Source organism: Glandiceps talaboti, chromosome 13 (assembly GCF_964340395.1).
Source record: "Glandiceps talaboti chromosome 13, keGlaTala1.1, whole genome shotgun sequence".
Taxonomy (NCBI): Eukaryota; Metazoa; Hemichordata; class Enteropneusta; family Spengelidae; genus Glandiceps; species Glandiceps talaboti.
In genome coordinates, this window is record NC_135561.1 from 6,769,662 (window position 1) to 6,841,750 (window position 72,089).

The 72,089-nt window shown below is 35.2% G+C and overlaps 6 protein-coding genes across 6 annotated transcripts; 2 read left to right on the forward strand and 4 right to left on the reverse strand.

Annotated features, from left to right (window-relative positions):
• Window positions 1-2,535: 2,535 nt before the first annotated feature.
• LOC144445104 (SEC14-like protein 2) lies at window positions 2,536-9,617 on the reverse strand. Its single transcript, XM_078134658.1, has 12 exons — window positions 9,564-9,617; window positions 8,032-8,104; window positions 7,644-7,687; window positions 6,834-6,896; window positions 6,353-6,446; window positions 5,972-6,069; window positions 5,612-5,707; window positions 4,833-4,977; window positions 4,236-4,345; window positions 3,811-3,956; window positions 3,269-3,420; window positions 2,536-2,645 (listed from the first exon to the last, which is right to left on the reverse strand). Exons 1-12 carry the CDS (start codon window positions 9,615-9,617, stop codon window positions 2,536-2,538), a joined length of 1,185 nt encoding a protein of 394 aa, XP_077990784.1.
• A 2,548-nt stretch (window positions 9,618-12,165) lies between these two features.
• Window positions 12,166-19,218, reverse strand: LOC144444993 (neuronal acetylcholine receptor subunit beta-3-like). The gene is made up of 6 exons (XM_078134543.1): window positions 19,161-19,218; window positions 16,245-16,390; window positions 15,745-15,789; window positions 15,038-15,147; window positions 13,532-14,462; window positions 12,166-12,276 (listed from the first exon to the last, which is right to left on the reverse strand). Exons 1-6 carry the CDS (start codon window positions 19,216-19,218, stop codon window positions 12,166-12,168), a joined length of 1,401 nt encoding a protein of 466 aa, XP_077990669.1.
• Window positions 19,219-22,040: 2,822 nt separating this feature from the next.
• On the forward strand, window positions 22,041-25,970 carry LOC144444996 (neuronal acetylcholine receptor subunit beta-3-like). The gene is made up of 5 exons (XM_078134547.1): window positions 22,041-22,190; window positions 22,950-22,994; window positions 23,486-23,595; window positions 23,964-24,876; window positions 25,836-25,970. Exons 1-5 carry the CDS (start codon window positions 22,041-22,043, stop codon window positions 25,968-25,970), a joined length of 1,353 nt encoding a protein of 450 aa, XP_077990673.1.
• Window positions 25,971-27,652: 1,682 nt separating this feature from the next.
• Window positions 27,653-46,140, reverse strand: LOC144444605 (exocyst complex component 3-like). The gene is made up of 25 exons (XM_078134089.1): window positions 45,986-46,140; window positions 45,184-45,240; window positions 43,594-43,706; window positions 43,090-43,180; window positions 41,824-41,930; window positions 41,247-41,328; window positions 40,677-40,715; window positions 39,477-39,586; window positions 38,731-38,844; window positions 37,710-37,815; window positions 37,437-37,520; window positions 36,692-36,765; window positions 36,052-36,147; window positions 35,258-35,324; window positions 34,806-34,898; window positions 34,150-34,243; window positions 33,782-33,852; window positions 33,068-33,121; window positions 32,251-32,345; window positions 31,593-31,664; window positions 30,973-31,131; window positions 30,178-30,289; window positions 29,451-29,534; window positions 28,906-28,998; window positions 27,653-28,326 (listed from the first exon to the last, which is right to left on the reverse strand). Exons 1-25 carry the CDS (start codon window positions 46,064-46,066, stop codon window positions 28,234-28,236), a joined length of 2,241 nt encoding a protein of 746 aa, XP_077990215.1. The 5' UTR covers window positions 46,067-46,140; the 3' UTR covers window positions 27,653-28,233.
• A 265-nt stretch (window positions 46,141-46,405) lies between these two features.
• Window positions 46,406-57,727, forward strand: LOC144444756 (F-box only protein 9-like). Its single transcript, XM_078134283.1, has 12 exons — window positions 46,406-46,510; window positions 48,105-48,323; window positions 48,846-48,903; window positions 49,919-50,017; window positions 50,914-50,944; window positions 51,362-51,461; window positions 52,247-52,410; window positions 53,207-53,406; window positions 54,097-54,215; window positions 54,680-54,790; window positions 55,577-55,656; window positions 56,045-57,727. Exons 1-12 carry the CDS (start codon window positions 46,508-46,510, stop codon window positions 56,190-56,192), a joined length of 1,332 nt encoding a protein of 443 aa, XP_077990409.1. The 5' UTR covers window positions 46,406-46,507; the 3' UTR covers window positions 56,193-57,727.
• A 5,754-nt stretch (window positions 57,728-63,481) lies between these two features.
• LOC144444997 (trypsin-2-like) lies at window positions 63,482-67,390 on the reverse strand. Its single transcript, XM_078134548.1, has 6 exons — window positions 67,339-67,390; window positions 67,051-67,079; window positions 66,216-66,418; window positions 65,523-65,773; window positions 64,269-64,414; window positions 63,482-63,646 (listed from the first exon to the last, which is right to left on the reverse strand). The coding sequence occupies exons 1-6, from the start codon at window positions 67,388-67,390 to the stop codon at window positions 63,482-63,484; spliced, it is 846 nt and encodes a 281-aa protein (XP_077990674.1).
• Between the last annotated feature and the right edge of the window lie 4,699 nt (window positions 67,391-72,089).

The window sequence follows — 72,089 nt, forward strand, 5'->3', positions numbered from 1 at the left end:
CAAATTATTGTCCCAAGTTCCTTGTTGTTTTCTCTGTCGTTTATTATCTTCTGGTTACCACCTGACTGTGGTGAAAGGATTGGTCTGTCTGTTAGTATTCTTCTGGCCCTAACTGTAATTCAACTTCTTGTAGGTGATATAATTCCGACAAATGCAACAAATGTTCCCTTAATGACTTACTTCGTACTGCTACACATAATTGTTATCATATCCACTATCATCGCTACCGTAATTATGATAAATTTGAAAAACAACGGGAAGTTAGGGCGTCCACTCCCGCCATGGGCAAGCAGATTAATCTCTTTACAAAAATCAATACATGGGAAGAAAAGTTGTGGACGAAATAATGTTGTACATAAAATGCCTGAACATGGTGACGTAACACATCATATGACTGATAGTGATCGTAGTGGTACTTTGAAGAAAGAAAGACAAATAGAAACCATTTCGTGCCCGAACGAAGAACCTCAGCCATCACCTTTGCATGTGCCAACTGCGGGATATGACGAGCATGGTAGTGAAAGGCAGACATTGCGACATGGTTTTTGTATCACAGAGTATCAGGAGTCAAGCTATGAACCGAAAAAGACACAGGTGGGTCAACTGCAAAATAAAGTTTACTTTATAACTAAGGAATATCTACAAAGAAATAAACTAACCGATTGAGTGAGTAACTGATTACTTAATCAACTATATGTGAAATGTTTGCCGGTGTCAGTACTATCAAACTCAGAATATCGTGTATAACAAGAAAATAATTAATATAGTTGTGCAAAACGACACCCGCCCATTGATAATATGGGTAGCGTTTGATATACTGAAACTAGAATGCTTTGTCTTTAACAGGGATCAAATACAGAGAATGAGTGGACTGAAGTCGTCACCATACTGGATCGTCTTCTGTTCTTTCTCTATGTGATTGGTATAAGCATAGCTGTCATTTGGTTTAATCAATATGTATAATAACGGGTCAGCACATCAGAAAAGTCAGATGTACGAATTTACCCATCAATCGGTTGTGTCAAATCAATCAACTTATCAATATTTCGTTAGATTGCTGTTCACGTTGTCGCTTTCTTATATCTCTTCGTAATCTGTCTTTAGAAGGTACTTAACTTTTCTTAACAATGTGGCGATAAATTTCGTTTTGACAGACTATTTACATCGTATGTATGTATGTATGTATGTATGTATGTATGTATGTATGTATGTATGTATGTATGTATGTATGTATGTATGTATGTATGTATGTATAGTTCATTTTAAAAATGTGATGATAGTTTGTCATAAACAGTGTCGAAATATAGATACTTTTCATTTGATTTATATCTAAAAAAACCACCATTGGTATTCTTTGAAATACATAATGCATAAATGTAAGTGAGCCAAGATAATAACGTTTTGGAAAGTCAATATAAATGCGTAGGATAAACGTGTTGAAATCATTTGTACTCTTTAGTCTATTCAAACTTACCAAGTGATTATTTGTTTTCATGAGATTTGTGAAATACAATGTCTAAGGTGAATTGAAATAAAGAGATTTCACTTGAACTGAATGTGTCCTGTGATTAGGTGCAATTATAGACAGTGGAGGGACTCGACTGTCTATGGAGGGGCTCGACTGTCTATGGAGGGTTTGACCATTTCACTTGAACTGAATGAGTCCTGTGATTAGGTGCAATTATAGACAGTGGAGGGGCTCGACTGTCTATGGAGGGGCTCGACTGTCTATGGAAGGGCTCTACTGTCCATGGTGGGGCTCGACTGTCTATGGAAGGGCTCGACTGTCTATGGAAGGGCTCGACTGTCAATGGAGGGGCTCGACTGTTTATGGAGGGGCTCGACTGTCTATGGTGCAGGAAACATTTATTCAGATGTAAATTGAACGCCAAGGTCAACAATAAACTTTCTCAACACATCAACACAGTTTCAACACATTATCATCAAATTATAGAAATTCTCTGAAACCATACATATACACACTTTTAATGGTTTTAGTTTTTATTTGCTTTATTGTTTAGAATAGACGATTACGTATCTAACAACTGCATGGTTTTGCATTGAGATTTTGCATTGAGAGTTACAGGTTCATGTGACACACATAGTTCAAATTTTAAACTATAAAAACAAAAGCTGTGACATAATTTCAAATCTTAAACTTTAAAAAATAATTGACATAATTTCAAATCTCAAACTACAAAAAGAAATAATTGTGACATATTTCATGTCTCTAGAAAATTCAAAACGCAGTTCTGATTGTTATTTAAGACCCATTCATTTGATTGGGTATTCTGTTGAAGAAATTGATAGGTTCTCTCCTTATATGGACTGAACTTCTCCTTATATGGAGTGACTTCAAGAGGATATAAAGCCAAAAGAAAGCAAACAACTATTATTTGTAGCAAAGCCTAATGAAGAACTGAGCACTAAAATTGAAACTATAACTAGTATATACTCGGAGAGGATACACCAATGTTGGGTGAATTGTTAGCATATAAGCAACACTGCTTGCTCACAAGGTCATCGTCATAGCAACTACAGGTACGTATCTTCCTCCTTGATGTCATCTGGGTTAATGACCTCACAGAAGTAATGCAATGTTTTGTTTTTGGTCCAGGAGTGACTGTTATCAAATCTCAGTATATCTGAAAATAAATGTACAGAAAGTTATCAAGTTACTGACTAATTTGTACAGTTTAGATAACAATGCAAGAATCCTTGGTGACGTGTTATTGTTTCAATAAATGAAGGTCAAACAACACTGTTAATGGTATAAACACAGCTATGAAACCAGACATCCTTGTGCATGTATAGTGTTTTAGTCCATCCGGAAGACTAGTCTGACTGCGATGAAGTGTAGTGAGTGATGTGACAGCGTCTACAGCATCATTCGATGTGACAAGGTGTATGTTGGTGAAAAGGGCAAAGGTTAAAATAACAGTTTGAGACGCATCCAAAGTATTCAACAAATCAGCTCTCACAGACCATGTCACACAAAATAACCACGTCATCATTTGGAACTCTGCAAATATCACCTACAGAAATGGGACAGGTTATCAAGGCAAACTAGCTAACATCTCTACATCAGAAGACAAGGGCAACACCATGAACAGGGACGAGGGGGCATACCAATTACATCATCTCTACTATCAGCTGGTCATCGCCACTTCGCCAGCTAGTGGTAAAGCAAGCAAACAGACAATTTTGTTTGATGTGTATAGAGAGTGCTTTGTTTGATGTGTTATATTTTTTGCTATCACTATCTTACATTTTCCAGGTTCATCACAGGTGAAACTACCATCTTCATACACCAAGTGAGAGTTGTGTTTCTCTAATGCTTGGACAGTTTTCATCGCCATGGTACCGGTCTGAACCATCACTTGTAAACCAATATCTCCTTCATCTGTCTTGAAGACGTATCTGAATTATAGAATTGTGCAAATTTTACTACTTAAGTATAGATGGCAAAAAAAGAGACAGGCACTGAACATGTTCTCCCTTTCTGTTATTGATAAGCCTCAAGAATATTTGAAATATTAAGTCCGTTTGAGTATTTTTCTAAAACAAATTTGCAAGAAAACTTGTGAGGCAACTGTTACCCCAGGCTATTAAGTACAATAGAAATACCAAAAGCAAAATTTACAAGGATAACATACTGGCATGGATAGAATGTTATGACGGGCATTATATCATACACTTTCTTTATACCACCATTAGTATCATGGTACATATGCAAATTTCGCTTTCATGGTTTGTATTTACAATATGATCACCAAGTGACGTAATATCTAATTACAGAGTACTACTTACCGGATGGCACTTCCAGGTATATCAACATCATAGTTTAAGTCAAATTTCTGTCCATGTTTGACTACTTGCTTTGTAAGATTGGCATCGTCTGGAATAATTGGTTCTTGGTTGTAGTAGGATTCTGGGATAATTCCACCTGGCTTGACCTAAAAACAACAACCCAGAATGCCTTTCGTGAATGTTGTTGGCTACTCGTATTTCGATATCTAGGATTTTTTAATGGAATTTACTATGACAATGTGTGACTGCATAGGCTAAGTTACTGTATAATGACGATGTATGACTACACAGACCAAGTAACTAACACTGCATGCTATACATAGTTACTATACTAGGACATTTATTATCACCATTCTCTGGTTAGCTATATACTTACTATGCTAGGACATTTAGGATCACCATTCTCTGGTTAGCTATATACTTACTATGCTCGGACATTTTGGATCACCATTCTCTGGATCAGTCATAGTACCACCCCAGTAGACAGGTAGACTTTCTGGGGGAATGTATTTAGCCAAGTAGTCCTTGAAATTTTCTAATAACAAATAAACAAAATAAAATTAATGTACATATTTATCTTTTGCTCTATAATTTATGTAACTTTTAAAAATCTGTCCTTTTGTTTGTTTACAACAAATATCCTGTTTTCTTTGTAACCTTTTGACTTGATAACATTTGACGAATACAAGCTTACTGTCTATAAATTGGCATGTACACTGATGATAACGAAGTATATGCTTCCACTATAACGGATTGGTATGCATTTTAATTTTAATGAGTCATTTGCATAATTAACAAAATTCAACAAATTACAAATTTTAAAATAATTTTGGATAGTGGGTCAGAAGATGGACGAAATGTCTTAAGAAGCCTTTCAGTTTACATCTGGTTACTATACATACATATGATAAAAGGATTTCATATGTTGTCATAGTAACAGATATGCACTTCCAACCACTTTAAAATAAAATAAAAAAGTGATTTGAATATCTTAAAAATGGATAATTTTCTTGAGTACTTACTGCCAAGTACATGAATCTTCTTTTTAGTTCTCTCATCCAAGAATGGTTTGACGAGCGTGAAGGCTGCTGGGAAAACCCTGGGTGCTCTCACAATAAAGATCGCCTTTGTTGTCTCAGGGTAGTTGTCTAGTGTGAAAGCAATAATCTAATAGTTAAAAGAAAAAGCGTTAAAGGTAACATACTGAAAATAAACAGACACATTAGTCTTTTAAAATCTAAGCAAATTCTATGTTTGTGGTGAGGTTGGCGGATACGCTTTACACACATAGAGATTTAGAATTGGTATACTGTTGTCCAAGTTTTCCCATCCCGTATACCCACCCCAACTAGGTTGCTCTGCTCCCTTGTACATATACCGGCTTCTTTTAAATGAGCAACAACACTTAGTCACTAGATTGCTTTGGCTTCCATTATTGTGAATGACCACTTTATATATACCATGCACGAGCCAGATTCAACAAAAAATGTGGAATACACACTCTGGTCTCTCTACGTCACGACACGTGTGTCTACATCATTGGTTCTGCCTTGTTAGAAAAATGAGTCACACACTCAAAATTGCCATTACTTTCCCAATTTTCTAACAATTATTGGCCATGGCATATTATATTATTTTCCAATATTTTTCTTCATTCAGCCGGAAAATACTCATAGCGATAAGGGCTTCGTCGGTCACTTGTATTTCCGTGGCTGAACGAAGAAAAATACTGGGGAATAATATCTCATTATTCCACATAATTCGTGACTAAGACCCCCCCCCCCCACCATCAACAACCCACCTTGTTGAATAAGTCTACACCAGGCTTCCACAAATGTTTGGTTCCAAGTCCTTCGAGATCCATGATCAAAATACTGCCTTCAATTCTTTTTCCATACTGTTAACAAAGTCACACATATTGTAATAAGTCATTATATAGACAATGTTAAAATTAGGGCCCTAACGCAAGAAAAGATCTAGATAACATGCAATATTTAGTTTGTGTAGTAATCTAAAAATTAAGAGATAGACATTGTCGTTGATGAATACTTTGGTATGGAGCCTGTCTTCACTTACAAATAAAAAGTAAATTTGGATCATGAAAATATCAATAAGGACGGAAACATGACTGTAAAATTCTGATGATTTCGGGACAACTCACCTTTTCAGACAGTTTTGGGCAGTGGTCTCTCCATATATATTCAAGGTTACGTATACGACTAGACATCATATCCTTGGCTCGGACCGACCTAAACAGACCTATTTAAACGAACAGATATGGGTTATAGTCCACAATCTGTCTATTCAGATATATATGCTTTTATTACTACAAGCTGTATTATCGTTAGATCTAATTGGTCTAAATAGACCATGTAGAACTTATTAGGTGTATAGAACAGAGAGACAGACTCAGCTGTCAGGATTCTTTGTCAAGTTTGATTTTGGATATTCCTAATGTGTCAATACTTTAGTCCTTGCTTATTGTTATCTATTGTATGGGTCAAACCACTACCACAACAGAGGGGTGAATGGATCATTTTACCTTTTGGATCAACCCAACCAATAGGATCAATCCGAATAGGACACCCTTCTTTGTCTTCTCCAACAATTCCACCAGGATAATATTTCTCCAACACCTAGTTTACAAATAAAAATTGGTGGTGAAAGAGGCTCTTAGTTGGAAACCATAATACTACAAAACAATATGAAGCGTGTTTTAAACATAGCATAAGGTCGGCATGTCATCATGTGTAATAAAGATCATAAAAAACAAATATCATAAGATGCCAAGATAAGACAAGATGTAGTCTGCAAATCTGTAAAGGTCTACAGTTCAATCCAACATCCTTACCTTACTATTATCTTATCAATGCAGCTATAAAGATTACATAGAATCGTGTATTTGTTCATATCAGGACCAACTATAATGCAAGTGTTAAAAAGTACTGTATGTAAATCTCTAGACCTTCAATATTCAGAATGCATCTTTTTTTTTTTTTGGTCTTGCTTTAGTACATACATACCTCTGGCTCAACGAAATCCTCAATAATGGTATCTAGATTCATCTTTTTCCTTACTTCAAGATGCTGAAAAAATAAGGCAGAATATGGCCGCCCTTAACACAGTATATGGTAGAATATGGCATCCCAAAATACAATCCATGGTAGAATATGGCATCCCTAAATACAATCTAAGGTAGAATATGGCTGCCCTAAATACAATATGTGGTAGAATACGGCATCCCTAAATACATTATATGGTAGAATACAGCAGCCCTAAATACAATCTAAGGTAGAATATGGCTGCCCTAAATACAATATATGGTAGAATACGGCATCCCTAAATACAATATATGGTAGAATACAGCAGCCCTAAATACAATCTAAGGTAGAATATGGCAGCCCTAAATACAATATATGGTAGAATACGGCAGCCCTAACTACAATATATGGTAGAATACGGCAGCCCTAAATACAATCCATGGTAGAATATGGCAACCCTAAATACAATCTAATGTAGAATATGGCAGCCCTAAATACAACCTAAGGTAAATTATGGCAGCCCTAAATACAACCTAAGGTAAATTATGGCTACCCTAAAGACAATAAAGTACATTCTCGTCAAAGTTATGAGACGACGTTTTTATGATCATCTAGAAACTATTAGAATTAAACTAACAACGTAAATGTGACATTGGTTGGAAGGCAAAGAATGGTCTAAAACAATAATAGATATATTTGTGTGGATTTAGATCTATGAACTGATCTATCAATCAAACTAATTGATACCCACAGAAAAGAAAATTGAATCAGAGAGTGTAAATCAGTACTTACATTACGTAACATTGTTTCAGCTTTGTCAACATCATAGGCCCTGGCTGTAAGTATACAGACACAATAAAAGTCTATAGTAGGTCACTAGGGTACCTTATGAATAGTCTGTGAATATATCACCATAGACATATACTCCCAAAAGGGTCTTCCTTAGCCTAGATTCAAGTCGTATGTGCATGTTTCCCTACAACCTAGCATTTTGCTAACGTTGGTGGAATCCAGGAGATTATCAAGAAATACAGGTGTTTGTGATGTATTCTTCAAAGAATATAACTTTAAATCATCCACGGGAATTGTATAAACAGTATCAAGTGACAATTTTTCATCTTGGAAAAATAATTGCAACTCTGAAATTGTGATTTTTATCTAAGTATTGTCATATTTTTACCTCTCAACCACCTGGTATGGAAGTAGTCATCATGTTCAGGTTTGGTACATACATCCTTTACTCTCTCCTTGAACTGAAAACACAGTTTAATAAAATAAAAGACAATTTAATGATAATTATAATACATAGAAAACAAGTCAACAAATAGTGCAGGTCACACTGACCCAGGGAATAAGTTAGGCTTAGCATAGCTTAGTACAGTATATTCAAGAATTGACCAAGCAAAATCTGAACTGTGACCTTTTGTATCGACTTGCAACAATATAGTTTTCGTTTTGTTTGTTGGAACTGCTTAAAGTCAAATATTGTTTTCTGATGTTAATATTAACAATCATTTTATTAAATGTAACATTGACATCACAATCAGAACATAGAGAAAGACATCGGTATGTCTCACACCACATCTTTAAAAACGAAATGTCGTGTCTGTTAACAATCCTACCAGTCCACCATGTTTTTAATCCACCTATAGCATCAGGCCCGGTCAGTTGCGTAAATGTAACCCTCACCCAATTTAGTTTTCTAAACAGTGGCCTTTCCTCAGTTTCCTTCTCCTAACAAAGTTATCTATCGAAAACTTACATTTTTGCTAGATATATACCTCTCCCCTTTACTGTTATTGTAGAATAATGGAATTATTAATATTAAATAATTGTTATAATCGGTTATTATATTCCATCATCATGTGATAATGAGATCAAGACTCACCACAGTAATCCATCCAACAGTGAAGATAAATGGCTATCAATTTGACAACACAGTCAGTCACTGCCATCAAGGGAAGGTAAGGTAATCTGATTTCATTTATATCATTTATGCTAATTTAATCAACATTACAGAGTTGTATTGTCCTAAAAACTGTCAAAATTCACCATAAGATCGACTCTCAATGATGAGATGTTAAAATTCGTCAAAACTTGCACAATTATATTTTTAGGTTTATTCGATACTAGCAGGGTATTACAGTCGACAGTCCATGTGTATTTAGATAGCTCACTGAGTGCCATCACTGAGGTTGCCACGCCCCCTGTTAGGGAACACGTTTACAGTACACGATTGAAGCAGGCACGTGATACATATAAACATGGAAACATTGAAGAGGGATGAATCCCCCATCTGCGAATACGTTTATACTGGTATGTAGTATTTGTGTGACGACGAAACAACAATTAGGTCGCATCTGTGAATGCATACGATCGTACGATGCTTGGATGAACAGGTGATTGTAATATGATTGGTACAGTTATGGGTACATCGTCAATGTTTAACATAGGAGTACTGCTATCTCTTTAGATAGCATCGTTTTACCCTTGCTTTGTTGCAATGACAACTACTGTAGATAAGTCATAAAGAACAGTGTATTTATGTGACATGCATTTCATCTTAGAGAGTTTCACAAAATTGATATGTGATTTTGCAATTTAATTCCCAAGTTCATGAATTGGTACATCGTTTCCCCAACCGTCCTCTTTTTAACCAACTATGCTCATATTGTTCATGTTTCGTTGGTATCAAACTTTAGAACGGCTTACCTTCTTAAGCTTTTCCTCCTGCTTTGGACTAAGGTCGCCAATAAACCCACTCATGGTTGGGGAAGCAGACAAACGTGTTCTAAGTTGAAACGGGTATGGTTATGGTATGGTCTGCAACGTGACTGCTAAACTCTACCAATGGTCCTGCAGAACTTTGATCTGCAATGTGACTGTTGTTGCACCAGTGATCCTGCAGAACTAAGTGCGATCACCTGCTGTCTGTCTGTATATACCAAACAAAACTTTGGACACTCAGTCAGGTCACAATAGTTAAGCGTGGTAAAGGTAGGGTCCTATACCAAAGTCTAAGTGATTTACTATTACACTGAACGGTGATAGCGGTGTTTGTTATCCTTTGCGATCGTCTGCACCGAATAAATGCTGTTAAATATTAAAACCCTCTGACTGACTAAATACTATTAGTATTACGCCTACAACACACCAGTTCCACACTTGATAATATGTCCTAAAGTATATGATACACATAGAATATTAGACATCTAGCGGCACTTCGATGTTACTCCCTCTTCGATTCCTAGTATGGTATTCCTCGTTTCACACAGTCGATATATTAGGGTGTACGTTGGTACTCGACAACTCAATTTTATCGAAATATGAATTTTCGGGTTTTTCATGTCGGTCGTTTTAACACAAAAGTATGTTTTTATGTAACCGCGTTCCCATTGATTTCTGTTATGAATTTCAAGGTTTTGCAGAAAAAAATATACTGTTAAAGCCCAAACGAAATAGTGTGTATAAAGTGTCGCTACTTTTCGTGTGTTTTCAAGATGGCGACGTAGTACATGTGATTGGGGATCGATGAGGCCCTAGGGTCGAGCGTGGACGGGAAGTTTTCGTCTTTCGAAAAGGCATTTCGGAACAACTTTGTTCAACAACTGACCTTTATTAGGACTTCAAAAATCACAATTGTGGGTCCGAATTACTTCCATAGTTCATGAAATTGAGTTGAAGTTGTGGTCTTGCTAACCCAAATCGTACTTATGTATGTATAACAGTCAACAGTCAGCGACGTCTTTGACAGGTACATGTAGTTTATAGTCCTATAAACTTGTTAATTGACGTGACACTGTCGTGTCGTGCATGCAGTGATCGTTAACACTAACTGTCGGCATTTCCTCTTCGTATACTTAACATTTTGTCATTTTCACACATCATGAAGAAATTGTTCTGTTCATTTTCAGATTCATCGCAAGACTACAAAGTTCTACATAGCACGGTAGTCGATTTGCTGTACCAAATCTGGACTTCTTCAAGTTACATTGTCTCGAATAAAACCAGCTCTGTGTTGACTTTTATTTGTATTTTGTGAGAAAAAACGTGAATGTAATTAACGTAAACCCCTTAAATATCCCTACCACCTGAGGATAGCTATATTCAGTAAAGTATGACTGATGTGACCACATGGAAAAGAAATTAATGAAATATTAGCTTACATCTTACAAACTTGTTAAAAATTAGTGCACTTACAATGACGTCGTGTATTAAAAACTTGTTTTGTTTGTTTGAGTCCCCTGTGGTCGTACAAATCATGGGCAAAATATTTCGTGGCCCCCCTCTCAGACCACCAGAATGTTCGTGCCCCCCACCCCATTTTCTTATCAAGCCCCCTTGTCGTGAATTGTACTAGTTCCCCGTATAAAAGTACTGAATCTGTTATTAAGAATGAAATGTATGGATTACACAATCCGGTAATTGTTGCATTGTATAAAGATCGGTGTCGATGTATAAAGTCATACGATGTATGTGTTCAGAAAAACACTAATTATTGGCGATTGTGGAATTTTACATAAAATCAATGGGCTATGTGAGTATTACGTAGAAATAGTACTTTTGGGTGCTTACTAATCATAACTAAAATCGAAATATAGTTGGCTGTCGGCTATGTGGCATCATTGATGATCCAAATAATGAATATATATCTACATATTATTTATAATGTTTAAATTATATGTATTCTTGTCCTTACATATAAGAGTTTTAAATATTTGCGATGGGTCGACCTTAGTTCTATTGTCTATCTTGTTTCTTCTGGCGATGTGTATTTACATAGTTACGATGTGCATTTGCTGTTGACGTATGTAAGTGAACATGAACATGTCTCGTTTGGTGATGAAGACTGGTGGATTGATAAAACATCATGTCATTGGTACTATGTGAGCGTTGCTTATAAGATAGGAGATGGTGACAGTTTCGCTGAATACCATAAGTTTCGTTTCGTTTCGTTTCGTTTCGCCAAATACCATAAGCCGGTAATGAATGCAAGTATTGTTTTGCGATCGCCACAAGTGGAAAATCAGAGTCTTGGCGAAAACGTGCGTAGAACAAATAGGTACATGTAGTGTATACACCAGTTAGTATACGCCTTTGTAGATCTCCTTCTTTCTTTATAGCTGGTGTGTAGTAGCACGCTTCGGAGTTTGGTTGTACGTGGTCAAATAAGCTTAACATGTCTCCACACAGTATCCAGTCTATTTGGTTGTTTGTTAGCGCGATGTTCCAATACCAAATATCTATCAATTGTAGTTGATAGCGTGCAAGGTTGGTGAGTTAACTCATCAACCTTGAACGCTATCAACCCTAATTAGGGTGAGTGGCTGGAGCTCGGTATTGTGGTCTGAGCTTCGTTTAAGTCTTCAAGGTTGTCGTTGGGTTTTGTCTTTAGGTTTATAGCTGTTATTGCCTGGCGAGTTACCTGTAGAGTAAGGGTGAGTATGTTTGTGTACTACATATGTTTTTGCTGTTGAGATCAGTGGGAGTGAGCCATCGTGTTTCATTGCTGTCGATGAGGTCACCAATTTTGGTAATGCTTGCATCAACGAAGTGATCGGTGTTCCATATATAGGGTGTAGATCCAAACCATGGGCCTTCTGATTTTCCGAGTTTCACCCTTTCAGACCATCTTCGATCTTCGAGTGTATTACCTCTACATGCATATGTTAATGTTAATGAAACTATTCCGCTGTCGGTTCTAATTCTGTTATTAAAGTAACTTTTGGTTCGAGATCGATGTCATTAAGTTGGCCAGCCACTCACAGGGAACATCCTTGTCGCATACCCCGTTATGTGTTGATACGAATAAGGGACTGTGTATTTGTGCATAGAACTTTCATGTAGTTGATGAAGCGCACGTGGTGGTGGTGGTGGTGGTGGTGGTGGTGGTGATGATGATGATGATGGTGGTTGTGCTACTGCTACTGCTGCTGCTTCTGGTGGTGGTGGTGGTGGTGGTGGTGGTGATAATAGTGGCACGTCTGTCCACATGCATGCATTCTTCAATCAAACAAATTATACATCGCTTAAGACAGTTCATGTAACACCATCAAATTAGGATACTAGGTACTTGATCCATTCATATGACAGCATTATGACATTGCAGGTAATATGATATAGTAGCACATGACAATAATGAAACCAATCAGATATACACAGAACAGGATTCGATCAACTATCTTAATCAAATGGTTCCAGAAATATGCTGCATCCAATGTCTGCAAAAAAAAACAACCAAATATTGTTTACGTCTTTGACAAAAGGGAACGCTCTATTTTGATTTTGATGGTGACAAAGTCTTCACAATTGTATACGTGTATTGGGACAGGGAAGCTGAATTTGGTAATAACAGAAGCTATAGAAGTACACGAAATGGTAAGTAAGACTTAAAGACAAAATCAAAGAGGCGTGCTCTATCAAAATGAGGGGTTTCCAATGACAACGTGGCTACCCGTCTCCTTTTTGATAGGAAGACTCTTTGTGAGAGCACGTCTTCTCTTTGGTAAGAGCGTATCTTTTTGATTGGGAACCCCTTGTTTGATAGTGCACGTCTCTTAGTCCCTGTCGGCCACCATAAAAGCTTCAAGATGTAAAAGTATACTAGTGTTGAAGATTGCAACTAAAGCGATGGTGAACAAAAATTATCAAAAGCAAACAGTGACTTGAATAAACATCACCTTCCGTTGTTCATGGCATGTATCATTTCGCCGTTGCTCATTTGAGTTTTCCATTGATGTTCTTCTTGTTGTGATCTGTTGCAGAACTTGTGGCACTTTTACTTCTTCTCTCTGTGGGTTTCTTGACGTCATAATATTTGTATCCATGGTTTCATCACCCCATACTTCGACTTCATTTACATACGACTGAGACGGACTTGGCAGGTTTATGTCAGTACCCATATTAAGTTCCCGTCGTTTACGTTGACCAGGATGACAGCATTTATTGGACAGGACTTTTCTTATACAGGATGGTGGAATGTAACCCATCGTTGCATACTTCTTCAGATTTATCATCAATATGGACCAAACAATCGTTGAAGAGACGACCAACATGTTATAAAGGATAAACATGCCAAGTGCAGCAGGAACTTTGGAATTAGAGGGTAGCATATCGCCAACAAGAAGTTGATAGACACTCAATGCAACCAGTAGACTAAAGCCAAGACTAAGTCTTTCTCCACATTCTGGAGGTAGACAGAAGGAACACAGTGACAAGAAACTGATAACGGTACTTGGAACAACTATCATCATTAGGTAGTAATGGTATTTTCTTTCCATCTCGATGATAAAGGTAGCTGTATGCTGTAGATCCAACGTTATGAAAAAGGTAGATGCCACATGCGCAGAAGTATTTAGTATTTCCCACTCAAAGTTAATAAACAAGATTCCTCCCTCTATGTCAAATCTATCTACTAGACTAAGTGTAACTTCTTTACTGTTGTACAGATGGGGAACAAATCGAAAAGAACAGGTCTGACGATCAAACGGAAAGTATTTAAGTTCCAGATAACAGTGACTCTGTAAAGAGCCAATACTTGTACAGATCACAGTGCCACTGGAATGAAGTTTTACCAATGGTGGTATAGAAGGACTGATTTGACCGTCAAAGCTGTGGGATGAAATGAAAGAAACAGTTTTAGCTATCAAACGAAGTAATGAACGTTATAAAATACGAATATCATTGGAATATTCAATGGAATATCATTTTATAACTTTCAAAGTGTTTCCGATATGGTATAATGAGGAGTAACATTAATATTTAAGCTTACAATGTCTGTTTAGTTTCACATAACTTGGGTTACTTTTCATATTCAGCTGAGTAAGACAATTTACCGATAACAGACACAGCAGAGAAAATTAAATGATCACATAAATAATCGAAAGTGGGTAAATATCCACAGTGATGTACTAATTAAGTGACTTCTTTAAATACTTTTAAAGTCAACGGTTCGTGACAAAGGCTTTCTTTCATTGCATCTTACACCATGTGTGTGTGTGTGTGTGTGGGTGGGTGAGGGGGTGGGTGGGTGGGGGTATGTGGGTGTGTGGGTGTTTGTCTGTCTGTGTCTGTCTGTCTGTCTGTCTGTCTGTCTGTCTGTCTGTCTGTCTGCGTGCGTGCGTGCGTACCGCTGTGTGTGTGTGCGCGTGCGTGCGTATCTGTGTGTGTTTAAATGACCTACGTACGTGTTGCTCAGGATAATGTTTGGAAACCAAATCTTGTCCGGCGGAACGTATAAGTAATTAACATGATTGTGATCTGATGAATTCCAACTAAGACGTTTGTCATTCCAGATCTAGAATAGAAATTGTTATGTATGTTAAAATATGAATACATGAAGTGGTTAAAAAGGATTATCGAATTAAATTGATTATATGGATGAGGATTATGTATTTATTTTTGATTTTTAATTTATAAAACAAATTTATCATGGCTTGCTACTTGAGATATCAATGTGAAACAACGTATGCTAAGTCCTTGTTTGTAACTTAATACATTGCAAAAAAAATTTGTGTAAAAGTTTGTTGTTGTACATACAATAGTAAAGATTTTACAACCGACTGCGTTACAAACATGGACTTAGCATATGTTGTTTCACATTTATTTTTCAAGTAATAAATCATGATAAAGTTGTTTTATAAATAAAAAATCCAAAATAGATACCCAGTCCTCATCCATACGACCACTTTAATGAATGGGTAACTTTTTATTCTTTTAAATGAATAATTGCCCATTTTGAAAAAACAAACAATGCGAAGAAAGGAATTCGGTTGTGAATTAATATATGTGTCTATTCCGGTAAACACAGTCTTACTATAGTGTTTACATGCTATCTAATTATCAAGCAATAATTATGACCAAAATATAAAAGTCGCTACAATTCTGTCCTTACCTGCTTGAAAATGACGTCAGCCTTGATTGTACTATGCTTTATATCCTGTGGAAAATACGTTAAAGGCGAATTATATTATTATACAGTATCTGTTACTATGAAAATATTAAAATACAGTGTGTTTGTGATGGCTCTGAGGAACGTTTATTTACTTACAAAATAATATATCAGAACCGAGGCAATTTGTGTATGTGTAGTGAGTTAGCCTAAGTCGCTTTTGCTAGCATTTCAAATCATGTTAATTAGTGTGAGCTTGGTTTAACCAATGATAGATGTCAACGTTTGTGACTTAACCATGTTAACCTTACTAATGAACCGGAATAATTAATATTCAAATATTCAAAGATATCTTACTTTCTAGACCACCATATACCCGGTGCAGACATTTGCAGTTGAAAGAAGAAAATCAATGTGCAATATTACAAATAACTGTTCCTTCATAGCATATCACCCATCCCGTGTCCACCATGTTTCTATGACAACTGGTATACGATACTTACCACATTTACTATCTTGACAATAACCAAATCTACAACTACTTCAACGCTATCATTTCTCTTGTCCACTGGTCTGGTTAGTTTGTTGTAATCCGACAATAGTTCATCCAATAACGCTGCTTCGTCATCGCCATGTACAACACATATAGCTGGAATTACAATACACGAAATGAAAGTAAAATTATTAAGGTTAGTAATACTGTAGGCATGGTTACCACTCCAATGATAGCAATAAGACTGGTTAGATAACATCACCATGTTACTTGTGCTGATGTTGAATGTACTTTATAACAAATTTAGGTGGAGGTGCACAGAGGTCAAGGTTAAGTTTAAGATCACCAAATATTCAAATAACTGTTTCTCAAGAGTATTAAATTTTAGTAGTAAACCACTAACCTATACAGCTTCCTAAAAGTTTTATGTTGACATTGTTTGTTTTTGTCAGTCTCCGAAGTGAAAGTAAGAATATGATTTAGTCTAGCAATACGTTTTTCCCCTTCGATAAAGTCCTGAAATATTGATTCAAAAGAGTTCAACAAGATTGCCTGACACTCGATTGTTCTGTTCTTTTAAAGTGTTTTAGAAAGACCATTTTACTATTATGTCACGTATTCAAGTGTATCCAGCAAAGATTCTATCGACGTTTGTGCTTAGGCCTAACAAAATAAATTGTGTGGTTCCGATTACGCTCAATTTTAGTATAGGTGGGTTTAGGTATATTTAAAAAAAAAACAATTTTCATATGTGAGTGTCTAGTTCAGGTAGTTATGTTTTCCGCTGTTTTCCATATGATCTCTGTGTTATTGGTTTCTTCCCATCAGGTGTACAGCAATTTCAGATTGAAAGAACAGTTTTGTATTGTATTTTTAAGTTGATGTTATTTTCGCATCCACTATTTATGGCGAGATTTCACAATTTTCGCAATTTTATTATTTTATAGTACGTAAAAAAAGTTTAGGATCGGCGCGAAAGACTAGGTGGGGCCGGGTAACCAGAACCAAACAGTTTTTTGAGACATTCACAAAACTAATGCAATTTCAGCATAGAAAAGAGCAAGACCTATAGGAAAATGTATGGCTTATTCACTGTTTTGAAATGATCATTTATTTCATGGACTTATTAACTGATTGGTTTACCTTTTATTTTTATAATTATATTAATTAGCTACAGAACAAAGTGACTATGAATGGTTGACCTGTCACCACATAAACTTTGCAGGACATTTGGTAAAGTAATTACCTAATAACACGTTAATAATTGATGTTTATCGATTAGCTTTTACAGTGTATACTGTATTAGTATGAGGAACGGTTTAATGGTTAACTGATTTGGATATTTTTAAAAAGCAATTTTTTGAGGAAAATGATTTATACGAATGCCTTCACAAAATCCCCAGGGTCACATGTTAGGTTTTAGTGGTAACCTTGTATCAGTATCATAAAAATAACCAGGCTATGTTATTTTCTAATTATCTAATGCGTTTAGCGAACAGATAGGTTAGTGCGACTAGATCTAGACCTGTCCATCGTGTAATGTGAATGATGGGCACACAATAACAATGTTAGCCAAATCGCAAAAACGCTCACGAAAAAAAGGAAGAGTTATCGTTTTATTTTCACAGAAGAGATTTCATTTTCGTACAATAACCGTGTTTCAGATTATGAATCAATACATAATATTGTGTTCACTAGATGCTGTTACACTAGTGGAGTCTTTGCTGTCAAGTTTTTATTTTTTTTATATCAAAACACGTCTGTAGGGCTTTGTTAAACAAATTGCCACGGGTTAGTACCATCATGTAACTCTGAGTTTAAGCTATAACATAGACATGTTAATGTATACAGATGAAGACATAGGATGGATATATATATATATATATATATATATATATATATATATATATATATATATATATATATATATATATATATATATATATATATATATATGTATATATATATATGTATATATATATATATATATATGTATGTATATATATATATATATATATATATATATATATATATATATATATATATATAGTCATATATAGTCATATATAGTCATACATAGTCATATATATATAGTCATATAAAAATGAAGCTTTGTACTAAGGTGGTAGGACACGAATTCAAGTATTTAAGGGAAAATTGTTGATCATTAAAACTGTACTACATCTTACTATGCTTATAAAGGTTACCTGCACATTGGCATTATGCAAATTGATATATAAGGAACAGTGAAACAAAACCCTCATGTACTCCTATAACATAACGGAGAATATAATATCGGTATTTACATGAAAACAACAGGTGGTCGAACGAGCATTTGGCAATGTTTTGTTCTATAATTGGTAACTTGTTTACACTTTATATGGGCTGTGTATATTGAGGCATTTTAACAACACAAAAACAGTTATAATTTTAAATAAATTAGTCTAATGATGTCAGTCGTGATAATTAAAAGCTGTTTAATGTCATCATTGTCAAGTATATACGAGAGAGTAATATAAGAGCACGCTAAGAGAACACATATTTTGAAAAATAAAAAACTGCAGTCAGTCAGACCAACGTTGAAAACTATACAGCATCCAGTGTCGTTAATGAGTCTCTTGGGACAGCATTACGGTATCGTCAAAGAAACAATTTCCAATTGTCATAGCAACAATCCCCTTTTTGTCTTTTTTCTATGGTTACTTTTTCAAATAATGACAACTGTCAAAAAAGCGATTTGCTACTTGTCTTTATCTTTAAAAAGTAGCAATTGTCAAAAGCAGCAACCCAATTTTTATGATTACTAATATTCGAATACTGACAGTTGGTTTATGAAAACACTCATTGCAGTGTTTTGAAAGTTAAGACTGTAGCATACATTATACATTATATTTCTCTAGAATAGATAATTAATTATTCAACATACCTGTAACTGTTAACACAACTATTAATGGTTTCAGCCCGAGTCTGATGTTTTTGTCCATACCGATGAGATATCTTCCAGGTAAAGATTAGTGTGTTTCTTTGTGATGCACCTCGCTTATCACGTTTGTATTAATAATAGAATAAAAGGTAGTTAGATCGAAATTGGCTTTTGCTTTTAAACGCATCCCTCCCGTGTGTGATGTAGGATTATGCTGTGCGTCTAATGTTTTGATAAGGCCTATAAATAATTGTTTGGTTCCGGTTACTCGACCCCCACTTAGTTTTTTTTACGGCCGACCCCAAACGTTTTTTATGTTTTCGAGAAAAAATAGTAAAATCGCAAAAACTGTGAAGTCTCACGAGAAATAGTGGATGTGGAAACTGACATAAACTTAAAAAGACAAAATAAAACTGTTCTTCCAATCTGTAATAATGGCTGTACATCTGATAGGAAGAAATAAACAACACAGAGACCATATTGAAAACAATTGAAAACCTGAACTAGACACTCACACATGAAATAAATATATGATAAAATAAAATTAAAAAATCTACCTACCCCACATATTCTAAAATTGAGCGTAATCGGAAACACACATTTTTTATTAGGCCTAAGGAACAGTTCCCATGGCTTATGTTTAGCTCAGAAATATATGAAGAGGCGACACGACGTCGTGTTTATATGATGCAGCCAATAATTTTGACGTTACAACTCATCTGGTGACCTTTTCATCACTACATGTAACATTGCATGCTAACCATTAAGAACATCAAACAGCCTATCGGATAGTGGAAACATTTACAAGGACTTAAATCTGAGCCGGAGTCTACTAGGATTTGTCAGAAAGTAGAAAGAATGGAATATAAATGGTAATACATAAGTGACGTAGTATATTAATTTATTACATAGAGCCACATTCAAGTCATGCATGTGTTATTCATCGTCAATTTAATAAAGACACATTTCTTTCAAATATTAAAGAAATAAACTATGTAACTTAATACCGTATACCTGGTACGATCTAAATGAATAACTGACAGGATTACAATTCACGTGATTATTAATCACATTCCGAGTAATGACGACAGATATAAACGCTGGGTGAGAATGACAGGAAAAGTGAAAAATATCCTTTGTCCTCTTCGATTAAAAATGACAGAAATTACGACAGATACAAAAGCTGGGTGAGAATGACAGCAAAAATAAAAAAATTCCTTTGTCTACGTCGATTATAAATAACAGACTCAGTCTCTGTGTTTACTTTCAGTGACTCATTAAATATCGACAATCTTGTAATCGCTTTCGTAATTGATGCATTATTTGATGTCTTACCTGAGCTGCGATTTGATGTAAACTCAAGAAGGCTTTTTTGAAAAACAAACTGAAACTTAAAAAAACGGGAGTGAAACAGTTAATAACAACAGCGACTTCACATGACTATAAACAGGTAACACTGTAGAATTTGGTCTCTGTTGTTAACAGGAGCCAGTACATAAAGACGTTACTTGCCATGGAAAATAATATCAGATTCAGATTGATTCCATTAGCACTTGTGTTAACAATTACAGGTACGTTTTTACAGTTACATTATCATAAAATACACATTTGTATTCTAACATTCGGTTGTGTTTACCTTCCACAAGAACATGTTATGTTATGCTTTTGTCTGTCTGTCTGTCTGTCTGTCTGTCTGTCTGTCTGTCTGTCTGTCTGTCTGTCTGTCTGTCTGTATGTCTGTCTGTTTGTTTGTCTGTTTCTGTGCCTGAGTGTTGTTTGTGTACATGTGAACACGATATCTTATAGTCTGCATTAATTCTACTGGCACTTGTTACACATCTCCCTTGCTAATTTTAAAAACTGGATAGGTTTTCATAAACATTATATGAAGGAGTCATGTACATAATTAATGGATTTATGCAATTAGGACAACATCGTGCAAATAAAAACTTCATATCTAAGACAATTTGCTGTATACATCGATGATAACAAGGTCCATTCAGGTTACACATGGTCACACATATATCATCATACTTGTCTTTTGTCATGTCATGTAGTGTTGTGATGTGTTGTGTACCTTGTGTTGTGTTGTGTTGTGTTGTGTTGTGTTGTGTTGTGTTGGGTGGTGTGGTGTGGTGTGGTGTGGTGTGGTGTTGTGTTGTGTTGTGTTGTGTTGTGTTGTGTTGTGTTGTGTTATGTCGTGTCGTGTCATCTCGTCTCGTGTCCTGTTGTGTCGAGTATTGTATTTCTATTTGATTGACAAATGCTTTAGTGATTATCTCTGATATGTTAATGCGTAGTGGGCATGTAATTCAAGGTAATATGATATATCAAAGAGTACTTCATCGTGTTACTATTGTGTTATTACATTTGGGGAATTAATTCTACAGCATTGGATAAAATGTGAATTTCATTATATATTGATAATAATGTTAAATAAGCTAACGACGCTGATAGTATAAAACATGATATGACATACTTTCTGAGTTAACATAACTGTTTCTAGTATAAATTTGATTGCTGTAGTCAAGTAAATACTTGATTTTGAAGGATTATATATGTGTCAAGTTAACACCTGGTTTTTAAGGGTTATTTCCTGAGATTATTCAAGACATCAAATACAAAATACAGGCAATCCTAACTATGTCAATGGTCGAGCAAAAATCCAATAATTGGAGTCAACATGAAATGATACGGATTGCTAGTATGAGCAAAGATGCTTAGGAACAGAAATTCTTTTATTAATAATAAAAGTCATGAAGTCATTTTATGTTGATTTGCATGATCCTTTGTAATAATGAGAGTTCTAAAACGTTAGTGGCGCTGATTTACATATTATAAACTTACTATCACATCATGTACTATGTATATGTAATTCCAGCTATGTGTACATGTGTTGTACATGCCGATGAGGAAGCAATGCTATTGAATAAACTATTGTCAGATTACAACAAACTGACCAGACCAGTGGACAAGAGAAATGAAAGCGTTGAAGTAGTGGTAGACTTGGTTATTGTTAAGCTAGTAGATGTGGTAAGCGAAAACAATGCATATGTATTGCCATAGAAACATAGAGGTAGGTGCACGTGGTTTGGAATGGTAAACTCACTATTTAGCTATCTGCCCCATTATTCAATGTTACTGTAGATAATGAAACTCAATGACTTTGTGTGACAATATATAACTTTAATAAGTTGTTGGAAAATTGAGTTACACATCTACGTTGATAGTGTACTTCATATACGGAGAGTAATTACATTTTGTACAATGCAAACCGGAAGTACTGTCACTGTCTGTGTGTGTGTGTGTGTCTGTCTGTCTGTCTGTCTGTCTGTCTGTCTCTGTCTGTCTGTCTGTCTGTCTGTCTGTCTGTCTGTCTGTCTGTCTGTCTGTCTGTCTGTCTGTCTGTCTGTCTGTCTGTCTGTCTCTCTCTCTCTCTCTCTCTCTCTCTCTCTCTCTCTCTCTCTCTCTCTCTCTCTCTCTCTCTCTCTCTCTCTCTCTCTCTCTCTCTCTCTCTCTCACACACACATCATAACCAAAGCAGTACTAGACATATTGATGGGTGGACCTGTAATCCCAACATTTTCGGTGTAGGACACAGAATTGCTTCATGGTTGATTAGTATAGCAAAGGTAATAACTCCATGTGACACACAGACGGAAGAACAGTGCCCCCAAAGTCGAATGTGTACAGGACAATTGTTACACCATTTAAAGCGTATGTATACATTATATTTATTAGCTATAGCCGCTAATACATTTGCATAATAATTGATTTCTGTCTCCCCCATAGGATGTAAAGCATAAAGTCGTCAAAGCTGACACAATCTTCAGACAAGTAAGAACACCAGTGACATTTAAAAATAAATTTCTTGTTCAAAACATTTACTTCACTGAATAGGCAGCTTTTGCAACCACTTAATGTACTATAAATATTTGTACCGTCAGTATTATGTCATATGACAAAACCGCATGACGCGCGAGTTGTAATAACCCTATCCACAACCCTAAAATGTTAATGGCAAAATCACAAGAGTAAAAAACATTCAGTACTTTTTACAAGATAGCAGCTTCATAAAACCCAACAGTTTATGTTATATATTATTATATCGTCATCGTCGTCGTCGTCGTCATCATCATCATCATCATCATCATCATCATCATCATCATCATCATCATCATCATCATCATCATCATCATCATCACCACCACCACCACCACCACCACCACCACCATCATCATCATCACCACCACCACCACCACCACCACCACCACCACCATCATCATCATGTGTCCCATATTTCAATGATGTCTATAATTCTATTCTAGGTCTGGCATGACAAACGTCTTAGTTGGAATGCCTCGCATCATAATGGCGTTGATAATTTATTCATTACTCCTGAAAAGATTTGGCTTCCAAACATTATCCTCGCCAATACGTAAGTATTCGGCCTATTAAACCACATTACACAAATCACGAGTAAAATTATCACAGTTACCCATGATAGCGAAATCATATTTTTCCAACTCGTTGAAATTGAGCCGAGTGTAATCGATGGACGTTCCTTTATAATCTCAGGCGGATTATTTGGTTATCTTCTTGCAACTACTAAAGTACTCAACTTGTTCTAAATGTTGAATCTGTAAACGATAACCTTCTGTCGAGTTAAATATTACATGCAACAGAATTTACGGTGTTAAATAGTCATGTCTTGACGACAGAAAAAATTACTTCTTGAGTTACTGATTGCAAAGAATGGCGACGTAATACGAGAACAACCTTTCATCTGTAACTTTCCTTTTGTAGGTATGATGGTAAAGTTAGTCCTCCACTGCCACCACTGGTAAAAGTTCACGCCAATGGCACTGTGATCAGTACAAGTATTGGTTCCTTACAGAGTCATTGCTACCTTGACCTTGAGAACTTTCCTTTTGATCATCAGACCTGCGCATTTCGTTTTATATCTCACCTGTATACCTGTAAGGAAGTAACACTAACCTTAGGCAAACAATTTGAGACAGACCGAGGAATACTGCACGTAAACTATGAATGGAATATAGTGAAGAGGTCTGCGAAAATGGCATCTACCTTTTTCGTGACGCCGGATAAGCAATGTGCAGTTTTCTTTATCATCGAGATGGAGAGAAAATACCATTACTACCTAATGATGATTGTTGTTCCAAGTACCGTTATCAGTTTCTTGTCACTGTGTTCCTTCTGTCTGCCTCCAGAATGTGGAGAAAGACTTAGTCTTGGCTTTACTCTACTGGTTGCATTGAGTGTCTATCAACTTCTTGTTGGCGATATGCTACCCTCTAATTCCAAAGTTCCTGCTGCACTTGGCACGTTTATCCTCTGTAACATGTTGGTCGTCTCTTCAGCGATTGTTTGGTCCATATTGATGATAAATCTGAAGAAGACTGCAATGGTAGGATGTCGTCCACCACCTTCTATCGTAAAAGTCTTGCACAGTAAGAGCTCTCTCTTTTGTCGACGTGAGCAGAAAACTACTGATGGTTGCCTAGAGATGAACCTGGAAAGTCTCTCTCATATGTATGACAATACAGTTGAAGTAGGCGATGGTGAAACTATGATGGATTCGACTTTAAAGAATTCCCAGATCAGCAGTGTGTCACAAACAGGAAAGCAGATGAAAACAAGTGGGTCGATGGTGAATATGATAACTCAACATGAGCACAAACCCTCTCAAGATCAAAAGGTAAGTATATATACGACAAACGTATTCCTAGATGGGAGCTAAGCGTGGATGATCCTGAATTAACAGAAATAATGTCAACTACTCAGCTGATTCATTTCTCTAGTAATTTACACTGTTTGGAGATTTAAGTTTATATAATTATGTAATTGTCTGTCATTGACAACAGTTAATGAACTGCATATATACAATAAGGCACTGTATTGGTAAATCGAACCCTTAACATGACTAGCTATGTGAAATGAGATATAATGTTTGTCATATCATACCAATGTAATTTCTTCAATTTTTCTTCCAATCGATACAAAAAGAATATTGATTCAAGAACTTAACGGCATTGAAATTGGTAGAAATGACCTCATAAATACACTAAATTGTGTCATTAAAACAAAGAATGTTAGGGTTGATCGCACGAGCTCAACAAACGAACATCATTCGTTTAGGTCAACCTCCCCCCTCCCCTACACGAACGTTCACAAGTGCGACATCAAACGTTATATATGATGTAAACTATGATGAAAACTGTAGCGGTCACACCACTACGATCAATGTAATGTAAAACATGAGTGTAAATAAATACTGCCAGAAACCCAGCACCATGTTTCACATTAGAAGTAAATTTTAATCAACTTATCAACATCTCAGAAGTAAATACAAAAACTGTTATCATTGAAAGAATGAAAATTGTAAGTCGAAATTTGGTTAGAAGTGCGAACATGAAGTTCAGCAATCGCATTGATGCCAGACCCCCTCCCTCCAAAAAAACGCTTGTTGAGCGTACGTTTGTGACAGTAATTGTGCGATCTTCCCTAAAATAAAGTACATTTTGATTTTCAAGTCTGCATCCTAAATCTGTAATATCCTGATAGTTAACTAGACTTGCTTATAGTTCATCTGTTTACACACGAGACGAGTTTTGTCAAGTACATGACATTCATATCTTCCATTGATTTCTATTTCAGAAGTATGATGAAGAATTTTACTGGAACTTCTTGCTGAAGATTATTGATCGAACTCTTCTCTTTTTAAATTTGATTGGTTTTGTCACCATCCTCTTGTATTATATCATATTACCTGCAGTTGGATACAAGTCCTGATTGAAATAATTCAAATATTGAGAGTGATCTTACTCACACACTCTCTCCCTTCAGGGTGTTGATATATTACAAGCATCCAATAACTACTCAGTGTTTGCTTCTTTTTTGACCACTTCAGAACCAAGTATATTCCAAGAATCTTTTTGAGCCGCCTCGTGAACGTAAATTCCTCAATCCATTGACATCTGATCACATTATTATTATACAAATGTTAGTTGTTTATTTATTTCACGCACTAAAACTGCGTAAGGAAGTGCACCGACCTATTTGAGTATTGTACATTCTAATATTTTTTTCCTATCAATGTATTTAAACTTTATTGTACATTGTATTATGTGCCAATGGCCTAGAATGACACAAAATAAAGACCAATATTATGTATATAAATAAGCATGTAATAACGCCAATACTCTAGTTGTTAGTGAAACATGTTTTAACATATTACTTAAGCTTGCACAAGCAATTGTTCACCTACCATATATTTGTTGAAGTGAATATAACTGTGGAATATTGTATGCCATTTATTGTATAACATCCACTTACAGCAAGTTTCTTGTCTGCACAACTTTAGTATATCCTGATAAACTATACATAAAATGATGATATGGTATTTACAGGTGGTAAATGATCTAATGACGCCGAATCTCTGTAAAATACCAACGGAGAGCAGAGTTTTGACATTTCAAAGTCGCATAATATGTTTCAATTTATTTCTAAAATTCACATACATATTAAATACACAAAGGAAAGCTATCTAAATGTGCAAACATATTTCATTGAACCTTTTCTGTAATTGTTTTTGTATGATGTTAAACTTCTAAACGACACAAAGTCATTGTAAACCTGAGCTGAAAAACGGATTGTATTCTTGTCGAGTTAGTATTTCAAAATGCCTTACACATTGCCTATACATATATTTATTAGGCTGAACTTTCTGTTGACAATGCTTGAATTGACTGTGACCTTCATTTTCAAGACAAAATACCAGAATCGTATTATTTTTGTGGATCATTATCAATGTAAATTATAGCAGTTTGGTCGATTTTAATCAAATTTTCTGAAATGAGTACACAATTTTACAATAGTTATATTGATGAACTGTGTAATGTTTATTCAAATTCTATTCCGACGCCAGTCTCTAGCATAAGTAGGTTTACACATAGTTGTTTCCGAAATAAAGTTTGATTTTGATGTAAACAAAACTGTACACACTGTTTTTTTAATCTAAATAAAATTAGTTCTAGGTTGATTTCAGTCAATGTAGAAAACCGTTCCGAGTTGATTTCAGTCAGTACCGTAATATGGACCACTATGTGATCACCACCACCACCACTTTCTTCATTGAAAATAATGTAAAGGACTGTGTTCGAATATATTACTTACATTTATCCATTTTGTTTAAAAATCCATTCCTTACAAACAATAACAAATTGTTGAAAAAGTTTTTTTTTAGTTTTTCTCAATTAATGGGTTATAAACTCGAAACTTTGGAGGGGGCATGTAGATTGTATCTAGTGTCATGTACGTTGGCAGGATATTTTCAAGAGAAAAATGCAGGGAAGGAGCAGAGGACATCAAAGACAAGACAAGGACTACATAAGGCATTATTTATGTTATACTTTATTTGGATTACATGATTCTAGAACTAAAACTAAAGTTTAAATTTTCTACTCTAGCACAGGCTTCACATAAAGATATTGCACAATTCAAAAATGTCTAAATACATAAATCCACTGTTTCTTTGCATTCTGAGAAAGAACAAAACATGTACTATAAATGAGTTGGTAGATACATTTACATGTTTACAGTTACTGGTGACATATATGGTACATGTAGTTGCATTACCATCAGAAATAGACTGATGCAAATGCTAACAAATCTTGTTCCCCACATGAAATGGCAAGACTAAACGTGATTATCAAAATGGGTAGCCAAATTATCGGTAAACAAACAAAAGTATAGATTCTATCTATAACTAACACATACCGAACACAACTCCTTCATATGTATTTCATATCTATGTCCATTGACATCAAGTGCCCTTGTGCCTGAGAACCTGATGAGATGATATTGTTTTCCAATGAACTGTTGTATCTAATGCGTTCCTCTGGGTTTAACAAAAATTGAAGCGGCTCTTGACTGAAAACAATTGTTTCCTTTATAATGAAAACTACACCACCTGTGTTTTGTTTTCTTGTAATTCTTTCTAACTATAGTATACACAATACATAAGTCTATGACAATTAATACAGTTAATTTGTGTTTAGAACATTTTACTTTGAGGAACTGGAACATTGGAGAAGATAGTCCGAGGTGTGTTTCCCTTTCTGTCTTCCCCAAGTGTATCTGTAAGCATCTGAAAATAACAATATCAACAACATATTATAGGAGCAAAATGAGTTGTAATGTTACAGTATGTGGTGATTACTATGGTAAGCAAGCAAAGTATGTATCACCTCATTTAGTTTACAGCACATATGCAGATTTCACCTTCACAGTATGTATCACTTCATTGGTTTACAGTACATATGCAGATTTCATCTTCACAGTATGTATCACCTCATTAGTTTACAGCACATATGCAGATTTCACCTTCACAGTATGTATCACCTCATTGGTTTACAGCACATATACACATTCCACCTTCAAGGTATATATCACCTCATTAGTTTACAGCACATATACACATTTCACCTTCAAGGTATGTATCACCTCATTAGTTTACAGCACATATGCACATTTCACCTTCAAGGTATATATCACCTCATTAGTTTACAGCACATATACACATTTCACCTTCAAGGTATATATCTGAGATTCTTATCCTCATTGGTTTACAGTACATATGCACATTTCACCTTCAAGGTATACATCACCTCATTGGTTTTCCTTTCGTCCTTAATTCTCAGAGATAACTAATAAATTATATCGTTACCTGTTTAGCCTCGGATCGGCTAAGATCACCCCTAATCATCAGAACGGCTACAATATGGTCTGGGTGTACGTCAGGATATTTGGCAGCAAATGTCTGAAAGAGTGGAACAATACAGCAATATTGTTTTAATCCTTGATATGAAAGTATTATAATATCATTAATTGATTATTGACATATTTACATGATTCTCTAACACACCAAATCAAATTATGAGGTTCATTACAAGTCTTCAAGAAAGACATATCACCTACCTTCCAAAGGCCTGACAATTTTTTTTTCTCCTCTGTCCTGGGTTAATTTTTCATGTTCATTCTGATAACTCACATTTGTGCCAAGTTTGTATGAAGTTGGCTCATGAGATATATCACTGGACAGGTACTAAGAGACGGCCAATCTAATCCATTTTAAACTACAGGTATGTGCATATACGAAGATACAAATGTAAAGCACACACACACACACACACACACACACGCACACACACACATGCAGATGGACTGACATGTATTTATATTGTATTGAATGTATACATAAATTTGTATTACCGAGATTTCTAGGGACATCATTGATGTGTCTTTCAACTTGATAAACTCTGCTAACATGGTTACTGGTTGACATGGCGATGATTCCTGCAGTAAATACAATACACATAGTTATTAAAAGAACTGGATCACTAAAAATGATATTTTAACATACAAGACAAATGCTAAATTATAATCTGGTTTCCATTTTGCCGGCAAGTCCCTTATTGCCTATAGCATTAGATTGCCTTCTGTAAGCTTAGAGATGTCTAACCTATCATATATACAACATTACGGATTCATAAAAAGTCTGTGACAATTACCAGAGTTAGAAGGGTGATTGAAACCCCCTTTCTAGGATGAAATGATGTTACTTTGAAAACTACATATTAATTGTAGACTAGTAAAAACATATGCATTGCCCTAAGTACTGTGAGATTATGAACAAATCAATCCTTAAATGGTAAAAATTCTTCCTCTTTACCATTTTTTTATCGGTGCTATCTTTGCAAAATAAACAACCAATCTTGAAAACTAAGCGTTCATTTCGTACACTGGTAAACACTTTAGATTGCCCTAAATAGATTGACAGTATGGATAAATCTATTGATAATATCCACACATAAAAAATTCTTTATTTACGAATTTTTTATCTGGTGTTAACTTTGCAAATAAACAACCAATCTTGAAAACTAAGCATTCATTTCGTACACTGGTAAACACTTCCATACATAAAACATTCTTTATTTACCATTTTGTTATCTGGTGCTAACTTTGCAAATAAAGAATCTATTTGATCAGCTTCAGTTTCTATCTTCTCTGCTGCTGCTTTCCTCTCTTCGTAAGTCTTGAAGTTTATACGTCTACAAGAATAGATTACATGTATATATGGTATCAGTTACAGCTGATACAATTCTGATAGTGATAGCTGATATCGGTTCTGTACTAGCTGCAACTTAAACATGTTTTGTTAGCTATAATGACTTACTCATAATATTGTACTCTCTGAACAGTATTGAATCACTGAAGGCTATATGAAAACGGTATGTTATTATAATAATTTTTTTTATTCCTATGTCTCCTTGTTCATTTATGCTATTGAAATGCATTATAAGACTGAATGAAGAAATGCTATGTATTGAAATATGAGTTTGGTAATATATAATAATAATAATAATAATAATAATAATAATAATAATAATAATAATAATAATAATAATAATAATAATAAATAATAATAATAATAATAATAAATAAGCACTTATAGAATATCATATATCAAGAAAGTGTTCATGCGCTTAACTTAAAATGAGACAAGTCAAGAAAAAAAAAAAAACCTTTGTAAAAACATGTTGATTATCTAGAAAATATCTAGAAAAGAGCAATACAGTATATGCAATCAGTGTATTTGTTATGGCAATATGCAGGCAAGATCTGCCTATGTCACCAGATATTTTACAGGATGCCCCATCAAAATCATAGTACAAGGTATGGAAATATACACTTCTATTTTACCTGCTACAAATCAAATGAATAGTTATCATACCTCTCTGTTAATGCTCTGAGATATCCAAGAACTACTCTGTTCTCAGCAAATTTCATCAGTCTATTGAAGTAATCAGACTTCAAGTGTACAAAGTCATGATGGTAGTCTTCAATTGTGATACATATAGTGTCCACCGCATTGGATGTTGGCAGCTGTAACCTGTCAAGACAGTATATGAACCGTTCAATTAGCAGAAGTCATCAAAGAGTTGCTTCATGTGACTACAAACCAAATGCATATCTATTAATGCAATTAATCCATTTGTTGCAGCAACCCAGCAGTTCATGGAATAATCTTACTCATAATTTATATTCATATTGTTGATAATTGTATCTGCTAAAGCATTTATGGTTGTCCTGTGATTGACGAAACCCTATCAACATCCAACACATCAATAATTCATTGCAAGTTGCCAAATTACAATCTGGTCTACGTTTATCGTGTACATTCTCATTGGAGTATGTTCTCATTGGAGCACACTCTTATCGGAGTATTCTCATTGGAGAAGACTTGTACTCCGACTGACAGTCCATCCCTCCCCTCAACCCCCATCTTCTTCCATAATTACAAAATACTGGCAAAAAATTGAATAAATATGAATTTAGAAATACACAACTAACCAGGTTCTGGTGAGAAGTTGCATAAAATGAGAATCCAAATCCATGAAGACTTCATCAAGTAAAAATGTCCAGCTAAAATATAAAAATATTGAATAAAATTTCATATTGGAAGAAAGTCTTTGTTTGATTCTTATTTCAGGAATAAGATTTATTTTGATTTTAATACAGATTGTAAATATTTAATTGATTCTATTGATTTCAATGACTAAAAGCTAGTTATGGGAAAATTGTGTGTGTGAATGTGTGTGTGTGTGTCTGTATGCATTTATGTATGTATGTATGTATGTATGTATGTATGTATGTATGTATGTATGTGTGTGTATGTATGTATGTATGTATGTATGTGTGTATGTGTGTGTGTGTGTGTGTGTGTGTGTGTACAAGCATTAGTATAAATATCTTTGTGCTTGTATGAATGACTAGGCTCTCTTTCTATACATTGTACACAATCATATGCAAGGACGACTCAAAAAATCTGTCACTGCATGTAAACTAATGTGAGTGGTTGCAAATACCTGACTATTCCATATAAAAAGACCTTAAACCACACCAGAAGATCATGTGTAGATTATTTTGAATTTTGAGATACAAACTTATGATGAAATAATTCCACTATTTCAAAATTGATGAAATCAGACTGAACAGAAAGAATACATACCTTTCTTGGGCTAATCTATTAAAATTGTCTCCAACTTCTTGGATATTTTTTGAAGAAGCTTCAGGCTGATCAAGTACTGGCTTAACATGTCGAGTCTGCAGAAGGAACAAATTTACATTTTACTTTCAGCTAAGTTCTGGGTAACACTGCATGTGGCTCTCAAATATTTCAAATTTTTGTCCTTCTTTCGCTAACTCACCTTTAATGAAAACGAGCGTGTGCAAATGTCATTCTACAAGTTTGATGTTGAGTCTCAGACTGAATGTTTGAAGCTCACATTCTCACAGACTGTTATTTGAGTCTCATGTTCTCACAGACTGTCATTTGAGTCTCACGTTCTCACAGACTGTTATTTGAGTCTCATGTTCTCACAGACTGTTATTTGAGTCTCACATTCTCACAGACTGTTATTTGTGTCTCATGTTCTCACAGACTGTCATTTGAGTCTCACGTTCTCACAGACTGTTATTTGAGTCTCATGTTCTCACAGACTGTTATTTGAGTCTCGCATTCTCACAGACTGTTGAGTCTCATATTCTCACAGACTGAATGTTTGAGTCTTGCATTCTCAGAGTCTGTTGTTTGAGTCTTACATTCTCACACTGTTGCTTGAGTCTTACATTCTCATACTGTTGTTTGTGAGTCTCACATTCTCTATCTTTATCTCATCACTTTCAGAATACAAAATACTAAATTCCATTCTCAAGTACAAAAAAGTTCCTCTCTACTGCAATATTTTAAAAATGATATCGATGTTTACTGAATATTAAATATAGTTATAAAGTTAATAATTGCTGTTTCTGTGGTATTAACTCACCTCTAGTTGTTTTGTGAAGTCAATAAACTTCTGACAATTATTCACTATTGCAATCTGTAAAAATAACAGTTGAAAATACAATACAATAATACAATACAATTTACAATACAATTTACAATACAATTTACAATACAATACAATATAATACAATACAATACAACTTTATTGATCCTTAGAAGGATATTTCAGTGTCTGCCATCAAAACAATTTAAATGAGTAAATAAAAAGGAGCACATAAAACCAAGACTTTTACAATCAAAATATGTACATAATCAGGATAACAGAATGACAACAACTCGAAAAGAGCAAGCTTTAAAAAAGAGTGGCCACAGCTAAACATGTAGCGACCTACGGTGGCACTTACAGTAAGCAGAATAGCCTGAGGGGTTTAGCAGCTAGATTAGCTTTTCATATATATCACAGTACAAAAAGAGATCACTCAATACTTGGTAAAGAGAGTTAACCAAACTATTGGAAACACCATAGACCCTCCACCCACAGGTCGCGGGTCTATGGTGACACTAATTAAGAATCCATAAGCAGTTCTAAGGCAAGTATACATGTCATTAATAGTGATCATGCAGCCTTTTTGAAACTCTATAGTTACTCTGGTGTGGTAGTAACTGAGAGTGACATATCATGAGACAACTTGGAATATGGTACATGTTTAGCTTTCTCGCTACATATTTTAAAGTGGCCATGTACATTACTTACCATGTAGTGAATATAGAAACGGGGTTGACTTCTATCTTCAAGATGTTTGGTTTTGTAAGTCACAATTTTTTCTTCAAAAATACAAGGAAACAGAATTATGACATGTAGTGAAGATAGAACTGGACTACATGAGACATTCACAATATGGAATTAAAAAGACATTTCACACAATGTACATATAAAGTTGAGTTCTATGACTTTGTAAATTAAAATGGCCGATATCTTGTCGTTGGATTTTACCTTTATATGATTTGATCGCTTCTAGACATATGGCATATTTCTCCTGTTTGGATCTTACCTTTATACATTTTAACAAATGATTTGATATCTTCTAGATGCATGACATATTTCTAATGTTTGGATCTTACCTTTATACATTTTAACAAATGATTTGATCTCTTCTAGACACAGATCTAATACTTTTGTTGTCAGGAACTCACTGATTTGAGCAGCAACTTGAATCTGTTGGCAATATGAAAGACACAATAATTTCTTATATCAATGTACGATGTATGGCACTTTACAATACTTTAAAATGGCTCGCCAATTTTTTTTTGTGAGGTGGAATTAATGAACTTCTTTCATCTCCTACACGGTTAATATATGAAGACTTGTAGGAGTACCATATATGTAACTAATTATCAGATGAGAGATTGGTTTCAACAATTACAGACAGGTACAAAATAAGACTGAGACAGAGTAGGTTACATATGGATGATGGTGGCAATGGTGGATGATGGTGGCAATGGTGGTATCTTTGATAGTGATACAAAAATAACCACACTAATCTAGATAGTATAAACAAAGACAATAAAAGTATAAAAACATGAAGACTGAACTATACTCATGTACTATCATGGCTAGTAAACCTATTTAGTTTTGGCAGACAATCAACTTGTCACAATACTGGTTTTAGTTTGAGTCTGTCTTAGCTTATCAAATTTATACCACTTCCATTACTGTGATTTCTGATGAGTAGCTGAATTCTGAAATAAAATGAATGTTTTCAGAGGAATTTACTTACATTTTGTTCTATCATCTGAAACACAATAACTGGTAACTGAGTAAGAAAGAAACCTTCTCCATCTGCCTCAGGTTCCAAATCTCTATGCCAGTCCTACAAATAATAACAAAAGGCTTGGTTCATACTACGATTAAAATTTAGATGAGAAAAGTAGGTGTCTTGCAGAGCTATCAAAAAACTTGATCCACTACAAAAGAACAATTATGTGTAATTCTTATGGCTTCTTGAAACGAGAAACAAAAAAAATACACTCAAGGTACGTACTTATGCACTCACTACTTGCCAAGGTCCATATTATGCGTGTGTTCACTCTATAATATTGTTAACTTCAAAATAATGTTACAATGTATGTGTTATATTCTTATCTACAAATTATCAAATATGTATGTATTTCAATTTCACTTTTGACAGGATAAATTTTACTTAGTACTACACACAGATAACAACCATACCTTGATATCTGTGTCCAAGGCATTACCCATCCACTTCTGTATGTTGGTGTGCACTGTTCTTAAGTATCTGCAGAAGTAACCATGTCATACCTTGTATAAATTCGTAGTGATAAGTGTAATGTTGTCTGAAAGGTGTGTAGGGGGGGGGGGGGGGCATGGCGACATATGTTTACCATGCTGGTGCTAATCATGGAGAAACACTTTACACCAAAGGATTCAGTTGTAGTTTGATGAGGGGCTGGTAAGCAGACATGTTTATTTGTGGATACTTCAAAGAGTACTATTTGTGATAGTAGTCATTTCTTCAGTTGTATGTAAGTTCTTTGTATCGCAGAATAATCGTAAACACTATTTTCTTTAAATGGAAAATAAAATAGCTCTACAAACTGAGATATATGTCAACTAATAATTCTAAGACAGACAGACATAGACACATTACATACATACATACATACATACATACATACATACATACATACCATACATACATATGTACATACATACATACATACATACATACATACATACATACACACACACATACACACACATACACACATACATACATACATACATACATACATACATACATACACACACACATACACACACACATACATACATACATACATACATACATACATACATACATACATACATACACACACACACACATACATACATACATACATACATACATACATACATACATACATACATATATACATACATACATACATACAAAGACAGATAAACAGCTAAACAGACAGAAGGACAAATCAAGTGACACTTACTGGGCTGTCAATGACAGAACTACTTCGTCTGAAAGGAGTGGTCCTAACTTCTCAAGATCGACCTGAAGGTCTGGATTTGTCATCAACTCTGGACCTCTGTTAATTGTACAAAGTAAACACTGAAAATTAATGTCAATTGGAAGTAAACACACTGAAAATTAATGTCAATTGGAAGTAAACACACTGAAAATTAATGTCAATTGGTCCAAATTCTTATCTGTTCTGACTAGATCTTATTATAATCCCTGGTATGGACCTCTAACAGCACAATGACCTGTGCACTTGGTATCTCTGGGGAGTATACAATCCCTGCAGTCTCTATGAGTGCATTGGATAAAATTGTTCACATAGCAACCTCTATCCTATTAGGTTCCAACTTATACAGGTGGAAGGGGTGTGCACAATGTGTTTATGTGAGATTTGAACATGAACTCCTGTGGTTTTTGCATCAGGTTTCGGAAGGAGGTGCTCACTCTCAGAACATCAAAGTTGAAAACGAATGACAGTAAATGAATGATATACAGTTAAATACAGAAATCAAGCCATATTCACTACGTCAGATTTTAATCAGATTGCTTGCAAATTCTGAGTTGGTCAACTCTTAACTATTTGACCGTCATAATTTGTACAACATACTTACTCATACTCCTTAAGCCATGCTAGTAAAGATACAATTTCCGAATCCTTCAGTTCATCTGAAATCATGTCTTGCAACTGAAAAGGAAACCAAGACAAACAAAGTTATCAAAAATAGCAGTACTATGAAATGTAGACGAGGTCACACATGTATTGCACATAAAATATATCTGCTCATTTATGTATGTGAGTGAATTCAAAAGTAAACTTAAGACGCGAATAATTCTTAACAAGTCCCTACTGTAAACCTAGATATTTTCACTACTAGAAAATTTTGCAATTTTACAGTCTTCAGCTAGTTCTCAAAGACTAATTGTTACTAATTACCAGACTGGTGCATGATGTTCATAGTCACTACTTATTTTTTCATTTTTTGTTTTCCATCGAAATAAGTGAAAATAAGTCTTAAACACAAATGTCCACGTTTACAGTATTTCGTAATGGAAGATAACCACAACTTAGTATAATATAGAGGATCGCTTGTTTGGATAACAATTATCCAACAGAACACAATGCAGACAGGTTTTCTGTCACATAGTAAAATTAGTTGTTGGTGAAATTGTGAACAGATTATGGTTATTAAAACTCCATTAATTCATCAACAAATACCTTGATGACATCATTAAGTTACTCTTTCTTGACAGAGAGTCATTCACATCATTGTTTGTTAATGAAATCAATCACAATCTACTTATGTTATGTAGCATTATTAGAGGATGGTATGAGGAATATATCTTGTCTATACTTACATGTTTTGATAGATATTTGTGATAGATGTAGACAAATCTATTGAATATATCATGTGATGGCGGGAAACAGGGCTGGAACAAGTACTGCAGGACAATGAAATAGAAAAGACAATTCAAACAAGATATCTGACATCTGCTTAGATTCATTTAAGCAAACGTGTTTAGAAGTGTTCTCTGTAGTTTCTGGAAAATCTCCTTTGCATGTATATAGTTTTACCTTATAAGATTAGTTGTATCATACAATTTACATTTGCAAAAATAATTGTGACCCACCTTCACAACTTTGAGATCCTCCAAAATGATTCTCCTTGTTAGTTCTAAATGTCTAACCAACCACATTTTCTCCCCTTCTCGGTCTTCAATCTGATTTCCTTCAATTCTGGAGAGACACGAAATGATAGTGAGGTAAAAAATAACTAGATATCTATTTCTATGCCTCTTCATAGATAATTCCAACAAGAGAGTCTGGACTGACCCAATTGCAGAACTTATTTCAATCAGTCGAATCAACACAACTCCTGAGTCCCTAACTACAGTTAAGTAATGCTTTACTGGCAATATCTAACCTAAGCTGAATTATTCTGTTAATAGTTTATGCATTCTCCATTTCATAAACTAACTATGTACAAGTTCATGGTCACATGTCAAGTATCACACATTCATCTCGTATGAATGTGTGATACTTGACAGTGTTGCAGCCAGAGGGGGTTTTTGGGTCATTTGACACACTTTTTTTGGACCTGACCAACAATTTTGGAAGTGACGGGTCATAGATGACCCACACTAAAATTGTGTGCAAATATGTTTAGCAACATGACCACGCCTATAGCAACAGCCAAATGATCGTGTATATTGCATAGATAACAACAGGGTTGGATAGGCAACTGCATAATCATTCAGCAAATATCTAGCATGGGTCAGCATGTGGGTGAATATTTTGAAAAACTGTACAGTTGTGCTACAGCGCTACTGGCGCTTTTTTGTTGTGTCCCACAAAGAATTGTATTATGACCCAGAAAAATGAAAGTTTAGGGACACTATGTCCCACTCTTTGAAAAGGCTGGCTGCAACATAGACTCTCTCACAGTCCTCGAAGCTTCGCATAAATAGCTAAAACTTGGGTTGTTTTGTATATATCTACTGCATAATTGTACTCATATACTAGTATCCCAGTATCCCTAGCCAAGTACTGTGCGCCCTCATCAATCATATGGGGCTAACATTTTGTTGATGTGTAAGGCGTGTATGTGCATATGTACCATATGCACATCCTAGTACTAGAATTATACTGTACCTTGTTTCTGCTACCTGTTCTAACACTTCAAAACTTTTGTCTCTCCATCTTTTGGGTCGACCAGGTGGAAGAAAATTGGTAGCTCTTTCACGTTCTAACATTTTAGTATCAATTCTGTTCATAAAATAAAACATAACACCATTTGAAGTTTTACAGCTTCAGCACCAGTACTGTTCTAAAATATTGGTGAATTAAATCACAGGCAGATGTGTGTATGAAAAATATTTACATGAATGACAGTGTACTGGATCATAGTATATGCGTGTATGAAAATATTCACATGAATGACAAACTACTAGTATATCAAAGCATGTTAAATCATTTCCACATTCAATTGTGGATATCATTTGCAACAGTGCATCATATTATGCATACTCAGTTTACAGTCTTCAAGCTATGCCCATATACATTGTTAAAATTTGCAGAGAAAACATCTATTTTTGTAGACTGTAAGATACATCATATTATTCCGCCCTCACTGGCCTTCTCTCTCTGAGAGGGATTGACCGATGTGTGAGGGCGCCACGTCGTGGTGTATCATACGGACGACTATTTTTGGGACACAATTTTTTTCTTTCTGTGCTGTTTGAAATTTAAATTGTAAACTGACCCTTCTGTTTCAAAACTAAAACAGTTTGTGTTGGCTTCAGGTAATCTACATTGTACGAATTCACATATAAAATATTAATTTCTGGGAGATAATTTTTTTTCTTTTCACCGCGTCTTCAATCAAAGATTACACTTACCTTTCCTCTCTTTCAATGATCCGCAAAGCAGTGACTAGAAGTTTAGGGTCTTTTCTCACAGTTGTCAGAGATCTCTGCATTATCAGCCACAACTGCTTGGCTAACATATCCTATAAAATCAAGAAACACGGTGTATAAGCAATTATCAAACAGGTACTATGAAATGTGGTAAAACATAATAAGGTTTTTCACAAGGTTACGACCCTGGCAATAGAGGCTTTGGTTTACTGAGATAGACACAAACTAAAACTATTGTTGTTCGATGTGGTAGATTATGCAAATTGGTGATGAAAGTTCCTCTGTTGTGTGAAACTAATCACCCTGTGATCAAGATAGTTTAAACATTGGAAGTCCCAAAACAGTACACTGCAAGTTTATGGAACTAGCAAGTACATTTATACATAGAATCTCCCTATTGAGACTATAATTAAACTAACATCCATTTAATAATGTATCACTATTGTATCAACATATAGTGACAAGAGTTTTAGTTTGTGTCTATCTTAGTTAACCGAAGTCTCAATTACCAGAGTGATAATTTTGATTGGGTTTAAAACAACGGAAAACTGTTGCCTATACCATGATACATTTAGTACTGTAATTGCGATGATAATAAGAATGTATCGCTACATATATTTTTTATTCAGTTGGATCCTTCTAAGCGCTTTATATAAGCCCTAATAAAGCAGATATATGGCTTGAAATCTAGGTTCCCCTTTTTTTACCGAAGTCTTTTTTCACATTAATAGCAGTCATGATGAATTAATGACTCTAACTTCCATATTATCATCAATGCCTACACTGCTGCATTGAATGTGTCAGAATTGTGGTGAAACCTTCAGACCACTCTTAGGCTAACAATACCAACATTTAACATTTTCAATACTGAGAAAACACTTAATGTGCCTGGATAATTATTTAGGTGTTTGTTCTCTTTCAGAAAAATTTGTGTTTCAACTTCAAAGCTACATTTTATTTTCATTGAATTCAAAAAAATTGAAACTCAGAAATCAAAATTATAAAAAGAACATACTGAGTACAAGAGGTGCTAAATTTCCTTCTTAGTGAAATCCTGATATAGATCTTTTTACCTGAACTTTAACTAATGAATAGGAACTAAATAAACTTTTACACAATTTGCTGATAATTGTGAAGATTTGGGCCTTCTACAAACTAGGTGAAAATACTGTGACTACTTACAGATAATTTCTCGACATCAGCAAAATATTTCTTCAAGAGCTGTAAAACAAAAGAACAATTAGAAATCCTTCCCATTGCTTTTCTTCATTCAGCCAGAAAATACTTGTAGCCTAGGGGGTCTTGTAACTCTGAGTAGCAAAACAAGTACTGACAAACCTTTGCGCAACAAATATTTTCAAGTTGAAAGAATAAAAACATTAGGGAATACTGTAATTATACCTTGTAAAGTATAATTTATGAAAATAATGGTAATTGTAATGGTGTGACTTATATTTTGCATGCTGCAAAACCAATGATGTAGACATGGGTTGTTGTGACAAAGAACAGTAAAAGTATATAATCCATATTTCCTGTTCAAAGACAATAATTTGGGTTGTACGTGGTATAATAATGACTATAATTTGTACCTGCAAGGCAAGTATTCTATTTAAAAGAATGACAAGATTGCATGACTGTGTATATTGAGGTGTGTAATATGATATTATAATTGCATTGTTTACATGTGAACAAATTGAGGAAACTTTTCTCTTTGTTTAAAATTTGAGGCTGTGGTCAAATAAAATGACTTACGTGGTCATCAGATGGTTTATCTGATGGTGTCTTGTGAAGCTCAAATAAAAGATCATCTCTAGAATTCTCCAAATCCATGAGGCTGTGAGAGGAACAAGGTTTGACGATCATTAAAATGACATTTCATTCAAAATTTACCAAATTTAATAATCAAGCAAACAAATCAATCAAATTCATCGCTTAAGACCAGTATGCCCTATTAGCTAACTCTTAGGGTGCCACTTACTCACAGCAATTTATTGTCATCCACCAAAATTTGGTGTTCCTCTATCTTTTATTATGTGGTGACTGACAAATAAACCCTGAAAAACTATGAAATTATACTATAAATACCATTTGCTGTCATTACAGAGTGTACTGGATGTCCTGGAATGATTAGTCATGATTAGTTGAGTGCAATCCAAATTGTACTAATAGCAATAGATCTAACTCAACCAAAAATCTTCAACATTAATGTTGTAACTAAATTACTTCCATTACTACATACTAAATTTAGTTCAGATGATGACAAATCATGCAATAATGATCCACGCATTCTGAAGACCAAGTCTTGAATATTTATCATGTCTCTACTCACCTTTTGTGTGCATGTAGTAATTTTCCATCATTTATTAATCGTTCAGTTTTCTCGACACTTTCAGGAACGGTAAAAATATGCTTAAGATTCTCCACAGCAGCTGCCAACTACAAGAAATACCGAATGACGACACAAGATTAACTACATTAAAAATCATTTTCCTTCACATAATTTTGAAGATACCTACTTCATAATTTCAAGAAAACCTACACTTTTTGACACAAGTTGCTCTGTGTGAAACCTTTTAATTTATACAACTGCCAACATTAGAACTTTTGATGAATGAAACCTAGGGAAAGTACACAAACTAATGGATTACTAACACTTGCCACAGCATGTTGGAAATACAGAGACTTGTATGTGTATTACATGCCATGGTTTGATAAGAGCAGTTTCATGGCCTGTTTGCATGTACATGAATTGCCAGGGGAACTTCAAATTTGTTTGTGAACATGAACTATTATGTTAAGAGGCCATACAAGTGTTCTTATCAAATGATGGAATGTAGTACTTGTCTCTCTGTATTTCCAACATGCTGTGTTTGAGTTATTAATCCAATTCATTTATTTACTTTCATTGTTTGTAACAGGTTCTGTTCATCAATGGTCTGATGTCGGCAGTTGCAATTCATCTGTTTTCTTCAAATACATCATCTATCATCATCAATATCACCATAATAGAGATTGAAAAATTGTTTGAATGTTAGAATAAATGTCAATAAACACCAGAGAAAGTATGTATGTCATCATATCTAAGACTTAGCATGTAACATGTTTTGATGAAGTAGCAATCAAAAAATCGCCATCAATGATTGTATGCTACAGTCTAATCAAGGCCATAGAATGTTATTTCTTTCCATGTGTGAAGTCTTAAAGGGGCACAAGCTGAGTTTATACATAGTTAGGCGTAGTTCTTACTACATAAATGGTATTCACATTATTACACACATTGAGGCACTTGCAATGAACTGAACTCAAACCTGGTATTCAGATTTAGCTCATAAATGATCCGATGATGTAATTTATCATAAATTAATTATGTATAAAAAAATGTTCAGGAAATGCCTACAAATAATACTACACAATCAATTGTTGTAACAATGCCAGAAGACAATTGTACTGTTATAGAAGACATGCATTGACATGAACACTTTACTGGAATGTGGTTTCATTATGTATTTTTAAAAAAATGGTTATAAACTCAGCCTGTACCATTTTAAATGTACATGTATGTGATCTATACCTAATCACAATAAAAGTGACATACCTGGCTATGCTCTGCACCAACTATTTTGACATCATCCAATTTTGAGTGAACTTCCTTACAAGACTTGTACATTCCATCAACTTCATTTAGACTGAAATATATCAATAGAACATAGTTACACCGTTTTAGCTGTTTTCTTTCTCACTTGAAATTTACTTTCAAATACAAAAAAGGTTCTTATTATCCAAAATGATAGTTCATGCATCTCTATTGGTAATTCAACGTGTTATATTACACTTTGTGTTTGATCTTGAAAATTGCTACCTGAAACAGTTGTCTTTTATCATACATGTACATCTATTCATAACGAATGAGTCAACAATTTCCAATTTGTTTATTTTTGTGTATGTAACATTATCAAGCATACTGCAATCTAAACATGTGAGCATGTGTTGGTCTGATCATGTTCTGTGAACAGGCCAAACCATAGCATGGTCAGAGCATTTACAGAAACACTCTGTACGTTTGAGTTCTGACAAGATCATAATTTTATGTCTTCTATACCTTTGTTTTATTTCCTTGATATCTTCTAATGCTGTCTGTAGTTGAGTAAGTCCAGTTCTGACTCCATCTAACTGTGACTGCACTGCTGTCTTCAAACGAGCTTCAACAGAAGCCTGGTTAAAAAACAACAGATTCTAACATACCTACAGCTTGTTTCAACATGTACATGTACTACTACTAGTAATATTCACTATAATGTGGTCTTATTGTCTTGTTCTCCATGTTGTACACAATGTTGACACTAATTTCTATGGAAACTTAATCTATGAGGATGTGACACCTTCAGTGTTCTACTAAAATAATGAAAGAGAGGTCATTTCCATAACTATTGTTTTAATGAATTGTTTGGGAGGATCCCAGTATAGCACTGCAAAGGCTTGGAACAACCACAGACATGTAACACACCACAGTACATTGCATACATCACATAAATGTAAGTTACTGTAAGTGCTTCATGCAGACAGCACTATGAATTGATGGTTCATGCAGACAGCACTTTGAATGATTGATCTTGAAAGAGTGTATATTACCGGGTACATCAGACTTGTAACTTTTCACAGCCTTCAAAACACTTCTAATGGAATATCTACTTGCAAACAACTGTCTGCAGTTGGTAAGCTAAAATATATATCATTTTTTCATTTTATGACAATTCACTAGCAATTTTGAGAATAGGAAGATTATTCCACACATGGAGGTAGGAACACAATCCTTCCTATCTCCATGTTTCACATAAGTTGAAAACTTTTGACTGCAAATCTTGTTCACTTCAATGGTCTGTACAGTACGCAATAATAATATTTATAATGTTGGTTTTTATGTAGTGCTTGCTCAAAGCACCTTACAATTATTACCCCTGGTACTGATCTAAAGCGACACACTGGCCCTTTATAATATAACTCCCTGGGGAACATATCTGGGTGGCCCCATGCATTGGCAAACTCTAACAGGGGTGTTGATGATGGAGTGCTTAGTGACATCACGTATCTTACAATCTAAGTATATTCTACATACATGACATGGTGCTGTATATTGTGACCATGTCTCAAAGTGATGTGATCATGGCAAATACTCCCAAAGATCTTACAAAAGAAAATAATAGCAGCACATTAAAGTGGCCATATGGATGAGAATTTGGTATTTATTTTAGATTTTTATTTGATAAAACAACTTCACTATGTTTTTCTACTTGAAAAAATAATGTGAAATAACATATACCAAATCCATGTTCACATCTCAATAGACGGCAAAACATTAAACAATGTGTAAAATGTTTGTTATTGTATGTACAATTTTAACAAACTTTTACATTTTGTGCATCTTTTTGCAATGTATTAAGTTATGAACAATTTAGTGATTTAAAGTACATTAATTATTTTCTTCATTCTTTATAGTCATTAGCAAGTGCTTGTGTGTTTTTTAACCAAATATCCATGCACAGAAAAATACTGCTCAGTCTCTGGGTTTTTGATAAGAAGGAACCATATATTAAAGTAACAGAGATGTGTATGAATTATTGAAGCTCCCAGAGCTATGTTGTTACACGCTTACAAGCTATTTATTTCATAAATTGTACATTTATAATTTTACCTTCTTCCTGGCAATTCTTCTTCTGTATTGGTCCACTTTTTCCAGTTGTCCTGGTTTCTGTTACAAACAAAATGGCCAATATAAGATAATATGAGAAAAACAGCAATACTATTTTACATGAGCTCATCCCCACAATTTATACCATGTGATTCTACCTCCATGTTCACAGTAATACCATGTCTCTAAGTTATATTCGTAATACCTCAGTATTTCCAATATGTACAAATGTAGTCTATGTAACTGGGACTGCATTTAAACGACAAGAATTTTCCTAAAACTCATCAGCCTTCAATGAAAATGAGAATGAAGGTTTAATAGGCCCATTGTAGTACACGCCTGACATTTCATCAAAACATTTTATGGAAGCAAGTTCAGGTGAATCCAGACCGAGGGAAACATTTTGAATTCACTTGAACTTCCACAAAATGTTTTGATGAAATGTCATTTGCAATTGAACACATTAGCTAGTTTTGCATTACAAAACCCAAGTAAACAAAAGTTTGATTTGCTTTAGTTTGTTATATTTGCTTTTAAGAAGATCTTGCCTTTTTCTTCCTAAATATTACTCGTAAAGTGACGAGTCCTAAGGAATAATCAGGTAAGTATTACATTTACAGTGTGAACACACCAAAACAGAAAATGTATGTACCGAAGACCCTCTGTAGGAAAGGAGAGGGCCTTCCATTTGTACCCCCAACCTAACCCTATATGCTATATTGATATCCATGTAAATTTATACCATCTTCAATGGGGTACATAAACAAGAGGGCAGAGCATAATACGGAAGTCTTGTCATACGAACCTGGAGCATATTCGCAACATGTTTTGCTGCCGTAGCCTTGGCAACGGCTTCCGCCTTGTAAAAATCATCAACGGTACTCATATCGTCAAATATACCGACATCCAGCACACCTTAGTCTTCCAAGTGGTGATGTTTGATGGCCAGCTCTTGTCTTCCGCGATCCGTGCAGACGGGACTTCCGACAAAATGACGATGCACGCATTTATAGCCTGTTTGTTCGTTTAGCACAAACATATCATATTACGTACAGTTTACGGTATACACTACAATTTATGCATGCGAATAAATAAAATTAAATATTGTGTAAATTTTAATTAAGCCTTCATTGTCTGTCTTCCATCTCTAATGTGATATTCTGTGTTGTAAATAGCTCACTGTTTGCTTTACGTCACGTTCGTACATCAACAGTCTCAAAGATGGCGGCTGTGAGGAGAACTACGCTGTACAACAACTCCGTCGTTCGCTTTTCTGACCGTGATTCACAGGCTTAAATCTGCCACCAAGGGCAACTGCGAATTAAACATGGTAACAATCTATTTGAATTATGCATTCTTTGTGAAGTTTTGACGATTTTGTTTGCAATAGATTTTCATTTAAAAATGAAGGTATGAACGGACGGGGACTTTGGTAGATGTATATGTTTTCATCACTGCATGCAATAACATCTAAGTTGTAAAGTGTGACGCGAAGTTGAAAGGTCAACCTGACTTGTCACGTGATAAGTGTGTTTATTTTGATCATTATCGTATGGTGCATGATTTGTATTGTGCTTCCTCGGAGCATGGAAGTATCATTCACCCACAGTGATACTATCCAGGCTCAGACATTTTACGACAACAAAACCACCACGCCTACATGTACGTGTTGCATAACAGCTGTAAAGTGACAACAGAATTTCTGGACTCTGGTGTCAATACAATAGATGTGTTTGCAGATATGTCAGTCAGTTGTTTTCAGCATAACTAAAATTACTGTGACAAGAACTTGAAGAAGAGCACTCACTATATTATACCAACATGACCTATGATAATGAAGGCATGACATAATCTCATCTGACTGTACACATGTATGGTAACTTGCATTTCATATAATGACTACATTTATTTAGCTATCCCTAGTGTACCTGTATATGTGCAGGTCTAATGCTGAGGAAGGCAGCCTTCTTGTAAAAAAGACCCCTTTCATATACATGCACCATATGTGTACATTTATGTAGCTTTATATCATATAGTGCACATTGGATTGTTGTACATAGATGTGGTGTTTTCTTGACTCTACCATATGGAGACTTGCGACAGGCAAGTGTAGATGACACAAAAAAGATGAAGTAGAAAAGTCAGTATGACAAAAGATGAGCAATGAAACTTTTGTACAGAACCTGTAAGTTAGACAACTGTTAGTAGCTATGTGTGATGTTATTATTTTCTTTTCTTTAAACTAAACCAGGTACAGGATAATTTTTTAGCGTTGTAAACTTTTGAGGTAACTAAAGTTAAAAGTGGATACTTAGGGACAAATATTATTTGGGTCTGATTTGTATGATTACATATCAAGGAATTGGGTTTAAATTAAGCTCCATACAGAATTTAAACCTTGAATGACTTGGTATCTGTAACGCTATCAGACTATGTAATTACACCCTAAATATATGCCCATACAGAATTTAAACCTTGAAAGACTTGGTATCTGTAACTCTATCAGACTATGTAATTACACCCTAAATATAGGCCCATACAGAATTTAAACCTTGAATGACTTGGTATCTGTAACTCTATCAGACTATGTAATTACACCCTAAATATAGCTCCATACAGAATTTAAACCTTGAAAGACTTGGTATCTGTAACTCTATCAGACTATGGAATTACACCCTAAATATAGGCCCATACAGAATTTAAACCTTGAATGACTTGGTATCTGTGACTCTATCAGACTATGTAATTACACCCTAAATATAGACCCATACAGAATTGAAACCTTGAATGACTTGGTATCTGTAACTCTATCAGACTATAGAATTACACCCTAAATATAGGCAGTCAGACTGTAAAGGGTTAAGAAACCTACAACATGTAGACTTTATTTCTATTAACATTTATTTTGATCTTTCCACTCACAGGCTTCAAATGAACTAATTGTTCCAGTTTGTGATGCAACAGAGGAGGAGGAGGAAGAAGAAGAAGACGACCCAGGCAAACCTTCTCTAGAAGTGGAATTAGCTAACTTTCGTGAGCAGTGGCAAGCTGAACTTGCTGATGGTACTAATACGCCACCTCTCTGTGTGAAAAGAAACATCAAGAATAAAAAGGACAAAGAGCAAGATAATGCTGAGGAAGAGGTTTGTGTTTCTTCTTCTTAGAATTTTTTAAGTGGATTCTTAGCTAGAAATTAATCTGTGTAATCATGGTCCAAAGATTAGTTACTCTAGTTTTTGGACTCATTTTAATTCCCCCCCCCCCCCCCCCCCCCTGAATAACAAGCCCAATATTACTATACACTGTAATACCCTTACCCCCACATATGTTCAATTTACACAACGTGACATGCATTCAGTTGATCTAAACATATTGATATACATAATACACACATGGACTTTTGTGGACAAAATACATCAAGTATATGTACTACTCATCCTGAGCCATTAAACAGAAAATTGGTTTTGGATTCTGTCTTTATCAGTTATTTTAGATGATTGATTAATTGTTTGATTGATTGATTGATCGATTGATTGCTCAACCGATCAATCAATCAATTGATTGATTGATTGATTGATTGATTGATTAACTGAAAAGTAAATAGACCAGTGTCTGGTGCGCATGTAATCTGAAATGTATTTGTTTTGTTTTGTTTCGATTTGCAGGCAAGATATCTCTATTTACAAGGTGCCAATGCAGAAAAGAATGGTGATCTATATGAAGGTAATGAATGAAACATGATTCCAAAATAATTGTTACTCAGTTTCAACCTGCTGCTCTTGTGGCAACCATTCAACAAATTTCTGAAAACATTTTGATGAATAAAGGTCATTATTATATAATATTATAACTATATACAGAAACATTACAATGCATGAATAAAATATTACAACTAGAACACTACTGCTTGTCGATAGATTATGTATAAAAATTAAAACATAGACATTTTACAGTCAGAGTTTATCAATTTGCAAGTTTAGGCATTTGTTTTACATACAAATACCACCAATTTTACTGCTGAATACAGCATAGTTGTTATTGAACGACAAACACGCACTTGGGATATGCTGTTTCACAGGTTTTTTTTTCCATGTGGTTCAAGACAGTAAAGTTGATTCATTCAAAATAAATACTTATTTATTTCCCATCCATATGACCACTTTAATAAATGTCACATTGTGAACAAAATGTATTATAGAAATGAATGCTGGGTCTGATATAGACTGTCGACAGTCGCTTGCGCCTTTTTTCCCCTGCGTTTTATCTAAACTTAAGTCGTTGCCAGTGCTCCGTTCTGGCACAATACTACTATAATCGCATACTGATATCGAGGGTCGAAGGCCCTCGGCCCTCAATCTCTCGGGCCTATGGCCCTCGATATCAGTATACAATTATAGTAGTGTTGCGCTGGATACGAGTGCTGCGATGACTTAAGTTTAGATAAAACATAGGAAAAAAAGACGCGAGTGACTGTCGACAGTCTAGGTCTGATACATTGTCTGTTGAATCAGTATAAATTAAAATAATTTAAATCTATAGAAAAATTACACATATTATAAAAATATTACACATATTACAAAAACTATTGTAAATGTTACCAAAAAAAATTAAAAGTGGTGTAGAACAGAGCAATTAAAGTGTTCAAGGTGATACTGACATTGTCTAAGAATTACAGTTTCTCAATTTAGTTTGTAATGCATACATAACGTTTATAACATACTAAACATCTTGTTTTCAGCTATTCGATATTACAAACAAGCGGTGCACTTGGTACCAGATATTGAGTTCAAAATCACTGATTATGTTGGAAAGTCAATAACATCAAAGACTTCAGCAGGTAAAACATAATTTATGTAAAATCAGAAGTAGTGTACCCTCAAAGCCAATTTGATGCACCACTGACACAGTTTCTAGTGACACACCAAAATTTGGTGTTCCCTATCTCTTACTATGTGGTGACCAGTGTGCCCTCAAAGCCAATTTGATGCACCGCTGACACACAATTTCTAGTGACACACCAAAATTTGGTGTTCCACTATCTCATACTATGTACTGACCAGTGTGCCCTCAAAGCCAATTTGATGCACCGCTGACACACCATTTCTAGTGACACACCAAAATTTGGTGTTCTCCTATCTCTTACTATGTGGCGACTCACAAGAAATGGTAGTTTTTATGATTTTAGCTCGTAACACCATAATTGGGGTATCATTAGAGGACACACTGATCAGAAGAGAAACACATGCATTGTACATTATAAGATGTTATGAATTCTTGTGGCATTTCATTGTTAGTTATTCTAAGCATGCATGAACACAGCCATTGAGATTCCGCTGATACATACTTGCATGCATGCAAATGTATAAAGCAAGATTATCTTTATAGCAAATTTTAATTCAAGGAAAGGGTTCATGATGTAAAAGCGTATGTAGTGACAAATATTTTTCTAATTTTCTGGTTCACCTATTATAAGCTCAAAAACAGCATGCCAAAATGTTGATTCTTTCAATTATTGTTTGATTTTTGTGTGTGGATTTTTTGGATTTTTTGTTGATTTTTTTTTTTTTTTTTTTTTTTTTTTTTTTTTTTTTTTGGGGGGGGGGGGGGTTGTGGAGGTGAGGATGGGGTTTAGTTGTTCATCTATTTTAGATCTTGTGAAATTATATTCTTTATAACATTGATGTAATTTTGTTTTTATAATACACAATATTGATCTCATCGTTTACATTGCAGACAAGAAAGAGCCAACAGAGACAAAAGATAGGTAAGTAATTTATGTTGAGGGAAAGATGTCACTTATACCAAATATTGCAGTCACAAATGTGTGCTCCAAAACCTGTAATGCCTAGTATCTTAAAATCTAGTTCACAATGTTGCCATTTGAAATTGAAATTAAGGCTGTTGATTTTTTACTTTATCAGTTATGATAGGATGACTCCACATGTAGGCTCCTTGAGCAGTTATGATATGTCCACTCAATGTGTACTGGGAGGAGGGGGTGGGGGTGGGGGTTATACAAGAATTGCGAGGAAGATTTTCTTAGAACAGAAATTTGTCTTTATTACTAATTTTGTTGAGATACAGTTATTTAAAGTAAAGTGTATCGGTTGACCTCTAGGGGGCGTTAGATTTTCTATTTCATCACAGCTGACGATGTATCTTATTTTGTCTCTCCATACAGTAAAGATGATAAGGTGGAGATTCAGGACATAGTGACGAGGTTACATTCTTTGACCATATCAGAACTAGAAACCCATTGTCAATCTAAGTTTACACAGACGGTAAGTATTACTGTACAATTTACATATTAGAACTAGAAACCCATTGTCAACCTAAGTTTTATGCAGACGGTAAGAAACCCATTGTGAACCTAAGTTTACACAGACAGTAAAAAACCCATTGGCAACCTAAGTTTACACAGACGTTAAGTATTACTGTACAATTTACATATTACCCCCACAGAACTAGAAACCCATTGTCAACCTAAGTTTACACAGACAGTAAAAAACCCATTGTCAACCTAAGTTTACACAGACAGTAAAAAACCCATTGTCAACCTAAGTTTACACAGATAGTAAGTATTACTGTATTGTTATATTATACATATTAGTAACTTACAACATGTGAAAAAATACCAGTGCATTTGCTTGAATGACGGTAAGAATACTTCACGCAAAGACAACTTTAGTAAAGACCACAAGATAAGTGAGAAAAAAAATTGTGGGTATCTCTGATGTTGGTTGTCTTTATGCTTTTATCTATTTATTTATATCTGTGGAAGTAAAATAAACTTTCTGTTGATAAACTCGTTAGTAACAGTTGCACTTGATTGTTACCGTGTGTAGCATTTTAATAAGTTAACAGTGTTGTAGGATCTGGGATGCTGTGGTGTGTATACTTTGACAAGTTACAAATACTAATTACATTGTGTGTCTTTGTACGAGCATTGTCTCATTTCTGATTGCTACAGGCAAGCAAATGCACCGGTGTTTTTTCATGAGTTGTATAATCCTGCCTTGTCTTTGGTTCATCCACAGTAATTCTCCTTGTATGCTTTGTCTTACAGTCAACTCATATCTCAGCTTTACCAATTGAAATAATGATGTTTATCATTCAATGGGTTGTATCCAATGAATTAGACATGAGATCATTGGAACAGCTATCTATGGTATGCAGAGGATTTTACGTGTGTGCTAGAGATCCAGAGATATGGAAGATGGCTTGTATCAGGTAAGACTAATAAGAATACAACCTGGCACCTGTTTTCATTAGTCTACTGTCAGGTGACTTCACTAGGGGATCACCTGACCAGCACCTATTTTCAATAGTCTACTGTCTGGTGACTTCACTAGGGGATCACCTGACCAGCACCTGTTTTCATTAGTCTACTGTCTGGTGACTTCACTTGGGGATCACCTGACCAGATGGATTTTAACATCATTACAATGAGGACTTCTGAGTGATTCAGGTGAAAGTAGTTGCTCAGGCTAGATTGTAGTAAAGTAGCTTTATCTTAGCTAAGAAAACTAACATACAGAATACATGTACTGAAATAACAAATATCCAGGGTAGGAGGCATGGCAAAAGATGGAATAGCCTCATGGGTCATAGTTCACACAGGCTGTACAAGAGTTCTAATTGTTTGTTGCTGAATTTGGAGAAAAAACCACAGGGAGCCCAGGAACTGTTTTACAAATAAATAAATAAACAAACAAACAAACAAACAAATATTGCAGACAGTAGAGATAATAAGAACTGGAGGCTCAGTGTTTTTGCTAAGGTTTGGGAACCCCGGTAACAGAAAGGGGGAAAGAGGTAAAACTGGTAGTGCTTCGCATGCAATGTATCATAATTTAGGTGGGGAACCCCGGTAAAATGATGTGGGAACCCCGGTAGATTTTACCTACTTACCGCCCTTAAATAAAACACTGTGGAGGTACATGTATATGAATCAAGATGAGCTTATGTGATAAACATTGATTTTGATTTTAAGTCTTTTAATATTTTGTTTAATATTTGAAAATAGTATGTGGGGAATTAATTGTCACCTGACCAAGGAGTACAATTCATGGAGAGAGATGTTTATCAATAGACCCCATCTGAAAACTAATGGTGTTTACATCAGTAAAGCCTCATACGTCAGACATGGTGAACGGTCCTTAGATCAATTCTATAGACCCTGGCACACTGTGGAATATTACCGATACATCAGGGCATTCCCAGATGGTGAGTATTGTGTTTAGAAATACTATTACACAAAATGTGCTATTGGCAAACTACTTGTTAGATAGATACAAACTAATGTGCTATTGGCAAACTACTTGTTAGATAGATGCAAACTAATGTGCTATTGGCAAACTACTTGTTAGATAGATGCAAACTAATGTGCTATTGGCAAACTACTTGTTAGATAGATGCAAACTAATGTGCTATTGGCAAACTACTTGTTAGATAGATGCAAACTAATGTGCTATTGGCAAACTACTTGTTAGATAGATGCAAACTAATGTGCTATTGGCAAACTACTTGTTAGATAGATGCAAACTAAAACTATTGTTGTTGTTGTTGTTGCATGTGGCAGCTTATATACCAAATGGGCAATAGTAGTTGTGCCTTATATAGATGTAATCAAGATATTATAAATGCTGACTGAGGTTAAATTTGTAGCCACTTGAAAAACACTTGCTATCAGAAACACCACCCTATTGTGACTGTAATTACGATATTGAGCCATAATAGTTTGACTTAGTGTCTATCTGATAATCGATACAATGTAACTGTACAGCACCAAGGTTCAAATGGTCACCTCACCAGATAATCACATCATAAAATGTATATTCAATAATTTTAAAACTGGAAAGATTAGTGACTTCTTATTTGATCTCTGTCATGTACATGTACTTAATACTTATGTAGGTGAACTCCAAATGGTCACCTCACCGGATGATCCATACATGATAATTTCAAAACTGAAAACGAAATGCTCCAAGATATCTGGAATTATGCATGGACATTACAGAATGGTTGGTGATAAGGTAAGTGTAATTAATCAAAGCTAATATATAATAACCATGGTGATAAGGTAAGTGTAATTAATCAAAGCTAATATATAATAACCATGGTGATAAGGCAAGTGTAATTACTCAAAGCTAATAACCATGGTGATAAGGCAAGTGTAATTAATCAAAGCTAATATATAATAACCATGGTGATAAGGCAAGTATGATTAATCAAAGCTAATAACCATGGTGATAAGGCAAGTGTAATTAATCAAAGCTAATAACCATGGTGATAAGGCAAGTGTAATTACTCAAAGCTAATAACCATGGTGATAAGGTAAGTGTAATTAATCAAAGCTAATAACCATGGTGAAAGGCAAGTGTAATTAATCAAAGCTAATAACCATGGTGATAAGGTAAGTGTAATTACTCAAAGCTAATAACCATGATGAAAGGCAAGTGTAATTAATCAAAGCTAATAACCATGGTTTGTTTTACAGGTATTTGCTGTGTTCCAGAAATTTGACTACAACATGTATGACAGATCAGTGAGAAGGTACAGAAGAAATAGAAACAACACAGTTTCAGATACAGAGCAAACCTTTCATGTGGTACGTACTGGACTCTATTGTCATAACTTAATGAGGAATAATATGTAACATTATGGTTCCTAATCAGTGTGCCCTCTAAGCTAATTTGACACACCATTGATGCACACAATTTCTAGTGATGGTTTTCTCTTATCTCTTACTATGTGGTGACTCACAAGAAATGCCATTTCGACTCACAACAGCAAAATTTGGCTATCATCAGAGGGCACGCTGTTCCCAATAGTTACTGTTATTTTATACTGAAACACACATGTTATTCAAAATACTAAAACACGTCAAATCATGTCAAGCAATTAGCAACACCGAGAATTCTCATTACCTGTGATAGCATTTTACTTCATGATAGAGAGTCAAAATAGAACAAGGTGAAGGTGTTCTCATGTAAGCCTATAGTAATACATGTGTCGTGTGTGAAGTGGAACTCATTATATCAACTAAGAAATCAAATGGCTAATATGTTTATGATCTGCGGCTTTTATTGCCGATGTGGTAAAATTCTTCTTTTTTTGCAGTAAAAAGAATTCCAATATGAAATTATTCTTTGGGTAGCAGTAAATGATGAAAATACCACATGCTCAAGTTTCAATGCCTTTCCGTAAACCATCTCCTTAGTACTGTACTGACCAAGATTTGCTTCTAAATCAGTACTAAGACAAAATTAAAAAATTGAATTTGATATGCTAAGTTGTTGATGTCTGATTGACCAAATGATTGATTGATTGACTGACTGACTGACTGACTGACTGACTTACAGATTAATTTATAAATGTCATTTCTTTCAAACAGGAGTTGACAGTTCAGACTATTGGACATAAAGCACAGGCTAAGTTGATCTGGGATCAGTATTCTAGTCATACATATTACAGGTGAGAAGACTTAAACAAATGTAACATACAAAGTAATTTCTTAAGATACGTATACCCGGTGGTTATGAGAAAGACAAAAGATTTTATACTTTTGCCACTAGGAGTGCTGTTCAGACACATCTATTGGACAGAAGTGAGGGCCATGCCAGTTGAGTGATATAGCCTCAATTGGCAGAATTAACATTCCTAGTGTTGCATGGTAAAAGTTGGTTGCATTCTCGACCAGTCCAAATATCCTATAAACTTGTTCCCAATGATTTAGGAACTCACACTGTGTTTTAGTCACATATACATTAGTAATATTCAGCCTTCAACTTTAAAGGAATAACAATATACAAAATATTATATGTTACATCTACGAATGTAATATATGCTTTTAATCTTTCAGATCTACTGGTTTGACTTCAACATCAGAATTTGAATTGGATGTCAACAGATATCCGCCATTTTACTTCTCTCGTGTGAAGAGTTACATGGCAACAACAAACAGTCCATTGACAACACCAACCAGCATCAATAATCAAATATTGAAATGATGAAGATTTAGGACTGAGAAGTGACTTGTTAGTTACTCAGGCAATTTGCCAGATCATGAACGAATTTTTTTGCTTTTACTTTTGTTTTAAACTATAGTTTCCATTTTGACGAAGCAGTATTTTTAATTAATTCTTTGTGTACATTTACTTGTACTGACTGATGCAGTTCATGGTTGCTAAAGTAGAGACATCGGATTGAACCTGAAAACAATATATAGCTAAAATGATGTTGGCTTGGTGTTTCTTTCATGGAACATAATGTTTTTGAGCTAGACATATTTCAACTCCTAGACTATTAAACAATAACAGAGACACAATAAACGGCGGGATCCTTTGCCCAATCACATTGAACACTGATAAGCATTGCTATTCTTTCACAGTGCAGTAAAAACAGGCTTCTACTGAAAACACTAAACATGGACTTGATGATTTTAATGGCTGCAATTGTTTATTTTCTAACCGATAATCAACATTTCAACTTTACTACTTCTACATCCCCACTGTGTGCAGCACCTGTGTAATTGTTTCTTTTGCGTCAGAATTTAACTGAAGGAGTGTATTAAATGTCATGACACATGAGTGAAACACCAAGCCTACATCATTTTAGCTCTAAATTTTCACTAAATTTTCATGAAAAATCATACTCCAAATTGATTACTACGAACTGAGACATTCTTGTTGTGCAGTCAGTCACAGTAAATTGTTGTGTACCAACCTATCTCTAGTAAAACTATAACCCATATGCTCAACTAATTTCATATACTGCTGCTGGAGTGAATTGCAGGGCTCATGATTCTTTAACATGTAGCTGTAACGATAGACAATGAATTTTCAATTGTGTAGGTCAGTACATAATTTCTTCAGGTAAGGGTCCCTGCTTTCCTCCAACTGCTTAATATTGCAGGGAGCTGTCAGCATTTTAGTGCTAGCTCAGGCCACTATAGAGGTCTGAGGTGCCAGGCATAATTATTTCACTACTATATGCATCTTGTGTTTAGTTTTGTGTTTATCAAACAACAGTGTACAACTAGCTAACAGTGCAAAGTTTTTTATGGTTTGCCTCTGTTGGTATTTTGTAGCTGAATTACCTCCACCATGGAAGAATACTTAAATTTTACAATCAAGATCTGCAGCGTCCATTCAATTTATAATACTGACACCCTACATAAACATTTACACAAAGTACTTTGTTGAAAACATGTTTTTAACCCCCAGTGGGCACTGCCTGGAGAGGGGCTTCAAGTATTCTATAAATTCTGTGCGCCCACTCTCATCTTCCTGGCATGCATGCACCAAGTGATTTCAACCAAACCTGGTACAAAGGTAACATAGCGTGTGAGACATCTAATGTCAATTTGTTTTGTGACTGAATCAAATATGGCCGAATGGCAGCCGTATTTGTTGTATGTGCATTCACCCTCATACCTCAGGCATGCACCAACTGATTTTAACTAAACCTGGCACAAAGGTAACATACTGTGTGAAGGATTTATGTCACTTTGTTTTGCGACTGAATCAAATATGGCCAAATGGCCATATTTCACAATGTACATCATAAATTTGGAAGTAGCGACACCATTCATGTGCTAACACCCATATTATCAGAGATGAGCATTCTTTTTAGACCTTGACCCATTGACCTTGAAAGTCTTCTCCAAGGTCAAATAGTCAAATTTGTTTTTTTTTTTATTATTCAAACATTTGATGATGATATTGCAATCATGATACGGATTTTAAGATTTAAGACTTCATATGATACATATGCATATGCCATGTAATTTCAAGATTTTGTCCTGTATAGCAAAATGCTGGCCATATTTATGATAAAAAGCCAATTTTGCCAGTTATCTCCAAAAATTGGATACATATGGACACCATTCAAGTGTCAACATCCACACTATCAATGGTAAGCTTTCTTTTGATACCTTGACCTGTTGAGTCATGATGGGTGAATGGTTAGCATGGCTGGCTTGGAATCTGCAGGTTGCAGGGTTGAGCCCCGTTGCTGCCATGTGTTTCTGAATGACTAGAGTCCTTGGGCACAATTTGAACAAGGACTGTGCCGCAGTCAACCCAGCTGTATAATTGGGGACCAGGTAGGATAGCAGTTGCAATGTGGATGCTTTAATCCTATGCGCTTATACTAATAGAGGCTGCAATGGATTGTATGCTCCCCAGGGAGTTGAGGAAGTATAAAGGGCTGTTGTGCAACCATTGATTCATGCCAGGGTTAATAATTGTGAGCACCTTGACCTCTCGGGAGAAAAGGCACATTATAAATATGCATTATTACTATTATTGACCCTTGACTTTGACCTCCATATTCAAGGTCAAATGACAAATTGGTCAATAAATTAGGAAGTTTTGTATGTAGAAATGCTATTCTAATTTGTACAATAACTGTGTCATACAACACACCAGTTGAGGACTCTCTCTGCCTTCTTGTAACTACAACTACTACTACAGGGATTGTTTTAACAAATTATCAGTTGCAAATGTCTGTTGTATCCACGTACTAACCTACAAAAGATAACCATGTAACATACATGTTATAGCACAAACAGGGTTATGTTGGCATTTCACTCATGGAACACAACTGAACTATAAGGTTCATTAGTGCTGTAGACATGGTGAAGCGGCTCTCTGTGTGTATGTGTACATGTATATGTGTGCATATGGTTGTGTCTGTATGTACGTGTGTGTGTGTGTTTATGTATGTGTGTGTGTTTATGTATGTTTGTGTGTTTATGTGTATGTGTGTGTTTATGTACGTGTGTGTGTGTGTGTGTGTGATAAAAACTAATACTCAGTCACTGGGCCGATTATCATGATATTTGCTGTTATTTTACTTCTAGTTGGGAAATTTTTCAAATCAAACTGATTACATCACAAGTGTGTTATTTGGGGAAAAAATTGACAGTATTGTCAAGCCATTTTATTGTTTATTGATATCATGAAAGCATTAAAATCTTTAATGGGGTAATTAACACATTATTGTATATGCTGGCCAATATTAATCCATCCTCGTTCTTGGTAAAACGGTTTTTGGCACAACTGAGCTCTACAGTTCATGTCTGTCCATCTGTCTGTCTTTTATCAGCCCACAATTGGTACAGTCCAGAGGGGGCTATAGGAATGACCCATGTCCATCCGTCTGTGTGCATGTATCCGTCCGACTGTGGTCAGCCATATGGTCAGCCATATCTCTAACATCCATGACTCTATTTCGACCAAACCTAGCACATATGTCAAATACTATAGAGTACATAAGCACATCACTTTAATAGTTTCTCAATTTTGACCGTTATGGCAAAATGGTGGCCATATTTGTGGTGAAAATGCACATTTTGCGTCATACCTCAAATGTTTAGTTATCAATGATGAGCTTTCAAATGAAATCTTGATTTTTGACATCACTATTGTTCAAGGTCAAGTAGCCAAAATTTGTCTTCCAACTATAATACAAGAGCTTGAATACACAGTGACTCTATTCAAGTGTCTACACCCATATTATCATAGGTAAGCATCTTTTTGATACTTTGACTATGACCTTCATCTTCAAGATCAAATGTGACATTTTTCCATAACTGGAAGTTTTGTACCTAGAGACACCATTTAAATGTCTGCATTGTGTTTAAAGAAGCAAATTTTCAAGTCAAACACTTACTTTTGACATTGACCTTAATATTTAAGGTCAACTTGACAGTAGTTTTGTTCATATAGTCATTCAATTGTCTACACAAATATTACCAGGGATAAGTTTTAAGCCACAGTGGGCACCACCTGGAGGGGTATTACATTGGGTTCCGTGTGTCCATTCACCCTCATATTTCTGGCCCCATTCGATAGATACAGACACCATTCAAGTGTCTACCCTACAGTATCAATTGAGACCTTGACCTTTGACCTTGAAGATTTTCCAGTCGAAACAACCCAAATTTGTGTTCGTGTGATGACTCAAGCAGTTGACTACACAGAAGACTCAATTTAAGTGTCTACATTTGCATTATTTGAGGTAGGCTGTTTGTACCTTGCGCTTGACTTTGACCTCCATATTCAAGGTCAAATGGAGAAGTAGACACCATTCAAGTGTCTGCATCTATGTTTATAGAGGTTACCTTTCAAACGGAATTCTAAAGTTGTGACATTGACCTTCATCTTCAAGGTCAGTAGTAAATTGTATATATTTTGAAGTGTCATCCTAAGAGACACCATTCAAATGACCCTACAGCCGCATTGTTAGAGGCAAGGTTACTATTCAGACAAACATATGATTATAACCTTTATTTACAAGGTCAAGCTTCAATTTATACAGAATAACTTTGCCATACAGCAAACAAATTGGAGGCTATGTCTGCAATGAAGGCTTGATGATACACTAATGCATGATCTTGACCTCTGTATTCAAGATCAATTAGTTACACAGTCGTAGAAACAGAACATTGCAGAAATGATTACACATGGGTTCGATGGTTTTAATGGCTTCAACTGTTTACTTTCTTACTGATAAGTAACATAAGTACATATCTGAACTTACATCCCAACTGTGCCCAGCATAGTTGTTTACTACCAGTATGCATATAAAATTGTCTTGAGTATGTGTTAAAAATGTCAATTACCATGTGTGAAATGCCAAGGGTGGAATACTTTATAGTGTCACTGTGTCACTAAGGAGGGGAATATACTTCAGAGTGTCAGATTTTAGCACAACTGAACTGATAAGGTTCAGTAGTGCTATACATGTAGGCATAGCAAATTGTCTGTCTGTCTGTCTGTCTGTCTGTCTGTCTGTTTGTCTGTCTGTGTCTTAAAGTCAAAAACTTAAATTTAAACCTAAAGTCAAAAACCGCTGGACCGATTACCATGATATTTAGTGGTTGTATTACCTTAGGTGTCTAGTTGAGAAGTTGTTCAAATCAAAATAATCTTGCCACCCGTGTGTGATTTGGGTAGAAAAATGTGATTTTTGGTCAAACTCAAAAAGTGCTGGACAGATTAGTCTGAAATTTGGTGGGAACATTCTTAGGGGTGTTTAGATTAAGAATTGATCATGACATGAGGATCCCATCAGTGATGTGCAAATTAAGTGTAAAATTGTGTCTTTTTGGTCAAAAATCTTTAATTCCAAAACTACTAAGTTTATTGGTGGGAACATTTTAGTGGTATTTATATTAAGAATTGTTCATAACATGATGATCCAATCTATGATATGGAAATTAGCACTAAAAATGTATCTTTTTGGTCAAAAATCTATAATTCCAGCACTACCAAGCAGATTGTCGCAGAAATTTAATTTGGATGCACCTGGAGATGTGTAGATAATGGTGTGTTCACAATGTGAAGATCTCATCAGCAATATGCAAATTAGGGGTACAAATGTAAATTTTCGTCAAAAACTTATATCTTGAAACTGCATGGTGAATGGGGTTGAAACATGGTGGGGATGTTTCTGGAGGTGTTTTTCTGTCGTTATTGTTGAAAAGATTTTGACACCATTGGTCCTTGCAACCATGACCATGCCCTTAGCAACAGTGAAATGATAATGCATATTACAAAGATAACAACAGGGATGGGTAGGTAAGTGAATAAATATCCAAAAAATGTATGCAAATATGCCTAGCAACAGTACCACGCCCATAGCAATTGCTAAATGATGGTTTATATTGGAAAGATGAAGTTGGAAAGGGTAGGCAAATTAATAAAGATTACAAAAATGCCTAATAAGAACACATCCATACCAACAGCAAACTACAGTTGTGCTACAGTATCATTGGTGATGTGTTTCTCATACTACTTGGTGTGATATATGTAGTTTTCTTCAATAATTTCTACCTTTCTTTTTTTCTCCTTTCAAATGTCATTTTAAAAATGATTTCTGTATGACAAAACCTATGTACTGTTTCGCTGATACGCATATACACACATGTATGCACGTGCACGCACACACACACACACCCAGACATTTATAACAGATCAAATTTTTTCATTTTTTTTCATTAAAACAGATTATTTGTGATGTTAGAATCGAATATAAAGTGAGGAGAAATGGTATGTTGACGTATTGGGACAGAAAGATTGAAATATTTTTAATGTCAAACAGTGACTTTTATTAGTTTGAGATTTTAGGTAATTAATTTATGTCAACGTGTAAGTATGTGTGAATGATGTGTTAAAGGAAAGGTTGTATATCCATATAGTTTAACTAATGCCAGGTTTACCATGATACCTGGTGGTATCCACCTTGGTTGTATATACGGTAGTGCTTTTATTTTCATCATGTTTAACCAGGAGTGCTTACGTCTGTATGGGTGTCATTTCTGTTGCTACAAATTGGATGTTTGATTTAACTTATGAATAAAAGTCTGTGATTATACTGTGTGTTTGCTGTTGCTGCTTTAATTCCCCCCCCCCCCCACCGACTCAGATGTACCAACTCAACTGGAAAGACTTCCTACTCAGAGGTACTCGACATGGCGCCCTCACATATTGGCCAACCCTTTGTAGATGGACTTGTAAGGGCGCCCTCTAATTTTGCCTGGTGCATTTTACGCTCCTCAGTGTCAGCCAGTTTTAGCTGTAATAATTGTAGCGTTAATTTTTTGGTTTTGAGGTTTGATTTTTTTTTTTTTAGCTTACTCAGGGTTTGCACTACTTTGTCCTACCCAGAGTTTTAAAAAGGTACAATCTACCATCATCCTGCAAGGCTTCAATTGAACATTATCCTACTACCAGTTTCTCATCACTCGTTCCTCCTTTTCCCCTTTCTCCTACCAATTTTCTCTCCCGTTGTACCTTTACCCCCATCTCCCCCACGTACTCCATTTCCCAATGCATCAACTATCCCTGCCATTATTCCCTTCTCCCATCAATTATTCCCATTCCTGTGTAGTTCTAACACCACCTCTCCCAACAATACTTCCTCCATATATACCATTCCTACAATTGCTTCTCCATGTTATTCCATAGTTCCACCTTCTGCAGTCTATCCGATGATTAATTCCAGGTGTACGACAGTTCAAGTATGGCGTATGTATGACGATAATCCGTTGCTATGGTAACTAACCTAACAAACCCCTTTGCACTTGGATGTTCATTACTAATACAATAAATGTGATAAAAACAACTGATAAATTATGTTCGAACTTTATTATAAGAATCGTATAATATTCACAGATATGTGTATGATTAAATTTCATCCCAAATGTACCCTCCACATTACATTAATTTCAATTCCCCAGTAAATGTAGATCCATCACTTTAATTCCCCTGTAAGTTTAGACTTTGGCATCTTAGTTGTTCAGCATAATGTCTTCTATCCAGTCTACAAATGTGGGCACGTGTGTATATATACCTGGTCGGTTTGGTTCGGCACAACCATCACCCCAACTTGTAATACCATATAATTCCCAAGCCCCGTCAGCGTTCTCGATTTGATTCGGGCCACCGCTGTCACCCTATAAAGAATAATATAATATTCATGCTAATACAGTCATACCGCCAACACACAAAGCAATGTACCACGGCACATGAAATCCAGGGGTACAGTAAGTCGTACAGTACTGCGTGGATTGTTATGGAAAAGACTTCGTTGAGTTGACTTTTTTTGTCAGGCGAGACCTTCATCAAACACATGCATGCACGCTTACCCAGTTCTTTGGATTTGGCCCATTTACCATTTTCTAACTTTTATCGCTATCAAATTGGAAAACACTGGTATAGAAGTAACATTTATTATTCATAGTAATAAAATGCATTTGGATGTAAAATTGCCAGAACATGATTAATTGTTTCAAGCATGGGAAATAGCTCAAACGACGTGTATATACTTTATGAAACTAACTTTCAATGTTCACAATTATTGAAGGAGCGCTACCCCAGCCAGCAGTCATCAAGTAGTGATACGTGCATTTCAAATCCCACAATGACATAGAAATTCTCTAATTTTGGTTGACAGCAATTCAATTTCATAATTCAATTTATTAGTAATAATACAAAGTGTCTTTTTTACGTATCTTGCTGGAGACACACAGTTTAAATATAGTCTGACACGGTTTTATTGTTTGTAGCTCTTCTTACCTGACAGGCGTCTTTACCACCTTCTGCGTGTCCAGCACAAAACATTCCATCAAATATCCACCCGTTATACATGTCAGTCCCATTACAAACAGCTGTATCCATGACAGGCACACTTACTTCGTTTAAAACCGTATCATCTGCAGTAGCTATCACAAAACACAAGTAACAAACATAATTATTCATTAAACTTATACAGTAAGCCAACGAAAAACACGTACACCTTAATTACGCACTATAAAAGTATACTCTAGTAAATCAGAAATTTTATTTCATTTATATTATTTTGCTAATTGCATATGTTTCTTTTCATATGTATTTGTGTACAACACAGATTTGCATTGACTGATACTTGAAGTTGTGTTGTGTTGTGTTGTGTTGTGTTGTGTTGCGTTGCGTTGCGTTGCGTTGCGTTGCGTTGCGTTGTGTTGTGTTGTGTTGTGTTGTGTCGTCCTATTTCTTAAATTAATATTACAAACTTCAAAGCAGACTATAATAAAACCTTGGACTCAAATGGACGTAGTTGTTTCCCCATGAATGATCAACGTTTTTTGGGAAAAATATGATGAATGATAGACAGGTAAATCTCATGCGTTCGAATCACCCGTGGTGCAGTTACGTCGCGTTATAAATTTTCCGGCTGTGCAATATTTTACCCATAATTCTCTTTGATTTGTACTCTTGAAATCAGACAAATCTCACCAGTGTTCACGGTTTTTGATGTTTGTCAAACACCAGAACCTCGAGTTCGAGCTCTCAGTGACGGGATGGAGATCAAACCACAGGAGACCCAGGAACCGTGTGACAAACAAAACAAAACAAAACAAAACAAAACAAAACAAAACAAACAAATAAATAATCTATCAAATAAATGACAAATGAACAAGCAAACGAACGACAAGTATAGGGACAAATAAAATAACCCATCACTGTGTTTTTTATAGTGATGATGGGTACAAACAATATATCTAGTATACCCCCACGAGTATCTGTTTATGTGCTGGTTTATTTAATTATTTTATTTGTCCCTGTACTTGTCGTTCGTTCGTTTGCTTGTTCATTTGTCATTTATTTGATAGTTTATTTGTGTGTGTGTGTGTGTGTGTGTGTGTGTGTGTGTGTGTGTGTGTTTGTTTGTTTGTTTGTTTGTTTGTTTGTTTGTTTGTTTGTTTTATTTGTTTGTTTGTTTGTTTTGTTTTGTTTTGTTTTGTTTGTCGCACGGTTCAAGGTCCCCTGTGATCAAGCTAGTGGACTTACATTGGGTATCTCCCCAACCAACTACAACTCCATCAGTTCCAACTTTGTAGTTTGTAGTGGCAAGGCATATGACATCAACATAGTCCGTCAGAGTAGCTGGTGTTGATAGTTTCAGTAAAGCTATGTCATCGGTATGTGTAATGTCATCGTAATAATCGTGAGCAAACACAGCGCTGACAGCTATCGAGGTTTCTGTACCATCAATAGCATCCTTGTTGTGAGATCCGACATGGACACGTGAGAAACGTGCCCTAGGGAACAAACAGATACATTAGACAGTCAGTCAGACAGACAGACAGACAGACAGACATACAGACAGACAGACAGACACAGATGGAAGGACATACGGACGGACAGACAGAGGGACGGACGGAGACATACAGACAGACACGGACGGAGAACAGACATGTAAATAGATAGATAGATAGATAGATAGATAGATAGATAGATAGATAGATAGATAGATAGATAGATAGATAGATAGATAGATAGATAGATAGATAGATAGATAGACAGACAGATAGATATTAGACAGATATTAGATAGATAGATAGATATATAGATTGGTTGGATTTTCGTTAGCACTGTGGAAAAATACTGTTAATGACAGCTCTTAATTGCTATATATAGCTACTCGGCCTTGCACTCAAAACCTAACAATATTATTTTTAGAATACATAATAATCTTTTTACCATCGCTCCTGTACACAGTGCGCTGCCGTTACAACCCACTGCGGGTCAATCAAAGTTCCACCGCAATAATGAACACTTTGGTATTTTAGCTGTACTGCCCATGGCCAACTGCCCACAGTTGCTTCGGAACCACCGACAATGTCTGCACCGGGAGAAGTGAAGGAAGGCTGGATAGCTTGATTACCACACTCCCCTGCAGTAGTCTGTTAAGCAAGGAGATATTCCAAAGTGTTGATGTCATATAATACCGCACGTCAAACTATTCCTGTTAGTAGGAATAATAGTCCCGAAATACACTTGCTTATAAACATGCAACTAGATTTGGAGAGGGGTGGGGTGGGGGTGGGCAATTTCTATAGTAGATTCTTGCAAGTCGGAGATCCTTTCATACTCGGCCATCTCCTGTTACCGCAAGGAAAGTTTGTCTTTTTTTTTAGTCTGTAAGATTTACACAGACTGAGTTTAGTTTACACTCGCTTGTCCATTAACTTGTCATGCCACGTTGTCATTAGCAACCTATTCATCTTTGCAATAATTCATACCCATCAAAACAGCATTTTTCACATATCAACAGATAAACACCTGGCTAATTCTCAAAGACAAATATTGAAGTATGTAGTTATGGCGTACGTACGTCCCATCAAACCTAATACAAAACATATTATTCCAATGTATTTTACAACTCATGACCATACATGTAACTGGAATATGACTAATAACCAAGAATAGAGTGAGATAGTGGTCTCATATTTCACTACAAAATTGAAATAATTAAAATATGAAAAAAAAAATGAATTAATAATTTCTCTGTATAAGTGATACATAAAATACTTACTAGTTTATAGCCGTCTATAGTTCGTAAACCTAAAAAAAAATCAAGGTTTGAATTACAAGAATTCTGGTTTATACATGTATATGTTGTTCAACTTCGTTCTCTCTTTATATAAAGTGATATGATATATGGTAGCATAGCTATATGATCAAAAATGTACTACCATTGTCGTTTTGTGGAAGTTGTTGCTCAAACAAGATTAATTTGGTACGCATGGCGTTCACATTCATGCCATGCCAACAACAGCTACCCAAGTATACCAGCTTGATAATACTAAGTCATTACACCTACCAATTAAACACTGCAGAAAACCAAGTAAAGCGACGATGGCAGAACTCTTCATCCTTTCGATATGTGTCACAACGTAAAATGTGCAAAATATCAACTTGGTGTACGTTTGTTTAAATATTATGGTTTTCTCAGTACGTTTCCCAGTTTCATTGACCTAAGGGGCTCGATCGCATCGATCTAAGGGGCACAGTAACTAGGAGACCTGCAAGGTTATCGGTCTTCTTTGATATCACGAAACGATGTGCAATTGGTTTGAAAACGATGACACCTGCTGCTTGCGCGAATTAGTCACAATGGTTGGGCCCAATCCCAGCAATGTACAAAATTAATGTATATAGAAAGTCGTGTGTGTGTTTCAGCCTGTTTTGCACCCAAAAGAAGTGAAGACCCCCCCCCCGTGTAAACCTCAGAATGATAAAAAGCTATAAAAGCTATAAAAAAAATACAAAAATACAACAACTTTATTATTGCAGCTAAAGCTGTTTCGTCAGTAGTTTTTGGTAAAACGAAATGATAGCATGGAGATTGCACATCGTACATAGAACTTGCATGCGTAGTCATTGTACCGCAATGCATCCTTGTGTAAAACCACCAAAAAAACATCGCTTAGTGTATAGGACATGCATGCGTACTAGTCATTGAGTCGCTATGCTGCCACTTGTGGGCGCTGTGCAAGCTATTAAACAAAAAATGTATGTGCATAAAATAAACCATAAACAAATAGCTATAAATATACATTCAAATATAACATAAACTCTGTCTCTTGATACATCCAATACATATGGTATGGCGTCACAACACTGCACCATGGGCACCTTTAAGCAGCAGTTATTTGTTAGAAAATTGACTTCTCACTATTGCACGCCATGAGTTGCATTGTGTCATCTTGTGGTACAAAAACTTGCATGTGTAGCTGTACATGTAAAACATAAGAAATGAAATACCTTAACATTTACTGGCTCTAAAATATGTTCCTCCATTGACCTGAACATGTTAAATTGTGCACGATGCAAAGTAATGAGGAAAATTAGATTTTACATCTCCTCTGGAATATCTAGTATCCACATTGAGTGACTATACTGAGAGTAACATTTTGTCAGCAGATCATAATGTTACATTTCCTTGGTATTAGAGTGTATTTATTTTCAAGGCTATCATGTTGCAAGCAATATACTGGACAACATAGCCAGAAGTAAGTAAATTGAATTAGTAATCTAGTTTAGAAACTGCTGTAGTACAGAAAACATTTTTATGACATTTTTAATTTCTATTTTGAAACCAATGACATTTATCACATTTCATTATTCAAAACCTTTCAAAATTATCAGCGTGGTAAATGAATGGGTGGGGGGGGGGAGGGGGTTGGAGTTTTGAGTCGGTGCCATGATTAAACTGAACAATTATGAACAGGACAAACAAGTGCCTTGAGGAGTGCAAACGTGTACATTTATGGAAAGCCGCAGTTGTGTTAAGTCTAAAGAAAACAATATATAGACTATATGATGTGAACATATCTTTATATGATGTAAACAATTCATTATATGATGCAAGTATATCATTATGTGTGACAGTTACGGACATGGGTTTACAAGTATATTAACTCCATTTATAATATTGTACTTGATAATTAGCTGAATTAATAAATATTAATAGTTCACTCAATCTGAAAGATATCCTAGAACTTTTGGTTACTAAACCATGAATATTTTGTACGTCCGTGAACAGACAATCATACTTTTCATAGGGTTCCTATCTAAAGAGCTTTATACATGTGAAGCAACGGATTTGGGATAGCAATTTACCAGATACACTTAAAATTACTGAAAATGTAACATGTAAAATTAACTGTGTAGTGTGCGGTATTATGCTTTGAGAATAGTGTCTTTTGCAAGAACAAAAATAGTGTTTCTTGTCAACAGATGGGGGGGGGGGGGTCATTGTGTTTTTTTTATTTGTCAGAGGGGGTTGGATTGTTTTGTGAATGATTTGCAGGGGGGTCACTATTTTTAAGTACAACATGAACAAAAAGTCACCGGCCCACCCCCGGCCGTAAAAACTGATCACCCCCTAAAACAACTTTTTTGTATTTGTTGCCTGAGTTGTAAACTTTCATCGCTACTAAATGTCAGAGTAGTTTGAAATTAGTATTAACAATCCATGGACGACGTGATGTGTGTTATATTGATACACTTAAAGCTTTCTCTAACTACAATGCAAGTTAACGTGCTTTGATAGAGTTTGCCAAATATAGTCAACGGTACGGTTGGAGAAAGGAAAGTTATCTTTGAAATTGTAAAATTGTGTTAAACCACATTTATCACTGAACAAAGATCGAAGTTACCTTGCCTACCTCCTTTTGATATTTATAGGGGAATATACAGCCCGACATTGTATGAGAATGTATATAATTGGTTATGTGTACTGAATAAATAAATAAAGGTACGTCATCGGTGGTGAGTAGGCTGCATCTGAAATTCGGCGCCCTCAACGGCGATCATGATTTAAACCTCCCACTACAGTACAATTCTCAGACCACCACTGATTAATATATTATACAATGTATAATTATTGGTATTTAAAAAAAAATTCAGTGAGTATATTGTGGTTGTCTGATCGAAAAAAACAGACACTATAGTTACAATCTAGTCCAGCTTTAACATGGTGATAGATTCAAAACCGATACAATGTCTTTTTTTATAAGTATTAATTGATAATTTTTTTAGTGAATATATCTTTGGTTTCTTGAAGAAAAAAAATATCGCAATTGTAGCTGGTGTTGGTTTAACTGAAATTCATAATCATGTGTCCTTGCAATGAAAATAAGAGACATAGGGACAAACCATAGAGTAGTATAACAGGGCTGTATTTATTAAAATATCTATTTGAATACCTACAATTATATAAATAACACATTTCATATTAAAACGCTCTTACATTACTACCATAAAATCATTCAGGTTTAAAAAGTCATTATAATATTAAAACATGCAAATTACAGTCACTCACGTCATAATTCATTTTGACAGACCCTGATTTTTCCCTTAGAAATAAACTCTTGAATAGAGAAATACAGTCAATTCATTTCTAATTTTAAATTATCTTTGTCTTCTTACAGTAAATGATGACATCTCTCTGATTATAACAGTTTAATGTCCCTAATCCACAGATAAATGTTTTCTTACTCTGAACTCAAACTTGGTATAAAGATACACACATTCTAATTCATAAATGATCTAAAATAGTGTCATGGAAGTCCCCCCTATGCAATAAACTACTCTAACAACACCTGGGGTAGTCTGTAAGGTACACTGTGATGAAGCGCCCTCACACGTCAAGAGAGGAGGCCGGTGAAGGTGGAATGACGCTACGTATCTCACAGTCTACACAGGGAGACAATTGTAACATACTCATAGAACTGCATGCAACTATGTTAACATCATGTTACAATAGTTCCGCCGAGGTTTATGTAAATATTTTCACTTGAGTTAATAACTCAGCTTGAGCCACTTTAAGCTTGCAGTTATATTATTATTTTCCAATATCTTATTTCATTCATTTGGAAAATGCTTGTGGCATAAAGGTCGCCATTTACTCCTCTTGAATTTTAAATAACTAGGCTCCTGAGAAACTGAATAAAGGAAATCATTGGGGAATAAACTACAACAATAAAAAGTTAACATTTCAATAATATATGTCATTATAAATATATATCAAAATCCATTCAAGTTGACTTTGTATCAAAATCCGTTCGTTGTTATTCCATCACTAAAATCCATTGGCTTTATTCTGACTTCTTATTTTTTCCTGGAATTAGCACTTTCTCCAGTCTAATCATAGGCATTTCCACAGCTGTTGCCACAACAAAGGCAACAAGGTAGCTAACTACTACCAAACCTATGGACAGAATGCTCTGTTGACGAAATAAATGTAAAACTTACAAGTCAATATATTGACATGATTATAAAGTCTAGAGTTCCCAGCTAATATTTTACATGTAAAGAGGAACACAAGTGAGGCTGGTTTGATCTTTCTTATTTCTTATACTTAGGAAACCTAGAATAAAGTCTTGCCAACCTAACCTGCATGGTGTTACCTTTCCAAAATAGAGCTATAAAATTTGCAACTGTGGTTAGAGATAGACCTAAAGATTACTTGCAACAGTACGTGCATACCAGTGGTATATACACTGAAGTGAGATACTGTAAACATTATAGCACTGCTGTAAGCAAATTATATGCAACCTAGCAAAATCATATGGTCACACAAAGTGACTTTGACAAACTTTTGCTGTTTTGGATAAACATGTACTAACAACAGACCTCCTTGGTGACTGTCAGTGTGGGTACTCAAGGGGTATTTGAACTCATGCTTATGGCATATTTTCTTGCACTTTCACTACGCTTGTGCAAGTGAAAACCCAGAAAAAAACCTCATGATTTTGTGTAAATAACCCAAGTTCATCACACTGGCATTCACACATCATGAGATGCTATCATTTTCTTGAGTCTCACTGTAAACTGTACTCCACGCGTCTTTGATATACTTACAAAATTAAAATGTTTATAATAAACCAGGTCATTGAAACCCCATGCGTAGATGTAGATAACAGTCAGATGTACAAGATATGCTGAATAGTTCAATCTAGCCAATGGTAGCCATGCAGTCCATGATAGCAAAGTATCAACAGGTCCTGGCCATTTGAAAAACAACAACAACAGGAATTACTTAGTGTGATAGTGTCAAGAAATGTG

Excerpts from the sequence above, each read along its gene's own strand:
- LOC144445104 (XM_078134658.1), bottom strand. The coding sequence starts at position 9,617 with ATGAGTGGGTTTATTGGCGACCTTAGTCCAAAGCAGGAGGAAAAGCTT. Across the intron at positions 6,447-6,833 it reads AGGATTTCGTTGAGCCAGAG|GTGTTGGAGAAATATTATCC; the intron begins GTATGTATGTAC and ends TTTGTAAACTAG. Across the intron at positions 3,957-4,235 it reads ATCCAAAATGTCCGAGCATA|GTCAAGCCAGGTGGAATTAT; the intron begins GTAAGTATATAG and ends TGTTGTTTTTAG.
- LOC144444605 (XM_078134089.1), bottom strand. The coding sequence starts at position 46,066 with ATGAGTACCGTTGATGATTTTTACAAGGCGGAAGCCGTTGCCAAGGCT. Across the intron at positions 36,766-37,436 it reads ACAAATATCTATCAAAACAT|TTGCAAGACATGATTTCAGA; the intron begins GTAAGTATAGAC and ends TTTCCTTTTCAG. Across the intron at positions 34,899-35,257 it reads CCTTGGACACAGATATCAAG|GACTGGCATAGAGATTTGGA; the intron begins GTATGGTTGTTA and ends TATTATTTGTAG.
- LOC144444997 (XM_078134548.1), bottom strand. The coding sequence starts at position 67,390 with ATGAAGAGTTCTGCCATCGTCGCTTTACTTGGTTTTCTGCAGTGTTTA. Across the intron at positions 67,080-67,338 it reads TTTTCTGCAGTGTTTAATTG|GTTTACGAACTATAGACGGC; the intron begins GTAGGTGTAATG and ends ATTTTTTTTTAG. Across the intron at positions 66,419-67,050 it reads CTATAGACGGCTATAAACTA|ACTACTGCAGGGGAGTGTGG; the intron begins GTAAGTATTTTA and ends CTTGCTTAACAG.
- LOC144444996 (XM_078134547.1), top strand. The coding sequence starts at position 22,041 with ATGTGTACATGTGTTGTACATGCCGATGAGGAAGCAATGCTATTGAAT. Across the intron at positions 22,191-22,949 it reads TTGTTAAGCTAGTAGATGTG|GATGTAAAGCATAAAGTCGT; the intron begins GTAAGCGAAAAC and ends TCTCCCCCATAG. Across the intron at positions 24,877-25,835 it reads AACCCTCTCAAGATCAAAAG|AAGTATGATGAAGAATTTTA; the intron begins GTAAGTATATAT and ends TTTCTATTTCAG.
- LOC144444756 (XM_078134283.1), top strand. Across the intron at positions 48,904-49,918 it reads GAATGGTGATCTATATGAAG|CTATTCGATATTACAAACAA; the intron begins GTAATGAATGAA and ends TCTTGTTTTCAG. Across the intron at positions 53,407-54,096 it reads CATCAGGGCATTCCCAGATG|GTGAACTCCAAATGGTCACC; the intron begins GTGAGTATTGTG and ends ATACTTATGTAG.
- LOC144444993 (XM_078134543.1), bottom strand. The coding sequence starts at position 19,218 with ATGGACAAAAACATCAGACTCGGGCTGAAACCATTAATAGTTGTGTTA. Across the intron at positions 16,391-19,160 it reads AGTTGTGTTAACAGTTACAG|CTATATGTGTTGTACATGGC; the intron begins GTATGTTGAATA and ends TTGTAATTCCAG. Across the intron at positions 15,790-16,244 it reads TTGTCAAGATAGTAAATGTG|GATATAAAGCATAGTACAAT; the intron begins GTAAGTATCGTA and ends TATTTTCCACAG.